Source organism: Heteronotia binoei, chromosome 6, assembly GCF_032191835.1.
Source record: "Heteronotia binoei isolate CCM8104 ecotype False Entrance Well chromosome 6, APGP_CSIRO_Hbin_v1, whole genome shotgun sequence".
NCBI lineage: Eukaryota > Metazoa > Chordata > Lepidosauria > Squamata > Gekkonidae > Heteronotia > Heteronotia binoei.
In genome coordinates, this window is record NC_083228.1 from 116,436,345 (window position 1) to 116,508,433 (window position 72,089).

Here is a 72,089-nt window from a genome sequence, read left to right on the forward strand (position 1 = left end):
TTCCTCCAAGCTTTCTGGAGACTGGGGAAGTAGCCCTTGTTCCAGTGATTTAGAATTAGTATCTGTGGGGATACTAAGAGAAACTTTCTCAAAGCATTTTAAATTTTATGGAAAATGTGCCATGCAGCAACATCTTTTTTATTTTTTATTTATTTGATTTGATTTATATTCCGCCCTCCTTGCCGAAGCAGGCTCAGGGCGGCTGTGTTGATCTTAGGTCTGTGTTGATCACCCTTCTGCTGTAATGGAACAGAACAAAACCCAGTCTACTGATCAGTGGAGCCTGGAATAAAACAAATGAGTGTTTATAGTGTCAAATCCAATGGATTAGCTAGTATTAAAATACATCAGCACTCTATTTATGGAATCATAAGCATGGAGTAACAAGGATAACTTTTATCCGTCTGTGTAGCCTTCTTGGTAGCAAGCAATGCATTTTGAAGTGTAGCACTGCCACCTGCTGGATACATTTCACTTGTTCATTGGTACATTAAAAGCTAACCAGTATATTGTATACAGTCCCCACAAACCTGGTTCTCTCAGATAAGAGTCCACACACTTAACCACTACACCAAACTGGCTCCCCCCCCCCCAAAAAAAAAACCCTCTAAGATCCCTGGCCAAACTGGCCTGGAGAAAAATTGCTGCCTGACCCCAATGTGGTGATCAGGATTTTCCTGGGCATATAAGAAAGGACCATGAGAACTAAGCACTCATGCAACCCTTCCTGCCCCTCTTCACATGAGCTGCCTAAGTTCACAGAATCAGCATTGCTGATTCTAGTCTCTGATTTAAAACCATCAAGGCCATCTAGCCTCTGATTTAAAACCTCCATAGAAGGAGAACCCACCATCTCCCATGGATGGGAGGAACTGCTCCAGCTGCCAGGAAGCTCTTCCTAATGTTTAGTTGAAAACTCTTTTGATTTAATATCAGCCCATTTGATCTGGTCCACCCTTCTGGGGCGACATAAAACAATTCTGCACCATCTTCTATATGACAGCTCTTCAAGAACTGAAGATGGTGATCATATCACCTCACAGTCATCTCCTCTCAAAGCTAAACATACTAGAATTGCCAAGTCTAACTTAAAAGATATCTGGGGACTTCGGGGGTGGAGCCAGGAGACTTTCCCTTTCCCTAAAATAAATAAATAAAAATACAGCAGTGCAGTTCCCCAGAGTACAGTCTTCATTTCCTCATCCCCCAGCAGCTGCAAGACCCCATGATACACACACACTCTCTCTCTCTCTCTCTCTCTCTCACACACACACACACAAGAAGCAACCAAAATAAACGGCTTGCAATCCCACACTTTTGTGGCCCTACTGGGGGAATTTACTCATGAGTTGCTGAATGTAACCATTTGCTGTATATTCAACCAAGTTCTTCAGACTAACACAGGGAAACAAAAGATCTAGTTTACTTTTTACTCTCTATTTTACTGTGCAAACCACTTCTGAAACAAATGGAGGGACTGGACTAGTTTTCCTTCCTTTCTCACAGTTCACTGGGAACAGCCCCGTTCTTCGGCCAGCTTGCCCCACCACCATTCAGCCTGGCTTCTATAGAAATTTAAAGGCACACACACCTTCAAAAAAGCAAGCAGCTCCCAAGCTTTTTCTAAGCCTTCTGAGGTGGAAAGTCACATGGAGGCTGTTGGTGATGGGATTCTCTCTGCCAGCCAGCTGGCTAGTGGTGGTAAGGAGCATGCAAAACTGGGGGATCCTCCATTGGGACCTGGGGATTGGCAAGTTTAAAACATACCCAGCTGCTTCAGCTCCTCATAGGACTTGGTCTCCAGAGCCCTCACCCTCTTCATCACTTTCCTCTGGACCTGTTCCAGCTTGTCTATATCCTTCTTAAAATGTGGTGCCCCAAACTGAACACAATACTCCAGGTGAGGTCTTGCCAGAGCAGAGTAAAGCAATACTATCACTTCACGTGATCTGGACACTTTACTTGTGTTGATACAGCCCAAAAACTGCATTGACTTTTTAAGCTACAGAATCACACTGCTGACATCACACACATGCTCATGCCTGCTCCCCCAATCAACATGGAGGGGTTGTTGTCTCAGGGGGCTAATATATAAATAGGGCTGCCAACCTCCATGTGGGGGTCTGGAGACCTCCCATAATTACAACTAACCTCCAGACAACATAGATCAGTTCCCTTGAAGGAAACGGCTGCTACAAAGGGTGGGCATTATACTCTACTCTGGCATATGCTGCTGAAGTCCCTCCCCTCCTGTTACCCAGATCACTCGTACACATACAGCCCCTGTAGCTAGCAAAAACAGCTTTCTGCCAGCAAGGAGAAAATGTGTATTGTGGGGTATTACAGACCAACACTCAAAAGAAATGAAGGGGAATAAGCTTCTTAAATAAGATAAATTTATTGTATTAATACAAAGTTAAATCAGATATCTAAAAAGAGAGGAGCTACAGAAAAGAAATAAATACCCATGTGAAGTGCAAACAAAACCCTTTCCCTAACAAACTACATACTGCTAAGGGAGAAAATAAAAGGAGAGAATCAAAGACATATAAGCCTGCTTCCTGAAAATGGCTGGGCAGTTCTGGAGAGGCACAGGGAAATGGGGATGCAAAATCAGAGAACCAGCTATGACGATCGACCGTTTCTTAGTTTTCTGACTGACTACCTTTTTATAGTGACATCCACTTTCTTCCCCCCTCTTTCCTTCAGCTGTACTGCTGCTATAATAAACAAAACCAAATATTGTTGTGGCAGCTCACTGCCAAAGTAAAAACAAAACTTTATTTTAAAATGTGTTGGCAATGTACACTCCTTCAGGCTGGCTTATATCCTTTTTGGGCTGACACTGTTTCAGGGGGTTTGATGTCAAGTTCATAAATTTGCCTCAGAAATTCAGACACCACCGGTTTTGAACAGCAAACAGAACAGATCTTTATTCACACAAACACAGGCGGGGTTGGGATAGTTACCCAGCACAGTCTTTTGTTTTAGTTCAAGATACTTCAATTTAATTTACTCTAGGCAGATGTTATACTGGTGTAGCTTATGCCATTACTTTGTTGGTGGCTCTGAGAATACACAAAGTTATTCCACTTCTGCTAATATCTCCTGTTGTTCCTAAGACTCTGTTAGTCTGGACTTCCATGTAATCTCTAAACAATGAGAATTACCTCATTTTTGCCTGACCTATGAGACTATCCTTGTCTCTATCCAGGCCCTTTGGCAAGCCATTCCAGACTCCTAGTCTTTTCTCAACTGGGTAAAAGCTTTCTCTGAGAAGTGTGAGTGACTCTTTTAATACCAAGGAGCTTTCCTGTTGTGGCGAAATTTATTTTGGGTTGGCCCTCTTTATGATCTTAAACATACTTTTAAACATTTTGGGGTTTTATATTGTTGGGAGTACAACAGAAATCCCCCAACACCTGTTTGAGGCTCCTTTTATTTAACTGCCTTCTCTTTAGAGGTAGTCAGCGGAATTCAGTCTCTAGCAACGGCTTCCGCTCAAACTGGCTGCTTCTTCACAGATCTGCTCTCTAGGTCTGAACTCTCTGACCGACCCTCTCAACTCACTGTCTCACTGCTGCTTCTTCTCCCCCCACATCTCAGAATTCTAAGTAGTCTGACATCACAGCTCTTAGTCATGTGACCTAGCAGCTCTCTTGATTCTTTGCTGCTTAGCTAAAAGCCTTGCACTCCATCACACCAGCCATAGAGTTGGGGGTAATAGACTGGGATCCAAAACCTGCTACAAATTGGATGGACTAATGGATAACATTTTATATACTTTTCTTAAGACTGCGGAGGAGGAAAGGTGTTTGCATTGGAATGTGGGAGCGATTAAAAGTCCAGAGATGAGCTAATTTGAAAAGGGTTATTTGTGTGAATTGTGGAGGGGAGGTTTCCTTCATTTGCATTACAGGTAAAAGTATCAGAGAGACGTGTTCCTTAGGGAGACTTGAGTGTTTAAATAGGCAAGTATCAATGGCTGAGTATTTTACATGATAGGGTAAGGGGAGAAATCTTCCTGTCCAGCATTTAAGATAAGGGGGGAATAATTGGTTGCTCATTGTCTTGATTATTTGGGTAGTTATTAAGGCCAGATGATCAGGGAGGGTACTTTGAGGTCCTTGGGGAGAAAAGGCCCTTCAGTGGACTCTTACCAGATATGGCTTTCACATGATTAATGGAGGAATTGCTTCACATTCTTTGCTTATTGTCATTTCAGTATGTTTGATCTAGGGTTGCCAAGTCCAATTCAAGAAATATCTGGGAACTTTGGGGGTGGAACCAGGAGACTTTGGGGGTGGAGCCAGTACCAAGGCTGTGACAAGCATAACTGAACTCCAAAGAGAGTTCTGGCCATCACATTTAAAAGGACTGCACACCTTTTAAATTCCTTCCCTCTATTGGAAATAATGAATGATAGGGGTGCCTTCTTTTGGAGCTCATAGAATAGGAACCCCTGGTCCAATCTTTTTGGAGGGTGTTTTGAGGAGAGGCTCTGGATGCTATGCTGCAAATTTGGTGCCTCTATCGCAAAAAGCAGCCCCCCCAGAGCCCCAGATACCTGTGGATCAATTCTCCATTATACCTTATGGGAATCTGTCTCCATAGGGAATAATGGAGTGGCCAGCAGACATTCCCACCTCCCTGAAGTGGGGGGGAGGGCCTCCAAACTGGGGATTCCCCTGCCCCCACCTGGGGATTGGCCACCCCAGTTTGATCCAGACTTCATTTTTTTTATTGCTAGGCCCATGCTAAAATGGGAATTAAAGGATTAAAATGGAAGTCCCCTGTGAGGGGGAGTCCCATGCCATCACTCCCAAACCTTGCCTTCCCTAGTCTCCCCTCCCCAAATCTCCAGGCGTTTCCCAAACCAGAGCACAATCAGATAATTTTCCCATAGGCCCCCAGGGTGACCAGATGCCCTAGCATTCTGTATCCCTGATCACCGCCGTGGCAATTGTAGCATAAGCTGTTTTAGGCTCACATCAGATAAAGTGATGTCTGGTCCATGAAAGCTGGTTCCACAATAAATCTGTTACTGAAAATAATATGTATAACTATTATGACTCAATGCATTTTCAATAGGCCTTCATTAGCGGCCAAGCATATTTGTTCACAATACAAAGGTTCACGATACAAAGGTAAAACAATGTACAAGTTGATGCAGGACCAGAAAAGGAGATTTATAATAAAAAGATCAATTTACACAAGGCACGAGAATGTTTATCATGCCTTGTGCCACAGTCAGATGCATATGTGCTGGGTAATGTTGCTATTGTATACCTTCTGATTGCAAACCATTTATGGTACATGGGCTCTGTCTGGTTGTTTATACCTGTATTTTTCTGGACCAAAAGCAGAAGGCAAGCCTTGTGCAGGCAATACAAACATTTCTCTTCAACTTGCTTAAAGTGTAGCTGATTAGGCTCCCATGTTGTTCGGAGCATACAAGAAGACAGAAGTTTCCATGGGGCATATGTTGCTTGCTGCACATGCATTGAAAAGGAACTGTTTGGCCATGACAGAGGAGGCAAAGGAGGGGGCAGGGACTTGGGGGGGATTTTTAAAAATCAAAATGGGGACCTTGGGTTGGTGAATATTTTTTCAGGGAAAAAACCCAAAACCTGGCTTGAAGCATCTCTAAACTGGGGCTCATGTCCCAAAAGTTAATAGCCACACATGTAGATTAGACAGACCCCCCCTCCCAAGTTCCAACAGCATTTTGGGTTGCAATCCAAAATGGTGCATGAAGACTAGTGGTGGGGGGAGCAGAAAGAGGTCTTCATAGCCTCCTCCCTTGAGGAATATATGACAAGCTTTATTTCTAAAACAACTCATGAATAGATGTGAGCTGCTCAAAAGGCCCTTCTGGGTATAACTGAGTACAAAAACAAATTGGTAATATTTTAATCACACTTTGTTCATTTCTATATTTTCAATAAGCATTTCCATTCAAGTGTTTGCAGCACAGAAGCACAAGTATTTATAAAAAGAAAGGAGCTTGGTTTCCAAACTGAAACGTTCTATTTCTTTCCGTTTTAATTGTGATAACCACAGGGTCTGTAATGGGAGTCCTGTGTCATTATGAAGAGTACTGCTATTATTGCGTCTGCCCCAAGGAAGCAATGAGTGCAGAAACAGAGAAAAGAGTTTCTCTGCGGAAATTAACTGAAACCCTTGTTACTGAGTCCACTGGGCTCACATTGTTTAAAGATAACTTTTGCTCCTCTGAACTTTGCATTATAATTTGAATGTCCCCCAGGACATATGCATCAAAAAGGTTCTTCTTTACATGCTTGTTAACCAGAAAAAAAGTTTTAAGCATCTAGGAACGACGTGCATTTCATATTACCTAATCAAAATCTGAACTGGATACACTTTTGTTCTTTAAACTAGTTTGTTTAAAACAAACTGGAAAATTAACAGGGTGATTCTAAGCAGAGTTACAGATTTCTAAGTTCATGGAAGTCAATGACTTTTACAAAGGTGCAACTATGTTTAAGATTACAGTGTAACTATATTGGGATGTATGGATGGAAAATCGTTAGTTTTCTATATTCTTGTGCTCATTTTGGTGAGAACAACGGGAAAGAGCAGAAGACCAGAAGGGAGAAAAAGAGTCAGTGTGTCTCTAACCATCACACCACACTATCCCTAAAATACCTATTCATTCCCAGATTGTTCATCCTCTCACCATTCACAATCAGTAAAACAATTTCATACAACACTAGAACCGACTCAGGGGATTTGAGGCTGCTTTTGCAACAAAGCCTTAAATCTCCCTCTTCCCTCCCCGAAATTTCCCACATTTCTGCAGTGACTTTGGGTTGAGATGTGTTATGGAATTTTGACAGTCAAATAGCCTAAGCACAGCAAATGCAGGATCCTAAGCACAGCAAATGCAGTGACTGTAGTGAAGCAGTGCTTCCCCCCTTTCTGCTACAGCTTCTTGTGCTCCCTGAAATCTCTCTCCCAACCCCAGGACTGATGCCTCTAGAGTCTATAATGATTGTCTCTGTAACCACTTCTTACTTGCACCCCATACAATAGTTGCAGTTTCAAAAGAGTGAAGGGAATAGAAAATCCACATTCACTTGTCTGCTGAATAAGAGATGCTTTGCAATAATGTGGAGCCAAGGAGAAAAAATATAGCTAGATGGTCCACTATTGTTCTCCAGTGGACTAGAAGGCAACTGCAATGTGCTAAACCAGTATGAACAACTGATGTTGCTACTGCCGTCTCGGGGCTAAAAAACTTTCTTAGGGGGAAAGAAGAGACGCCAGATTTAAACAATTCTAAAACCTGTATAAATGCAAGGGATCACACTGGTTTATCCAGATTCTTTCTGGAGATGGGAAAAGCTGAGGTCTACAGAGAAGTTCCCAACTTTTGTCTAGAGGAACCAGAAGTCTACCTTGCTGCTCCCTTAAGTGTTTTTTGGCTTGGCAATAAATGCTGCACCACCTAAGGCTGATAAAGGATTAAGCTGAACTTGAATTATAAGATGTTACCAACTGGTAAGAGCCTGGAGAAAGAATGTGGTGTGCTTTGCCTTTTGGTAACTACCGTATTTTTCGGACTATAAGACGCACTTCCCCCCCCCCCCAAAAAAAAAGTGTGGGGGGAAGTGTGTGCGTCTTATAGTCTGAAGGTACGTACCTTCGGGGAGGGGGGCGATCTGCTGCCTCTTCCTCCGATCCGGCGCTTCCCCGCGCCTGCCTCCCTGGCTCCATCTTCTTCAGGCAAGCGCTGGGATCGCTCCACGTGGCCCCAGCGCTTCGCAAGCGCCGGCTGCGGAGGGGGCAGCGTGCTTCCTACTTCCCTGTGTGCCTGCCTTCAGCTGTGATGTTTAAAGCAAGCGCTGGGATCGCTCCCTCCCCCCTCCAATCCCAGCGCTTGCTTTAAACATCACAGCTGAAGGCAGGCACACAGGGAAGTAGGAAGCACGCTGCCCTCGCCACAGCCGGCACTCGCAAAGCGCTGTGTTTGCGGAGGGGGCAGGTGCTTCCTACTTGCCTGTGTTCCTGCCTTCAGCTGTGATGTTTAAAGCAAGCGCTGGAATCGGAGGGGGGAGGGAGCGATCCCAGCGCTTGCTTTAAACATCACAGCTGAAGGCAGGGACACAGGCAAGTAGGAAGTACGCTGCCCCCTCCGCAACCGGTGCTTGCGAAGTGCTGGGTCCACGTGGAGCGATCCCAGTGCTTGCCTGAAGAAGATGGAGCCAGGCAAGCAGGCGCGGGGGAAGCGCCGGATCGGAGGAAGAGGCAGCGGATCGCCCCCCAGGAGGAAGGTGCGTCCTATCCTCCGGAGCGCCTTATGGTGCGAAAAATATGGTACAACCCCATTATGTATCAAGTAGTGCCATTTATAATAATAGTAGCACATGGCATGTAATTATATTAAGATTTAATAATAGCACACAGCACCTCTCTATCTTTCAGAACTTTTTCCCCTCATAAGTTTTTTTTTTTAAACTGTATCTTGATTCAAACTAGACAGGGCTGCTGAAGACCTGATATTGTTGTTACTTTAGCCCTTTCCAGTCATTACAGTTTATCATATATATGAAGAGATTGTGCTACACACTGAGTGTTTTTATACTGACAGTTTGTGACTCTCTATCACCTCATTGGAAACTCACCTTTTACATTATCTAACATTCTCACAACTGTTTTGCATCGTTGCTGCCCGAAGCATCTACATTTGTTTTGCTGAGATGAGTTTCAGAGCTGCTGCTGCAATGTTTTTCTTGACGCTAGTTTGGATCTGGTCTTTTCTCTATAGACGTTTCAAACTTGTATTGTAGAAGTTTTTCTGTGTTTTAAAAGACTCCTCCAAAAGCCACAAGGTGCAGTAATTTGCATGAGAACTGAAATTTTTAGATATCATTGCTTGCCTCATCTAGTACTTTAAATTTTATTGTTTTTGCAGTGTTGACACGATTTCCAAGCAATTGTATACATTTAACTAAGCACTGGTATTCCGATTGCCCTCTGATCAGAGATACCCCCCCCCCCAATTGAAATGCTTAAATGTAAAAGGAAAATAATTAATGCAGAACAGCGGCAGGCAATTTGAAAACTCTAAAACTCTGGATCAAACTGAATGTAAAAACACCCATAATCTTCCCAGAATGCACAATCTTTGTTTTCTCTGAAAGAGGTAGCATGCATATTTTCATCCTCAGCACACATATGTTGGGAAAGAAGGTGGCATGGTATAACCCAGGGGTGGCCAAACTGTGGCTCGGGAGCCACAGGTGGCTCTTTCACACATATAGGGGCTGTTCAGACACACAGTATAATCAGTTGTTGCTGCTGTTTCACACTGGATTAAAAGTGGCTGATCAGACAGCAACATCTGCCTCCCAGTATTAACTCGTAGTAGCCCCCCCCCCAAATCCTCAGAACCGGAGTATTTTGTTACCTGCTCCTTTGCGGTGTTTTTTGAGTTCTCTGGTCTCACCTCGTAGTTTCCCCATCTGGATAGTTCTCAACCAACTTCCGGATGTCTAAAGGCTGTCCCGGAACAAAAGGAGCCTCAGACATTTGGTTTACGGTCTCCATTTTTTTTTAACTACTTAGTGATATGTGCATAACTGCATAACCACATAATGTTTTAACCTATGCGCATGCACATGTGCACATATGCACACATGAGCATAAAAGTGGAGAAAAAAAGAACTGAATGGTGCCATCGTGTGGACGGCAGAAGACGGTTTCACTGTGGAGTGATTCAAATTGCAGTATGGCGGTCTGATCGATAATATCCGGAACAAAGATATTCGAAACAGAAGCAAGTCAGTTTAACACGGACTCAACACGCTGTGTGAACAGGGCCATTGTGTGGCTCTTGAAGTCCCCACTGCCCATTAACTGGCTTGGAGAAGGCATTTCTCTCTTTAAATCTATTTTCCAAGCCAAGCAAGATGGCGGTTTGGAGAATGCATTTAAAGTTGCTTTCTTTCCACCTCTCCCTTGCCCCTCCCCATCTATTTCCTTCCTTCCTTCCTTCCTTCCTTCCTTCCTTCCTTCCTTCCTTCCTTCCTTCCTTCCTTCCTTCCTTCCTTCCTTCCTTCCTTCCTTCCTTCCTTCCTTCCTTCCTGTTTGGTGTAGTGGTTAAGTGTGCAGACTGTTATCTGGGAGAACCGGGTTTGATTCCCCACTCCTCCACTTTCACCTGCTGGCATGGCCTTGGGTCAGCCATAGCTCTGGCAGAGGTTGTCCTTGAAAGGACAGCTACTGTGAGAGCCCTCTCCAGCCCCACCCACCTCACAGGGTGTCTGTTGTGGGGGAGGAAGGTAAAGGAGATTGTGAGCCGCTCTGAGATTCTTCAGAGTGAAGGGCGGGATATAAATCCAATATCTTCCCTCCCTCCCTCCCTCCCTCCCTCCCTCCCTCCCTCCCTCCCTTCCTTCCTTCCTTCCTTCCTTCCTTCCTTCCTTCCTTCCTTCCTTCCTTCCTTCCTTCCTTCCTTCCTTCCTTCCTTCCTTCCTTCCTTCCTTCCTTCCTTCCTTCCTCCCTCCCTCCCTCCCTCCCTCCCTCCCTCCCTCTAAAAGGCCCTGTGGTTCTCAAACATCTGACGTTTATTCTATGTGGCTCTTACATTAAGCAAGTTTGGCCATCCCGGGTATAGTCCAAGGTATAGCCCAATCTCATCAGATATTGGAAACTAAAAATGGTCAATACTTGGATAGGAGACCCCCCAGAAAAGACTCTGTGGTAGCAGCAGCAACAGCAGGGGAAGAAGAGAAGGAGGAGGAGACTGGATTTACACCCTTCACTTGGAGTCTCACAGCATTTTACAATCTCCTTCCCTTTCCTCTCCCCACAACAAACACCTGTGAAGTTGGTGGGGCTGAGAGAACTCTGACAGAAACTGCTCTTGAGAGAACAGCCCTGACAGAGTTATGACTGACCAAAGGTCACTCCAGCAGTTGCATGTGAAGGAGTGGGGAATCAAACCCAGTTCTCCCAGATAAGAGTTCATGCACTTAACCACTACACCAAACTAGCAATGACACATCTGCTTCTCACTTGCCTTGAAAAGTCCTTGCTAGGGTCTCTGTAAGCCAGTTATGACTTGATGGCACATACATAAGGATAAGCATGAACTAGGAAAGTGTAGTTCAGTTTGTGATTTGTGATGTGCCCTGTTCACAAACCATAAACAGTCACGAATTTTTAGCTGTCTTGCAAACCAGTTTGGTTCATGGGGTTCATGAGGCAGTAGAATGGGCCCCAGGCATGCTAGAACCCCCAAATTCACAGGGAACCTCCAGCTGACTCTCCTATACCTACCCTCCAAGTTTGGTGAGAATTGGATCTATGCCTTCCCCAAAGAAGGTGCCCCCAGGAAAGTGCTTACTGAAGAAATGACTGTGTTCGCGCTCATAAATCCAGACCTCTCCAAACCCTTTGCAAGTTTGGTGTCTGTAGATTGCACAGGATCCATTCTATGCATGCTTGAATCTCCTGAACCAGCACATGTCAAAATGACAGCTGACAGGTCATCATTTTGACAGGTATATGGTTCAGGAAGTTCAGGAGTGTATGGATCCTGTGTAAGCTAGATGGATCCTGTATAAAGTAGAGACTCCAAAGTTGGAGGGCATGTAGAGGAGCATCCTGGGGAGGTCTGCTGAGAGTTTAGTATCTCTAGCTTATCCATTCTATACATTCTTGAACCTGCACCTTTCAAAATGGCTGAGGTTCAAGAATGTATCGATGGGATCCTGTGCAAGCTAGAGACATGAAAGTTGCAGGGGACCTCCCCTGGATGCTCCTTTACATACCCTCCAAGTTGTTGCATATGTTGATTGAATAGAGACAGTCTGTCTGAGAATGTCTCTGCTCACAAACTGGCATGAACCTCCACAAACAGCTTGAAAGTTCATGGAAAATTCGTGCCAGGCATGTTGCCATAAACTTGACTTCGCAAAGCACAAATTGGGTAAAATTCTTACAAACTTCAAAAGCTCTTTTAATGTTTTGATTGTTCATCACCTTGGGAACCCTAAGCTGGGAAGAAGAAGAAGAAGATATTGGATTTATATCCCGCCTTATACTCTGAATCTCAGAGTCTCACAATCTCCTTTTACCTCCCCCCCCCCGCAGCAGACACCCTGTGAGGTAGGTGGGGCTGAGAGAACTCTTACAGCAGCTGCCCTTTCAAGGACAACTCCTACAAGAGCTATGGCTGACCAAAGACCATTCCAGCAGCTGCAAGTGGAGGAGTGAGGAATCAAACCCGGTTCTCCTAGATAAGAGTCTGTGCACTTAAATACTACACCAAACTACACCAAAGGTAGCATAGAAATGTTTGAAATAAATAAAACAAATTCACATATATACAAAAAGTCCCTCTTTAATAAATCACAAATCTGAACTGGGTTATCTCTTGATGGGCCAGCAAATCCCTTGTTTTTTTGAGGGGGTGTGTGTAGCTGAGATTTATTGAATTCTTAAATCAACTCTGTAAAAAAAAAATCAATTTCTTCATAAAAAATGGTGCTTTAGAGAAGATAGTTGCCCATTATTACTCTGAATTATAGGCATTGGGAAGTAATCACTGGTCTGGAGTCTTAACCTGTCATTTCATATATCACAAAAGAAATCAGCTAGCATAAGTTTTATTGCTCAGGTGTATGGTGAAGAATGGACCAGTGTCCTCCACAGACTTTATTTATTTTATACCAGAAGTGGTTCAGCTCCTCCCACATACTTTTCTTTATTGTCCAAAATATGTGGTCTCTGTTCTTGGTTTTGGTATTTAAGCCAGTTCGGCTTGCCTTTGCAGTGTCACAGACGTAGAGGAAGTTGTGAACACCTTTCAGGTAAAATACTTGTTATGAATTTACTTGCATGCATAGATTGATACCCCCTCTTGATTAAAAATGACTAGTTTCTGCTTAAAAGTGCCACTGCACTGGACCAGCGGTCCATCTAGTTCAGCATCCATTTTCCAACAGCAGCCAGCTGAAAGTTTACAAGTAGAACACGAAGGAACAGTTTTCCTCTGGAATGGCCTGGCTGAATGGGTTCAGAGGGCCCCTTCTCTTTCCACCTTCAGGAAAGCTTGCAGGACAGTTTTATTCCTGAGAGTAAACTGTTGTAGCAAATTTGGCTGAACTTTTAGCTATGCATTGTTTTCAAATTTTGCTGATGGGTGGTTATAGTGCTTTTATTGTCTTGCAGCATTTGCTGTTCTGCAAGCCACCTTGGCTTTAAAGGAGACAAGGTGGGGCATCCATGTTTTAAATATAATAAATAAATATGGAACTTTCATTTAGTTATCATGAGTAATACCATTATTTTCCATGCATCTTGAAATCATTGATGTCTAGTCGCTATTCTTACAACCCATAATCATAAATCTTGTTATTAATAATGGATTGTGTTAATTCATAACTGTAAGAAATTTTTCAAATAGGATCAGCTCACCTACAGAGCGTTGTGCATGTACTTATATGTATACCTGCTGAAAGGCTTTCTGAGATGCAGCCTTCATTCTGTTTGTATGATGTTGTGCTGTGAACTGTATTGAACTATAATCCACCATGGGTCTCTCAGTGAGAAAGGCAGGCTATAACTGAAGTAAATGAACCACTGCTCTGAGTGATGATGGGAGAAACATTAAAACAAAACATGACACCGATTGCAGCATCATGTCACTTCTGGTAAAAAGCGGAAGTGATAAGAGTAGCTCTAGGAATTTCTGGAAACTCTATGAATCTTTTTTTAAACCATAGAGTTTCCAGTGAGTCCTGGAGCTACTCATGGCACTTCTGGATTTTTACTGGAAGTGACATGATGCTGCAACCAGCATCCTTGCCTACAGTCCTCCCACTGTATTTTCCATATTTCCCATCTGCTATGTATTAATATCTCTGAATTTACTTTTGTGGAAGAGTGGAAACAGTCTATCGGGTTGTATCCTGCCTGCTTTTCTTGCCTTGTTCTCCTCTTTATGCAGCCTCTGTCCTCTGTGGCTTTTTGTCTGTATGGGTCCCATAATTCTTGGCATATCCAATTCTGTGAGCAAAAGAAGTTTCCCTTTACCTGTTTACCAGCAGGAAAGTGAACAGAACATAATCCATTATCACTGCCAGAGTGAGGCTAGGTTGCTTGTGATTTGCCACCAAGGCTTTATTTGACTCTATAGTTCTTGGCACATCCATTCTACCAGGGAGCCTTAGGGTATATTTATTAATGGGAGCAATAGTGGTGGAAAAGTCCTGTAAAATTGCAGCCAAATTATGGTGGCCCCATTGGGTTTTCAAGACAAGAGACATTCAGAGGTGGTTTGCTGATGCCTGCCTCTGTGTAGCAACCCTGGAATTCCTTGGTGGTCTCCCATCCAAGTACTAATCAGAGCTGCTCCTGCTTAGCTTCCAAAATCTGATGAGACAGGTCAGGGCAATGCTACTGTTAAAATCAGGAGTTCTGTTAACTGTTGTCAAAATATGTCAGTTTGTGTGAGAACTGTCCTTTATGGTTAGTAGCTGATGAATGGGACAGTAGTATCATAGTCAAAATTATGGCCTCCTCAAAATTATCATCTCCTCTGATAGGGAGAGAGGTCCCCTGGAGCCACTGTTGTCACTAGCGAGGCTTATTTACTTTGTGATGTATTTTCCTTTGAATCAGAAGAAGAGTCACCAGCAGGTAAACTTAGGCCAATCTCATACCTCTGGTTCTACATTTTAGTGGCCTTCATGTGGAAGCAGCCTGTAGAGTCCTTCATTCCAAGATCCATAAAGCTCTTCCTGTCAGTTCCTGCATCCTAATCATTTAGTTCTAGTTTCCAGACTTTGTATTTTTAGGGAAGCCTTCCCATCTAAGGAATTTCATTTATTTTGATATTTTTGCATATTGTTAAGAGTCTCCTCATTTTCCCCATTGCCACTGCTGCAGTTTCACAATTCATTTTTACACTATTGATGGACAATTTTAATGTCAATAATTGCATCAAATGTTGTGAACATGGTCAGGGGAAAAGTCTGCTACTTCATCCCAATCAGAGAGAATCTATGTCAAGAAACTGATTTTCAAAGTAAAATAGTGCATTCATGAAATTCAGTAACATCCCAGCTTTCCATAGCTCTTCAGGGATAACTGTGTATCTGCCACAGAACCCCAAGCATACTCTAGTGAGCATTATGGGATGTATACTCAGTAACTGATGTGTGCTTGGTCTACAGCTTAATTGGTATGGTATTACACTTTTTTGGGGAGGCCTTCAGCTGCAACATATCCAGTTCTCTTTTCAAAAGGTAGGAACAATAACAAAATAAGTGTCATGTGGCTGATATCAACTGAGAAGGTCAACAGTGTCAAACTGGTCCTCATTTTCTTCCTGTATTTGTTCCTTTTCTCCTTGGAACATTCTCTACTGTGCTGTAAGTTCATCCACTTTTGTGTTTCCTTCTCTTGCTCTTTCAGTTCTCTCTACTGCCTTCATGATCCAGGGTACAGCCACAGTGTCTCTTAATAACCTCCCCCTCTACCTTCAAATTCCTCCTCAAAATCCACTTGGTTCACAGCATCTTTCCTTTAAACGTAAAAAAGCTATACAAATGCCAAATGATTCAAATGCATGCGTTACTTCTGATTACCCATACAGCAATAACATTGCAAATTGGCTTGGACTACCATCATTTCTGTAGTAGAGATGTATGCTGAGGCTCTGAAACAGTAGCTTGCTTCAAGCTGCCCCATAAACCAATAGTAGGTCAGGTGGACATTTGAACCAAGGCTGCTAGCTCAGCGCTGACTCTTTTCCATCAAAATTCACCAGCTCTTTTTGTGTGTGCTTTCTACTTCTGATTAACCTTCCTGATTATGGTGTCTTCTGTTCTTGCAGCAAGTTTTCCTTCACCTATCCTTCCAACTTTGCAGACCATATAATTCCTATGGATACAAACACAGTTGCATGTGTGTTTTATTCAGTGCCTAGCACGTTAGAAGAAGAAGAAGATATTGGATTTATATCCCGCCCTCCACTCCAAAGAGTCTCAGAGCGGCTCACAATCCCCTTTACCTTCCTCCCCCACAACAGACACCCTGTGAAGTGGGTGGGGCTGGAGAGGACTCTCACAGGAGCTGCCCTTTCAAGGACAACCTCTGCCAGAGCTACGGCTGACCCAAGGCCATTCCAGCAGGTGCAAGTGGAGGAGTGGGGAATCAAACCCAGTTCTCCCAGATAAGAGTCCGCACACTTAACCACTACACCATTACTGGCTCTAAATAAAGATGAGACTACACAGTGTGCCTGTCACAGGCCGGGTCATGGCTGTGCAACTGGACTCACAGTTCATCAGGGGAACTCATCTTAGAAAATGCCTCCTTGCTCAGCACTGCAAGGGAAGAGAAGAAGCTTCTAGTTTGCCTCCCACCCTGGTTTTGCCAGCAGAAAGAGGTGGTGTTGGTGGGCTTTTTGCATCTTCTCTCTGGCTCCATGTGAGCAGTTTCTAAGGTGAATTCTTCTAGCCAGGGCTATTTTTGTAGGAAAAGCCCAGCAGGAACTTATTTGTATATTAGGCCACACCCCCTGACACCAAGTCAGCCGGAACTGCATTTCTGTGTGTTCCTGCTAAAAAAAAAAAGCCCTGCTTCCAACGTACACCTGACTGCTGTGAGACTGGTCTTGCTCCTGTGGTGTATCATGTAGTTTGGCCCAGAGAGCCAGTTTGGTGTGGTAGTTAAGTTTATGGACTCTTATCTGGGAGAACCGGGTTTGATTCCCCACTCCTCCACTTGCAGCTGCTGAAATGGCCTTGGGTTAGCCATAGCTCTCATAGGAGTTGTCCTTGAAAGGGCAGCTTCTGAGAGAGCTCTCTCAGCCCCACCCACCTCATAGGGTGTCTGATGTGGGGGGAGAAGATATAGGAGCTTGTAAGCCGCTCTGAGTCTCTGATTCAGAGAGAAAGGCGTGTTATAAATCTGCAGTCTTCTTCTTCTTCAATGTGAAGCAGGAAAAACTGGGAAAATGATCCTTTAATCATCACACTTTCTCCTCCACCCTTGGATAATGGATAAAGATACATACATGTGCATCTTCATTAGTTTCCCCAAAGGCTTGTCCATCAATAACTTGCTCTATCTCTCTAAGGGTCTGAACACATGGTACATGAACTGCAAGCTGGGTTGGGGAATCTGTGTGGGGGTGGCCAAATCATCTCTGTGGCATGGTGCGACAGCAAAAGGTGCTTCATCATTCCCTACTTTCCACCCTGCATGTTTTTTCCAGGAAAAAAAAATTGGAGTGTGGAGGCAGGGTGTTGGTTCTCCTGCCAGTTCCAGGACATGTGGGTTCCCCCAATACATGTTTCACATGACGAGTATATTCCCACTACACTAAATAATGTGTTTTGCAACTGGATTTTTGCTATTCTTACCAAGTAAAAATCCAGTTGCAAAACACATTATTTAGTGTAGTGGGAATGCACCCGACATATTAAGAGTTCAAGGCAGTCATTCCATTTTATCTTCACAGCAATCCAGCAGGGCAGGCTAGGATGAGATAAGTCATCCTACTTTTTAGCTAAGTGGGGATTTGAAGTCTAGGTTTCCGAGTCCAAAACTGACACTCTATCTACTACACTATTAGCTCTTGTTCTTTTGAGGTAATATGCTGAATACAACAGACTGCCCTGTTGTTAACTAAATCAATGTTATCCTTATAGCAGTTTAAACTTAGGTAAACAACACTCTTGGTTCTTTTGAACTGATTTCAGTTAAAAAAAATGTAACATGTGTGTTTATTTAAATTTCTGCACATTTCAGACATGTTTTCAATACTGTTGATCCAAGTTCTGCTCTCCAGTGTCGTTTGGAGTCCTGTGAGAATGACAGCCATCATTAGCTTTACTCCCCATCCACTTTTGACAATGGAGTCACTCAACAGTGCCATTGAAACTGAAGACCCTAAACAAGCCTCCACTGTTCCCCCTGATCAGGACCCAAAGACAAATGAAACCGATCCACTCACAGATGGTGGGAGTCAAGCAAGTTCCCAGATTGTCGTATCGTCTCCAGCAACCTCTTTCTCTAATGGGGCAGATGGAGTGGAAAATAAGAACCTTCCAGAACCAATAGCTTCCTCCGTAGGATCCAAACAACTGTCCACTGCTGGAAACACGGCACATACCTACCCAGGAATCGAAGGTAATGAAAACAGTAGTAGTGGTTCTATGCCATTTTCTGGTGCTAACAAAGGCACTGCATTCGCTGATCGCTTAGCTTCTGCCTTCTCAAATAAACCAAAGGGAAACAGCACTGACACTGAGGGACACCGTTTCTGTAAAATTCCAGGGACTGAAGAACAAAAGGGAGTCCAAGGTGAAAAAGGGAGTACGGGTAATTTTATCACTTAATGCCTTTGGCTTGGTGGAATCTTTTTTTAATGAACACCATTCATTTATTTCCTAATTAAAAACAACCGGATCAGTATCATACTGAAAATCCCCCAAATCCAAATTCTGTGTGCAATGAAGTAAAAAGATATTCAGTGGTGGTAAATGAACAAACGGTGTCTCTTGCGGCTGAACAAACTGTCAGTACACAGAACTCTGAAGGCAAATGAAGCTGTGTGCTGTAAACAAAACACACAAGGTCCCTCACCCTGTTGTACTCAGCTGTTTGTATCACATGTCTGACCCACACTGTGGTGTGCTAACTCTTATAATCCAGTAGTGTTGGGCAGCACAGTATTTGGGACTTTTTGATCAGCCAGGTATTGTGAACTGTTGTCTACCTGCAACAATGCAGCATGACCTGGCCTTAAGCAGCTTACACTGTGGGAAAAAGCACTGCTTTTGGAAGCATTTTCTGGGAAACCTGGTAGTTCTACAAAAGCTTAGCAGGTGTTCCTCAGTGAGAAGACTAATAATGGCAAATACTTGTTGCTGAAAGACAATTTATCTCCCATTATTTATTGCTTCCTAAGGGCCAAAAACAGACAAGATGCTGAGAAATCAGTGACCTGCTATTCCCAGCATCTTTAAAATGATATCCCAGGTTTCTGGGGCTATGATTTAATCCCTCTACCCCTGCATGATTTTGCCTATCAAAACCACCCCCTCAGTTTTGCCTGCCATGGTTAGGAAGAAAGATGGGCAATTGGAGGAGAGCAGTTTTGATAGACAAAACTGTGCATGGTGTGGAGAGCTGTAGAGAGAAGGGACGGGGAGTTTAACCTCAACTCTTCCCATGATTTAAAACCTGGCTCCTTCGTTGTTAGCATTTTAAAGGAAAAGAAAACGTCCCCAATGTCAGCACCTTTTGGTATCTTTGGTCTAGAAACAAAAGTCTCTCCATTCCAGCATCCTCATTCCAGATGATTGTTTACTACTGATGGGCAGATAGCAAAATATGGAAATTCCTGAATCTAGAAATCGGATGAGATCTGTTAGGGGTTATGGAGAAGAAGTGAACTTCATGCATGGCCACCATTTTGGGTGCCGTTTGGCATAATATCTAGTTTGTCCTAAAAGGTTATTCAAAGAAAAGAATGTTTATCTGTGGACAGAAAAATGCAAAAACACATTAGGAAGGGGCAGAGCAAAGCAAAGAGATGGTAAAATTGCTTGGGCCTCCAACCTGGGAGACCCACAGTTTGCGGCTGCCTAGAAATGATAGCTGGAAGTATTTGATCCTAGGGAAATTACTGATCCTCTCAATATGGCAGTGAAGTTAGTGAGTTACACCTCAAATATGGACAAAACTCAACCACAGTCTTTCCAAAGGAAATTTATTGGTGTGTTTGGTCACACTCCTCAATATCATATTGATGGTACTTGTCAATTCTACTCTACTTATAAATACTTGCCAGTATTAACATAGGTCCGCTTTGTATTGACATAGCTCTGCTCTGAGTCCCTATGGGGAATGGGTGGAATATAAATAAACAGATGATGATGATGATAATAATAATAATAATAATAATAATAATAATAATAATAATAATAATAATAATAATAATAATAATAATAATATAGTGTTCTAATGTAGCCAGCTCCATGATGGTAAAAAAGATTGTGCAATCATTTTTTTGTTTTACTCCAGCTCCACTTCATTGCTGCCAGTTTCATACAGCTGCCATTTCATTTTCAAACATTGTATTGTTGCTGTCATAGTAATGTAGCTTGAAGCAGCTATGTTGGTGCAAGTTCATTCCCCTGACACCATAAGTGGCAAGTGAGAGCCGGTTTGGTGTAGTGATTAAGTGTATGGGCTCTTATCTGGGAGTACAAGGTTTGATTTCCCACTCCTCCACTTGCAGCTGCTGGAATGGCCTTGGGTCAGTCATAGCTCTCTCTGCTCCACCTACCTCACAGGGTATCTGTTGTGGGGGGAGGAAGGTAATGAAGGTTGTAAGCAACTCTGAGATTCAGAATGGAGGGTGGGGTGTAAATCCAATATAATCATCTTCTTCTTCTTCTTCTTCTTCTTCTTCTTCTTCTTCTTCTTCTTCTTCTTCTTCTTCTTCTTCTTCTTCTTCTTCTTCTTCTTCTTCTTCTTCTTCTTCTTCTTCTTCTTCTTCTTCTTCTTCTTCTTCTTCTTCTTCTTCTTCTTCTTCTTCTTCTCTGAAACAATCCTTATGCCAGATTATAAACACTTATTAGTAGTTGCAGTTGCTCACAGTGGCTCTGTGGGGCCATTTCGAGTTGGGAATATATTGCAGTAGGGAGGCTTAATTTTCTCTCCCTTCATGTCAAAGTCCTGACTAAACTGGGCCCCCACACACCTGATTTTTTTCAGGAGAAAACAAATGTTGTGTATTCCCTTCACAGAACTCCTAGAAACAACTATAATTGAATCTTGATGTAAATATAAAACCTACATGAGCCAGAATACTCATTTGCATCACAAATTACAACCACCTGCTTTCTTTTCCGCACAGACACGTTAACATGAACTACTATGAGAAAGGTTCAAATGAAAGAAAGAGGAAAAATCATATAAAATCATGCAGTATATCCTGATTTTTGCAGATCTGCTTCACAGGCTTCAGCAGTCCTTAGTTTGAACATGAATGTGTTAAACACCTTCTATGTAGAATTTTTTTTTTTAAGTTCAGTCCTTTCCAGAGGGGTATGTAATTCACCATGATGAGCTATAATGGTTCATTTGGAATCACACCAGAGCATCATGTAAATAAGTACATTTTAATGATACTTTAAATATGATCTCTGGGACTCCTATGGCTGCCGTCATTGACCCAAAGTATGATGATGGCTCTCATGGTGCCCTTATTGCCTTTTCATGAGTACTTTTAATAATGAGATCTGAAATTATGTATTTTGCTCCTTTTAGATTCTAGAGTTACACACCTATTATAATAAACTGATATTTACTGATTCTCAATAGGCTGAAATCAGAAATGTTTAGGTGATTTTTTAAGGCAAGATGGTTATTGTTTGTTTTTATTATCTTATTTTCCCCATAGTTTCCATCATGATGCTTTACTGGTAATCAGAAAGCAAAACAAACAAACAAATAAATAAATATAGGTGCCTCATTTGAGGAGGTTGTAGTCAAGAGTCTGGATCCAAAGATTCTGTTGCATTAATCCTGCTCTGCCACTCATATGTCTGTGTGGGCCTGGTTGATTGTTTCCCCTTTCCTCACCTCCTCGAGACCATTGTAAAAGCTGTTTTGGTGGATTCCATGACCATCTGAAGCCAGTTTGCAGAAGATGGATAGCATTTATGGCAGCCCCGTCCACTTTCCCCCCTCCGAGGCATGATTTTCTGTTCATTTTTCTTTCCCTTTGCTCACTGAGCCACCCTAGTAATGTGTTTTCTTCTTTGCTGAAGAACTCTGGCTGTCCCACCCTGCCACAGTATAATATTGGGCTGTAGGCTCAGACCAGGAACCTGAGGGAAGGACTGGGTGCCCCCTTTAACTTAGACAATACTCAAAGTGTTTTGAAATTCAAAAATACAAAAAAAAATGTTTTATTAAACCTAGAGGGGAAAGGTCAGATGAAATCAGGGGTTGAAAATTTCTAACACAAAATCAGAACATGCAGTCTTTAGTTCTTGTGTTTTAGGCTAATGAGAGTTTCTTAAGTTATTCACACTTTCCCAAACACTCCAGTACACTTTCTTTGACTATTTTTACTGCACTCTTTCCAGTATCCAAACCCCTTCTCTTGAAACACTGGTATTCATCTTGAGTTTTTAACTCTAACCACACCATGCCAAGGATCTCTAAACTGTTCAGAGCTAACTCTCTGTTTGACTGTGTAGGGAATCTCCTCTCACTAGAAGATCTATCCCCTTTCTTTGGCCTGAAAGAGAGCCTCCATCTAACTACCCAATCATCCTTGCCAACTTTTTCCAGTTCTCTTGTATCTGTTAAATTTTGCTCTCAGTCATGAATTCTTCTCCTCAGCATTCAGCTCTAAAGTTTTTCTCTGCTCACCTGATGCTAACCAATCAGCTCTCTTGGAAAAGCCTGTCACTCAAGGCTACCTTGCTCTGAAATTATTTAGTCCTTCACAGTCCTTTACTTATTCGTACAGCACTTCTAAGCTTTTAAAAGTGCAGCATGTAAGAGAATGCAGTTAGGAAAGGAATGGATGGTCCCTTCTGCATGAGCAGGTACCTGCCAAGCTTTTCAGAAATTGTGCAGGGCCACTCTGGGCTTGTTATGGCTGCCCTCATTCAAATGAAATGGTTTTCCATTGCAACTGGGGACCCCGGTCTACTCTGACCAGTAGCAGCTCTCCAGGGTTTCAGGTAGAGGTCCCTTACATCACCTACTACTTGATCCTTTCGATGCCAGAGTCTAATCTCAGACCTTATGCATATAAAGGGGATGTTGTGCCATTGAGTCCTAGCCCCTTGTAACTTGTTACTAGCAATCTGAAGTGTTTAAAGCAGTTCTTTAAAACCTCACAGTATCTGTCCTCACCCATCTACAGAAAGTTGCTACTGATGAGACAGCTCTCATTTGGAAAGGAATGATGCCAGGATTACGAGCTTTGTACCATATCCTTTCCTTTGCATAGATTTCTGATCTTATTGTATAGTACTCATGTGCCAGCTCAGAAGACATTGCTGGATCTACACATTTGTTGGATACTATACTATTGCAATATAATTCAGCATCTCAGTTTTCCTGTCAAAAATTCCAAGAGGTGAATGGTGGTAAAAGTGCAGGATCTCTTACATGTTAACAGTTCATATAAAAGCTAGATGTTATATCTTTCATTGTACATGATATCTTATTCCTGCACCAGAGACAAAAAGAGAATTAACAGCATTGCTAATACTTGGGCTTAATTCCATTTCTGTTGTAACATTTGACAATGGGCTTCTTTTCTGTTCTAGATCAACCAAAGCTGCGATTTTTGGTAGATGCTAGACAAGAGTTAACTGGACAAATAGGGGATTCCAGAGCCATGGCTGATGCAAGTGAACCAGCATTCCGTACTTTGTTACAAGAACATGGTGGGCCCAATTCTTCTTACACAAAGGGTGACAAAGGTGATACAGGTGAGGTTGGGAACCCTGGCCCTATTGGCCTTCAAGGACTGAAGGGAGACAAAGGGGATTTTGGAGAACCAGGTCCAAAAGGTGACCCTGGAGTAAAAGGAGATCTTGGAGAGAAAGGAGAAACAGGCCAAGCAGGTGAGAAGGGGGCACAAGGTTTGGATGGGCTACCAGGGATTCAAGGGCCCCCAGGCATGAAAGGAGATCCAGGGGTACAGGGAATTGAGGGTGTTCCTGGAGAACAAGGACTGACTGGACTTCCTGGCCGTAAAGGAGAAAAAGGACAGAAGGGAGACTGCAACCCAGTTGAATCCATAGCATTTTCCGTTGGTCTTCAGAAAAGGAGAAGCTTTCCCTTGCCAGGATCTCCAGTGATATTTGAGAAGATTTTCCTGAATGAAAATGAAGCTTATCATGTTGAAACAGGCATATTTACTGCAAGCACAGGGGGTATCTATTATTTCAGTTACCACCTGAGTGTTTCCGGCAGATCACTGAGGGCTGCACTTTTCCATAATGGCCAAAGAATTCTCCAGGTGTCAAGTGTAAGGGAATCTCCACAGGGTGTTACTCAGGTTTCTGGATCAGCGCTGGTTCAACTTTCTGAAGATGATGAAATTTGGCTTCAGATTTTGAATGGCTCACAGAATGGCCTAATGGCTGATGACACTACTGATTCTATATTTTCTGGATTTCTCTTGTACCCTGACTAAAATTCATTCATTCATTAAGTTACCCAATATTTGTCAGAGTCAGATAAAAGTTTTATTACTAGAGTCAAGAGATTTTTCGCTTTCTGTTTTGGATCATAATGAAATTTACTTTGGTTGATGCCACACCTGAGGGGCTAGATCCTACAGATTTCTACAGGAACAAAGTGGGGGTAGTCTTGCTGACTCTTACCATAGCAGTCCAAGTTCTCCCCACCCATGGTACTCCTGGGGGGTGGGAGATCCTCAGGAATTACTTCAGGAAACTGGTAAAAATCATACCTGCTTGCACATGCAGAAATCTACACAGGATCCAAGCCTGTATTTCCATATATCTTTTTTGCCTCTCACATTTCAAATGTATTGTTAAAGTCCTAAGTTGTAACACAGCAATTAGCCATTAGCCTAATAAATTCAGAGGTTTCTAACTGGAATGTCTGTCATAAACCATGAGATTTTACACTTTATGTCCAGTCTTCAGGAGTGATTTCAAAGTAATACTGCTAAGTTCCTTCACTTTGGTCTTGAATATGTCCTACCAACTTGGCGTTTGTCCTGGGCACCATCACTGCGGCTTTCAAAGCAAAGGTTTGCCAGTGAAAGCAAATATGCTGTCTGTCAGATGCACTGCTTTTTGCTGTCCTTGAGCATCCCTGGATCAAGACTTTGTGCTCATTGATGCATTTATTTCTTCCCCATGTAATTCTGATAGTAGTAGTTACTTGGAATCTAAGTCCCATTGATTTCTATAGAAAGTGCTTCTAGTAAAAATGCTGAAGATTACAGCTGAAGGGAGCTTTGTCTTTAAAATAATGGTTACAGGATGCAGTTTTGCAGAAGCTCCTGTTATGCTAAGATATGGTTTATCACAGTCACTTGATTGGAAATGTACTTACTGGAAATGTGGGTACTGAAGTTAACACTAGAAAGAAGAATTTCTGGACTGGGACCAAATAATTGATATTTGAGCAAAATAAATCTTCCTACAGATGTATGCAATAGTCACTGAGGCAGAAAGGTGGACAGCAAGCAACCTCTAATAATTTTTCCTTTAGATAATTGATCCTGTTCTTTAATTTTAATCGATACATTGTGACCTTGTTACTTTATAGTAGAATGATTTCAAGCAGGTCTTTTCTGTACTTGTTTGTGCGATGTTGTACTTCCAGTGAATATGTTAATGGCTTGTGGACAAGTTGGCATATAGCTGATAAATTAAAACTTTGGACATTGTAAACCTTTGAAACAGAATTTTGTTTTGTCTTTGTGAGTATTTGGTTCAAATCAGGTATCTGCAGTTGGGTTTTGACATTCAAAAGTACACTGAGAAATTCAAGCAGCCATCCTAAGAACACTTTCCTGGCCATAAACTCCCTTGAATAAAATGGGACTTAGTCCCAAGTAGACCTACAGTGCTGGATTAAACCCTGTAGAAGCCCCTAGCAGTCTAATTCTCAGGGGCCACCTCGCAAATGATCTCAGTTAGAGCACCTGCCCTTCCTCCCATGGCCCCCACTGCAGCCTACAGGCACCTTCTCAAAAGCCCCTTTGACAAAGTTGAGGCGGAGAGGCAGAGAGAGGCATACTTGGCAATGATGCCAGCAGCAGCCACACCAGGCAAGCTGGGCAAAGAGCAGCTCAGTTGCTGGCTGTGTGTGCAGGCTGGGAGGACTGCAAGCAGGGGGAAGACCAGGGGGTGGGAAGCTGGCTAGGGCCCCTAAAGGCTTGGGGGCCTATAGGCCAGTGCCTACTTGGCTTAATTGCTAATCCAGCCCTGTAGACCTACTTAGAATAGCTCACTCAGTTAAGGGTTCTTCCATAGAACATGGGGTTCACTGGTTTACAGGTGATTTTCTCCACTGGAGTTAATAGAAAAAGTAGACCCTTGGGGAAGCGGGACTCTCTTCTAGGTGAAATGTTGCAGATTCCCCAGGCACAATCTATTATGATCCCTGTGCTCTAAACTCTCTGACAGTACCCTTTTTTACAGGGAGAAGATATATAGTTGCAGTGCTTTTTTGGTAGAAAAAGCCCAGCAGGAACTCATTTGCATATTAGGCCACCCCCTGATGTAATCATTGTTCCACACAGGACTTTTTTGTGGGAAAAGCCCAGCAGGAACTCATTTGCATATTAGGCCACACCCCTGTTTCCAAGCCATCTGGAACTGTGTTCCTGCTCAAAAAAAGCCCTTTATAGATGCATACATTGGCTCCCTTGCTTGCAGAGTACAAACAGCTGGGCCATTCATTAGACAGAAGGAGGATTAATCCCAGTCATAGGAAAATCCATACATTGCCCAATTCACACAATACAGAGATCATCACACATACTGAGAACATTATGAGGACTGTGCGCTCCTAATATACATGGCTTGCAGGCTTCCATTATGAGTGAATATAATGTCTGTGTAGGTTTATAGCAGAGGTCTCCGACCTTTTTGAGCGGGTGGTCACCTTTGGAACTATGACATAGCATGCTGTGTGGAGCTACAAAATGAATATCACAAAATGGCTGCTGCAGGAGGTGGCCAGCCATAAGATAGCTGCCACATCTTACCTTCAGTTGGACAGTGAAGATCCTTGTGCGGTGATGGCAGCTGTTGGCAAAACAATGTTTCTAAAAATCTGCCCAGCCAATCAGATTTCTGGTGGTCAGTCAAAAGCCTTGCTCAGCAAAAGCCCCATCTGTCCCCACCTGCTTTCTAAAAACACTTGATGGGCACTAGGAAAAGCATCATGATAGAGGCTTCTGGTTTATAGAGAGAGAATTCCACCTTCTCTTCTACACAGTCACACTGCATTAAGTTCAAGAGAAGCATATTGTTTGGAAACAACCAACGAATGAATGAGGAATAAAATCTAGATATGGCAACAAGCTCTAACTGGTGGATAACTTCGCTGGTACATAAGTAACATTTAAACTTTTTGATTCAAAGGGTGCATTATAATTAGGATGTAATTGATTGAGCCGAAGTAAGCAATTTGCTTACAAATTGCAAGTGCAAATTGCCCATTTGTAATGACATTGCAGATTTTGCGCCTGTTATTATATTTCATTTTGTTTTCCAATTTTTGGTTGGAGACCATTAACAGAAGTAGGCTTACCCCTCCCTTAATGCTGTGGATGTATCACTGTGAACAATAAATGAAAGCCAATATAAAAAGGCAATATGCATTTTATTGGTTTCATACTGTTTATTGCTGATTGCAATGGAGTGTAATTAGAAAAAAAATTAACTCTATCAACATTAAAAGGAATTTTTTTTGGGGGGGGGCATGCATTACTAACAGACCATTGTGACAGAAGTTCAGGCTTTATCCAAAAGTTGTGATTTTGCACATGATATTATTCCTGGATAGATAATATATAGACAGGACTTTTTTTTTTTTTTTTTAGCAGGAATGCAGTTCTGGCTGGCTTGGTGTCAGGGGGTGTGGCCCTAATATGCAAATGAATTCCTGCTGGGCTTTTTCACAAAAAAGAGGTAAAAGTGACAGCTCCCTGTGCAAGCACCAGTCATTTCCGACTCTGGGGTGACATTGCTTTCACAATGTTTTTACAGCAGACTTTTTAACAGGGTGGTTTGCCATTGCCTTCCTCAGTCATCTATACCCCACCCCCCCCAGCAAGCTGGGTACTCATTTTACCGAACTTGGAAGGCTGAGTCAACCTTGAGCCGGCTATCTGAACCCAGCTTCCGCTGGGATCGAACTCAGGTTGTGAGCAGAGCTTAGGACTGCAGTACTGCAGCTTTACCACTCTGCGCCACGAAGCTCTTTTTCACAAAAAAGCCCTGTGCAAAACAACGGTGATGTCATGTGTGTGGCCTAATATGCAAATAAGTTCCTGCTGGGCTTTATCCACACAAAAAAGCCCTGTGCGAAACAATGGTGATACCAGGGCGTGTGGGCTAAATATGCAAATGAATTCCTGCTGGGCCTTTTCTTTTAAAAAAAGCCCTGTATGTAGACATGTACAGGAGGTGCTCAGTCTCTGGTATCCCCAACGGAAAATGTGCCGTACCATTTATAAGGTGGAAAAATGATTTAAAATCCACACTCTGTATGTAAATCATACAGAGTCAGACCATCAGTCTGTCAAGGTCAGCACTGCCTACTGTGACTGGCAACAAGGTCTATGGCAGAGGTCTTTCATATAACCTATTAACCAATCCTTTTTAAACTGGAGATGCCAAGGATTGAATTTAGGACTTTCTGCATGCAAAGCAGATGCTATGCCATTGAGCCCAACTATACCATTGCTGCTAACAAGAACACACAGCACTGCCTCATATACTTCATCCAACCTGGGATCTTCTTTCTCTAGACCCCTATCCATGGTCCTTTTCCTCCCCCTCTCTCAGGGTTATACTGTCACCCTCAACCAATTTCTAAGAGGTTTGCCTTAGTCTAAGGGGCTGTGCTTCAGCTCCTCTGTATTTTGAGTCATTAAGTACTTTGACTTGGATGGCCCAGGCTAGCCCAATCTTGTCAGATGCTCGGCACTAAGCAGGGTCTGCCCTGATTAGTCCTTGGATGGGAGACCACCACCACCAGGGTTGCTACACAGAGGCAAGCAATGGCAAACCATCTTTGCTAGTCTCTTGCCCTGAAAAACCTACAGAGTCTCCATAAGTTGGCTGTAACTTGATGGCACTTTCTATCACCAAGGATGGTAGCCCCCCTCCCTTCCCCCTTGGTAAACATGGACCCAGTGGTTCACAGAGATCAAATTGATAGCATTTGATTTGGAACTTTGGGCATGAATATTGGAGTACAAGGCATTCTACCACATCCAATTGGCAGTTGATAAGGCAGCTTCCTGTGTTCCTCCCACCCCTCCCTCTCTGCATTCTATAGCTTGATCCTAAGAGTCTTGGGTCAGGAACCTCTAACTGTATCTTGAGAAGAACAACAATTGCAGATTTATATTCCGCCCTTCTCTCTGAACCAGAGACTCAAAGTGGCTTACAATCTCCTATGTCTTCTCCCCCCACAACAGACACCCAGTGAGGTGGGTGGGGCTGAGAGGGCTCTCACAGCAGCTGTCCTTTCAAGGACAAGTCCTGCGATAGCTATGGCTAACCCAAGGCCATTCCAGCAGGTGCAAGTGAAGGAGTGAGGAATCAAACCCAGTTCTCCCAGATAAGAGTCCGCATACTTAACCACTACACCAAACTGGCTCTTGAAGGAAGGCCACCAGTCCTGAATATTTCTGACAAATCACACAGCCTATGATGTTGCGATGATTAATAGCCCAATCCTCAAATCCCCTATGCTAGCAAAAAAAAAAAAAAAAGAAAGAAACAAAAAGGCTGCAACTATTGTACAAACTGGACCTGACAGCTAGTTCAGCTGATGAAGGAAAAATCAATCAAGTGTGTTTTGAAGGCTATTCTTATTTGGAAGATTTCCAGACATAATCTCATAAATAAATAAATATGTCATGCATACGATGCTGCTTGCACAGAGGATGCTAAGAGCAGGTGACCTTGAAAGTTGCTTACACATTGCAAGCGAATAATTTACACAAATTAATTAGCAGAACACAAGAATGGGGCAGAGATGACATCAAAGTAGTGAGAAGACTATGTAGATTAAGGAGCACAGAGGGCTGGAATGACTTCTGGATCTCTCTGCTTCCACAAACATTTTGTAGAAACAGGTGACTGCTGGACCAGTTTAAAAACTTAAAATCATTAGAACTGAATGGCATCCCCCCCTGGACTTCACCAATTCAGGTTGTAGCTGTGTATGTATGTGTGGTAATGGCATTAGGTAGTTTGCAAACCCTGTCCTATAAAATGTCTGCCTTCATATAACAAACAAGCATTGACAAGTCTCCCTCACACACTATTTTTCCTATATGCAGAGAGCAAGTTTGCCAGCTAGGAAATATCTGGAAATTTTGAGGGTGGAGTCTGAAGAAGGTGGGGTTTGGGAAAGGACGTCAATATGGTATAATACCATAGAGCAGGGGATGCCAAACATGCTCATCAGAAGAGTCACATAGAATAAATGTCAGATGTTTGAGAGCTGTAAGACAGGAACAAATATTACACATGTAATATGTATGCACTATACAACATGACCATGCTAGGAGACTTTTTAAAAAAACAAAAGCTGGGAATAACAGCCCCCATAAACCAGCATAGGGAAAAGTTAGGGAATTACTTTTTGGCACCAGTGGGAGAAGGAAGCACACATGTACCATACAAATTACTGACCACTATTTGCATCTGTAGAATATAGTTGAATAACTTTCCTTAGCTTCTCTGGTGAACCAGTGTGATGCGGTGGATTCCCCATTGAGCTTGTCTCTGGGCTCAACAAAACATTATGTGTGATCCAGCCTTGTAGTTCTTGAGAATAATCGTTCCCAGATGTTACCTCTGCAGCAAGTTGGAACAGGGGAATCCTTGACCCACTTTGGGTCATGCTGAGCCCTCACAGTTCTCACTGGTGGGCAAAAATTATGGCCTGGAACCAGTTGCCATCTCTGTGCCTCAGCAGTCCCACCTGTAAGATAATCAAGATTTATCATATTTGTTCATTGAGAAGGGAAGTTTAATAATGGTTGTAAAGTCTTAGAAAATTAAAAATGCTATTCAGTAATAGCTGCATATATGCCCAGAAGGTCGTTATGTTCAGCCTCCCAACATCTGTTGGCCATCCCCGCCTCAACTAGGGCCAGGGGTTTTTTGGTCCTGGCCCCGACCTGGTGGAATCAGCTCCCTACAGAGATCCTGGACCTACCTGACTTATTAGCCTTCCGTAGGGCCTGTAAAATGGAGCTGTTCCATCAGGCCTTTAGTTGAGGCTGCCGATGTCTATTCTTGATCTGGTTGGTCTCCCCTGTCGGCACTGTCACCTGTGTTACAACATGGATTAGCATCTGCCATCTCTATGAGATATCATGATGTGAGACGGCCAGGCTAGGCAAAATGTGATACGGTAAACTTCTCTGAGTGCTGTTGAGCTGTCTGTTTTTAAAATGTTTTTATTGTATTTTATAGTTTTATCATATGTTGTACTCCGTCCTGAGCCCTTCAGGGAATGGGCAGAATAGAAATATACTAAAATAATAAATAAATAAATGTAGCTATTAAAGGAAAAACTTTGTTGTCTTGTAAGGTAGATAATGGAGAGTAGGCTTCTGACCTGTAGATGGCTTTGGATTTGCATTTACTCCAATTTCAGCATCATTCAGGTGACTTTCTGGAGGAGTCACCAATCCCCTTTATTTCTCCACCCACTGTACTCTCTTATTGGCTATAATTAAAGAAATTAAAGAAATAAAATAGATCTCTACCCCGTGGAGGGCAAGACTGGCTTCTCCAGTGTACTATGCAGAGTGGGAACTCTTGATAAAGAAGACATTATAAGGTAAGAGATGCTAACAAATGTTTCTTTATCTTGATGAGGGGCCTTTTTGCAAGACATATTTGATTTCAAGTGTTGGTATGCTATTATTGATGAAAGTGACTGTATTTAAAACAAATGAAGCCTTTTACTACATCTTTTCCTAGAGAAAAAACTCCAGGTGATGTTAGATAGATAGACAGACAGACAGACAGACAGACAGACAGACAGACAGACAGACAGACAGACAGACAGACAGACAGACAGACACAGAGAGAACACAATCAAGTATTGCTTTTCTTAATACTTTCTACTGTAGAAGCTTTTAGAAAGTTGAATTTCTAACTTCTTTTATTAGCAGGGGAAAGTAATTTATAATTGGCTTATAAAAGCAGAAGAAAGAGACTAACAAAGAATAGGCAAAGGCTAGTCACACACAACTAGACATTGTGACAAAATTCAGTTTCGAGGCAGAGTGGTATAGTGGTTACACTAACCAAGACAAGGGAAACTTGAGTTCAAGCCTCCACTGGGCCATGATGAAGCTCTCTAGAGAAGCTTGGGTCAGTCAATACATCTCAGTTTGATCTACCTCACACTGGTTGTTATGAAGATAATATAGTCAGGAAGCTCTCTAGAGAAGCTTGGGTCAGTCAATACACCTCAATTTGATCTACTTCACACAGGTTGTTATGAAGATAATATAGAGTTGGGAAGCAATGCATGCACCACCCTGATCAATGTTTTCAGGGGAACGTCTGTGTGTGTGTGGGGCGGGGGGTGGGGGGAAGCAGATCTTCAAATCACCATCTGATACCAGAACAGCAACAACAATAGCAAAAGGGCTTGAAGCTAAGTGGCAGAGCACACACTCTGCATACATAAGTTCCTTGGCATCTCTTGAAAAAGGATATCAGGTAACAGGGCTGGGAAAGGTTTCTGCATGAGATCTTGGGAAACTGCTGTGGGTAGAGCAGTCAACTTTAGGACAGGTAGCCAGTGGTGGAATTCAGCATAAGACAGCATCATAACCTCATAAAAATTTTCAGGTGGATTCACTGGAAGTGGACAATGCAGAAGGTGCCATTCCAGGTATTGTCACCCAGGGAGGCATTTGCAAGAGTGACATTTTGAGGAGAAGTTTATTGGAGAGGAGGATGCCCTTAAAGTGCGTATATGTGTTCATGGGACAGGCTGTCCAAAGCATGAACTAGATACTAAAGTAAAAGCGAAAGTCCACAAGGTGATGTTGCATTGCTGGTGTGGTCTCATGGTTGAACATAAGACAGACCACTGGTCCATCGAACTTAGTACCATTTGCTCTGATGAGCAAACCTTCTCTTCAGGGTTTCAAGCAGACAAAAAGTCTTACTACCCAAGATCCTTTAACCAGTGATGACAGTGACTGAGCCTAGGAGCATCTGCTTGCTAGGGCTGGTGCTAGGGGTTCTGCTGCTCGAGGAAGACCCCTGCACCATGCCCCCTGCAAGCTCCCTTTATGGAGCTCATTGTGCATGCCATCATGCAGGATGGTGAGTGGGGGGGGGGGGGTGAGAGAGCAACGAGCGGTGCACAAGAGTGCTGCCATGCCACCACTTTCCTCTTGCACTACGCTCTTCAGAGGCTTCCAAGGGCTTCAGAGGCTTAGTGGCACCTGGCCGCTTTCAGGTTGAAAACAGCAGAGCAGTGCCTTCCAAAGCAGCCGAAAGCAGCTAGGTGCTGCAAAAACAGTGTGCTCTTTGGAGGCTTCCTTGAAAGCCTCTGAAGGGTGTAGTGCACTGTGCAGCACTCCTCTGATCCTGCCTTCAAGGCAGGCTTGGAGGAGTGCTCTGCATGGGCAAGGGGGAGTAAGGGTGGCGCTCCCAGGTTGGGTAGTACCCCAGGCAGCCACCTACCCTGTTGACTCCCACACGCTGGCCCTGCTGCTTGCACACCATGGGTTCTAGTACTGAGCCCTAGCCCTTTGTACATGTATGAGCATTTTCTTTTACATCGTTTTGCACTGGTGGTCCATAAAACCGGGATAGGAAATTCAAATTAGACCCTGATTTGTCTGGTGTCCATTTTTAGAATAGGAACAGCAGTGAGGAAACTGGGGCCCAAGAAAGAATACAGTCCCAGTCTATAATTTGCCTTTATTACTCTTGAGACCTAGAGCCAACAGTGGGCCCTGAAATCGTGATTGGAGAGAAATCAGTCTGATTACCAACTAGTCAACCTCACTTTGCTCTGACTAAAGGAAGGAAAAGGCACACGAGAAGAAGAAATGAAGTCTATTTGCCCCAGTAGGGAAGAGCAGGCTTAATGACTCCATAACTTGTATAAAAACTGCCATGTTGGCTTTACTTATTGTCTGAGCAGCTGGATGCCAGCTATTCTTATTGCTGTCTCTCCACCTCTTCCACTTCCATATGTCTTCCATACTATTGTCTGATGAAGTGTGCTTTTAGCACATGAAAGCTTACATTCTGAATAAAACTTTGTTGGTCTTAAAGGTGCATCTTGACTCTTGCTTTGTTCTACTGCTTCAGACCAACACAGCTGCCCAGCTGGATCTATCCACCTTTCCTTGTCACTGTTTTGGCCTGAATGGCACAAGAACCAGATCTGACAGTTATGCCCAAGACCGATCAAGCAGAGTGGCTTTTCCTGTTTCTGGAACATCTACATGCCATTTACCACATATGTGGTACATATTGGTACATTACACACATTGACAAAAAATATGCAATGAAGTATTCTGTGGCACTGAGATTCTGCCCATACAGCCATTTCCCTCAGCAACTGCAGCATGATACCAGAAGTGAGGGAAATTGTCTGTACATGTACGTGTGTGAGAGAGAGACATGGGGAAGGGGAGAATCAGTTAGTGTCAGGATTTAGCCCTGTGAGGAAAAAGGAAGGGGCAAGCCCTGTGGCCTCAGCCAGACTGCAAGAGTCATTCAGTTTTCCATCCTGCTCTGCATAGGTTTGTAATTCTTTCTGTTCAAGAGACTCGTCTATTATCTCCCTCCTCAGCCTTTCCCTTCCTCTGCTGCTTATATAATGCTTCCCAGGACTCTTCCTGCCTCTCTTCTCTTGCTTGTGAGGAGGTCCTTACAATGCCTTTACTCACAAGCAGACCATTATTTATGTATAACAAGACCTCCCTTGAGCTCAATGGAACCATTTGCCTGGAGGAACTCCACAGTAGTGCAGCCATTCCCTACCTGGGTTCTCTTCCCACTCTGCCATTAGTCTTAGAATCATAGAGTTGGAAGGGACTTCCAGGATCATCTAGTCCACAATGCAGGAAACTCACTAATACCTCCCCTAAATTCACAGGATCTTCATTGCTGTCAGATGGCCATCTAGCCTCTGTTTAAAAACCTCCAAGGAAGGAGAGCCCACCACCTCCCGAGGAAGCCTGTTCCACTGAGGAATCGCTCTAATGGTCAAGAAGTTCTTCCTAATGTTGAGCCAGAAACTCTTTTGATTTAATTTCAACCCATTGGTTCTGGTCTTACTTTCTGGGGCCCACAGAAAACAATTCCACACCATCCTCTATATGACAGGCCTTCAAGTACTTGAAGATGGTGATCATATCGTCTTCCTTCCCTACCTATATTTTGGGGCTTTTCCAAGGTTGAGTAATCTCAAACCCACACAAGCATTATCATCTGGGCTTTAGGGACTGCAGTGATCTCAGTAGTCTGTTTGCTGGCCTAGTGAAGCTATGCTCCCCTGAACCTCTCTCTGGAAGTGACCTTGAAGCAGAAAGTGATGTCATGGCATGTTTAATTATTCAGATTTATTGAAAGGCCTTTCCAAAAAGCCCTAGGAAATGAATGAGAAATGTTTATGAACGGAAGGAAAGAAGGCTTATAAGGCAGGCAGGAATCTCAGTCCTTGATCCTGAAGAGTTTTGTTTTTAAAATCTCATCTATCACTCAGAGATGGTGGGAATGTTTTAAAAAGTGAACATGTTTTTTAAAAGATTGCATGAATTATCCTATTAGGAAGTTTTATTGGCCTCTTCCTCTGTTCCTTAATAGAACAGAAAGACAATTTTAGCAAAGGCATTCTACTTTTGTCATTTTGGTTCAAAATATAACATTATTCTAAATCAGTCCTGAGGAAAAGCAAGAAATGCATTTAGATAATTGGCCAAATAACACCAACAAGATTTCACAGAAATGTGACACATTAGTTCTTCAAATGAACGGGTTGTTTGTACCAAATAGAAAATGAACACACCGGAAACTCTAACATTTCTAAGCTTCCTTGTGACATAAAAATGTCTATCTTCAGTTGAATTACCAGTTTATATTTCAAGGGATGATAGATGAAGAGCCAGCCAGAGTACAGCAAGGCAGACCTCAGGTGACAGATTTTAGGAGACATTTAAAGGTACTAAATTATCAGGATTTCAACAGCAGAATCTTGGACTGGTCTTGTATATCCCATCCTGTTCCCCTGCTGCCTGTACAGAATACATTTGAAAAGCCATCAGGGCAAAAGAAAAAAACACTGAAGATACTAAAACAGATTATCTGTTTTGAATGGCTTCTTTATTATTATTTTTATTATTAATTTTTATTTGTATCCCGCCCTCCCCGCCTGGGCAGGCTCAGGGCGGCTAACAACATTCAATAAGACATGATATAAATACAATAATTAGAACACATTAAACACATAAAACACAATTAAAATTATAAAACAGCATAATTTTTTTTAAAACAACACTAATCCAGCATTTATAGTCTATAACATATATAATCTATAGTTTAACAACAGCAGAGGTGTTCTGGGCGCTGTTACATATTTAAATAGTGGCAAGAATCATTGACGAATCACTTTGTTGGATCCTCTTAGCAGAGCCATTAGGGTTGCCAGGTCAAATTCAAGAAATATCTGGGGACTTTGTGGGTGGAGCCAGGAGACTTTGGGGGTGGAGCCAGGACACATTGGGGTGGAGCCAGGAGCAAGGTGGTGACAAGTGTGATTGAACCCTGAAGGGAGTTCTGGCCATCATATTTAAAGAGACTGCACATCTTTTAAATGCCTTCCCTTCATTGGAAATAATGAAGGATAGGGGCATCTTATCTGGAGGCTCATAGAATTGGATACCCTGGTCCAATCCTTATGAAACTTGGATGGCATTTTGGGGAGAGGCACCAGATGCTATGCAAAAAATTTGGTGCCTATACTTCAAAAAACAGCCCTCCCAGAACCCCAGATACCCATAGATCAATTATCCATTATACCCTATGGGAATCGCTCTCCATAGGGAATAATGGAATGCCCAGCAGACATTTCCCCCCCTCCCGCTTTCTGATGACCCTGAAGTGGGGGGAAGGCCTCCAAACTAGGGGATCCTCTGCCCCCATGTGGGGATTGGCAACCTTAAGAGCCATTTATCTAAGGTTATGTGTGTGTGTGTGTGGGGGGGGTGCAGTGGTGCTCCATCCTTGGCACTTCTTGGATGATGTCTGACTCTGCAGATATTTTATATGTTTCTCAACTGTGTTTTTGGTGAATAAAACAAGTATTCAAGTGCTTCTAGGTTTCCCTCTTGCCTTTGTCAGCCCTGGCAGTGCTGCTGTTACCACTCTTCTGTTGTTTGCCGGTGTGTAGCATTTGATAGTAATGGGTCTTTCCAAAGATTCCTTCTGAGTGTTTAAGTTGGTGTTCTGCTCCAATAAACCTCACAGGCCATTACCTTGCTAATTGTTTGAGCTACAGGGCTCGTACAATGCTACGGATTGTCCTCGGTCTTGGAGTGGAATATACCAGGGCTCTCCTGAAAAGGGAAGTGGCCCTGTAACCTTTCGCATCTTGCCTCAACCTCTTGCCAGCATCTTTTTTTTTTAAAAGAACCAAAACAACCTCTCTGTTGTTTGGCCCTTGGCTGACTCTGAAGCTTGGGTTCTTGTGATGTGTGTTTTATTATCAGCTTATTGGCACAATGCTTCACACCATATTGAAGATGAAATGCTGAGTGAAGTATGCACACAGACCTCTGTGAATATATGGTGACAGCCAATCATAGTCGTTGTTGTTGTTGAAACACTCAGTCTCTGGGTGATATACAGGCAGGGCTTTTTTTTGAGCAGAAATGCACAGAAGCGCCATTCCGGCTGGCTTGGCACCAGGGGGTGTGGCCTAATATGCAAATGAGTTCCTGCTGGGCTTTTTCTGCATATAAAGCCCTGTGTATAGTACTGATAAAAACATCAACATGAAATGAAAAATCCAAATAACATTGATACTGCAGATTTTAAAGACCCAGATGGTGAATTCTGATTATTTTCAATTTCAGACTGCTGGCTACTTTGTGAGCTGGGGGGGGGGGTAGAGGGGCAAGGAGGGCACAGGCAAAGTGATAATGCAATGATCAAGATCAACTTCTGGATAAGAAACCTTTCTATTTCCTATGGACAAAAAAAGTCAGTGTTAGGGAAAACACCCTTCTGAATAAAAACCTCCAAGGAAGGAGGTTTACATTAGTTGTACTCCACCTTTCTCACAGGGACTCAAAGTAGTTACACACAGTGAGTCAGTACAATTGACAAACTGGGACATTCAGTAACCAGTACATTAAGATTTTAGAGGTCTGGAACCACCAGAAAGAACTGAAGAGTAGCATAAGTATTCACATGGCACATTAAGTGGTACAGAAATTACATAAATAGGATCCTATATACATTAAGCCAGGGTTTTTCTGTAGAAAAAAGCCCAGCAGGAACTCATTTACATATTAGGCCTCCCCCCCTACATCACCATTGTTTTGCATAGGGCTTTTTTGTAGAAAAAGCCCAGCAGGAACTCATTTGCATATTAGGCCACACCCTCTGACACCAAGTAGCTGGAACAGCGTTCCTGTGCATTCCTGCTAAAAAAATCTCTGCTTTAATAATAATAATAATAATAATAATAATAATAATAATATTATTATTATTATTATTATTATTATTATTATTATTATTATTATTATTATTATTTAAGCTATGCACAGCATTATAGACTCTACAGTCCCTAAACATTTATCCAAACAAGTTTGCAAAACCATTTTGTACAGTGAAACCCTATTACCTATTACAGAAAAGCCCTCTTGAATAGTTAAGTTTTGCATCGTTTATGAAAGCCAGGAGAGTGGGGGGTTTCCTGAGCTCCCCAGACAGACCATTCCACAAGGTGGGAGTCACAGCAGAGAAGGGAGAACGTTTACAGGGCAGTTGTTAATTTTGCCTATTTGCAGGTTGGCACCTGCAGAAACCCCTGCTGACTTGAGGAAAGCTGTTGCAGCCACACACAGGGAGAGAGGCATCTTTAGGAAGCATGGTCAGGATTTTCTTCTGATGTTTAGATAACCTGAGTTTGCCCTTTCCTGCAAACAAGCTACCCAAATGAATAGTTTTATATAGCTTCATATGAATACATGGCTTCATAACTGAAGGCTCAGGAAAGACTCATATGGGATCCAGCGTGGGGCTAAGGAATAGAGGGACACTGAATTTTGACTGAATTCCTGTTCTGGCAAGGGCCTCTAGGCCTGCAACATGGAATACCCAGTCTGACAGTGAGGGTAGAGCGTATATTAGTTTGTAGTATAAATTGACTATTCCTTCCGTATGCAATTACTTAAGTACACCCTTCGGCTGCAGCTTTAGCTCAAAAAGAGAAAGCAGTGATTGTGAGAAGTCACCAGGAATTTCACCGTTGATATTTTAGAATTTTTGATACTCTTGTCTTTGGACCCTTTTTCAGAGTGTAAATGACTTCCCTACTTTGACCATATAGGACTAGATGACCCTGGAGGTCCCTTCCAACTCTATGATTCTATGACTCAGTTCCTTTTGGTGGTAGAAAGTGCTGTCAAGCCGCAGCTGACTTAGGTGATCCTGTGGGGTTTCCAAGGCAAGAAAGGCTCAGAGGTGGCTTGCCATTGCCTACCTCCATGTCATGACCCTGGTATTCCTTGGAGGTCTATCCAAATGCTAGCTAGGGCTGATCTGGCTTAATTTTCAAGATCTGACTAGCTTGGACTAGCCTGGGCTACCCAGGCAGAGCCATATCCTCTTACAAAGTGCTAAAACAGGTTCAAGTACACAGATAGATGCATGCATCATTAGTCCTTTGCTGTTCTAGCGTCTCCAAAGCTGCATTAAAGAAAAAGGCTGTTCATTGCCTCCCAGGTGTTAAGAACACAGTTTGCCTGGCTTTCCTGTCTTGCTCACCTATATTGAGGTACCCTCTGCAAGTTCTAAACATATAGATTATTTCATATTTGGAGCTGTTGAAGGAGGAAGCTAACATGCCTGAGCAGTGTGTTAGGGAATGTGCATGAAGCCTGACATCTCTCAGTACAGTTAATGTGAAGGGCAGGATAAGCAAAGCTGGCATTAGCATTAACTGAACTTGAAGCCAGGATGGAGTTGCTGAACCCACTCTAAAGCATTAGACCATGTATAAGCGTTGACCATGTATATCATCCATTTGGCACCACACCACACACCAACCAGCTTGCCCACTTACAGTGCCACCACCTCCCTGACTGCCTGGCTCATATCTGCTCCCCTTCCCCTAATTACCTGCAACTCCAGCCTGCCTGGCTCAAATGGTAGAGGCAGCAACCACTCCCTGCTGCCAAATGCACAGTTTAAATTACACAGCTGCATTGGTGGCCCAGCTTGATCTCACTCTCTTCCCCATTGCCTCTCCTGAAGCATGAAAGTGAGAGCAGGAGCCTGCAGCTGGGCTGGTTGCCATATGGGGGCTGTAGCAGGCTCTTCTCCTTTCCCCATCAGCTTGTGCACCTTTTTTAGTTGCTTATAGAGGTTGCTAGGGAACTCTTAAAATGGCATTCCAAATTGGCTGTATTGGAGTCCTGATGTTTGTACAAGCACAGACATTACTTCTCTGATTCAGGGGGTTTTCAGACCTTGCTGATTTTCCAAGTTTTTATATTTTTGTGTAAACCTGGAGGTTCCCCTAGGTTTGTAAAAAGTTGTTCATTCTTTATACCTGGACTCAGTTTCTGGATTTAAGGATCCATAACTGAGGCCATGTTGAGAATTAGGTACAACAGGTGGAGAATCCACAAGGACATATAGGGGCATCTCATTTTCCCTTTCCCTCCCTCAGTAGCCCCCATAACTTCTCCCCTTTTTCTGCTCCTTTCTCTCCTTCCCACCCACCAGCCAACCTTCCTTTCTCTGCCCCCACCCCCATCTTCAGCATTCCTGCCTTCCCTTCCCTTGGCAGCCTCCACCTGGGAAAACTAGGGCCTAGCTTTATAGTGTTGGCCACTGGGATGGGCCCGTTGCACAGGGAGGAACTTGCATGGACTTGCAAGGGGCACCTTTCTTCTATATCCATTTCCCACACAATTTCCCTCCTCCTCGCAACCCTATATCCTCACTTTTCCCTTCTCTCCTTCTCACCTACCAATTTACCTTCTGCTCTCTCAACTTCAACAATGCTGTTTATTTATTTAATTCATTTATGCGCCACCTTTCTTCACAGTGGGGACCCAAAGCACCTTACATCATTGCCTTTTCCTCCTTTTTATTCTCACAACAATTGTATGAGGTGAGTTAGGTTGAGAATGTGTAACTGGGTCAAAAATCACCCAATGAGCTTCAATGGTACAGTCCATATTAAAACTTGGGTCTCTCAGCTCCTAATCTGAAACCTGAACCATTATACCATACTGACTTTCAGGGGTCGATGTGGTTGAACAGTAGCAAGCTGTTGGACCTGGGTGAATCATGCAAGTCAAGTGGGAGCAACTTGTCTGATAATTGCTGCTGGCCCTTTCTCTCTTAAAGGTTGAAATAGCCTTGGAAAGCATCCTCCCTGTACCATTTACTAACAGAAACCAAGGCTTGAAATCTGGTGATATTGTTGCAGTTCTCTAATAATAGCCACTGAAGTTCATTCATTTCTTAAAGCAATGAGTGCTGTTTCTATCCTTTTGGGGTGTTTTTGTTTAGATTTTTCAGTTCACCTGGAGCTTTTTCAGGTTTGTAGAAAGATTTTCCTTGTCTATTCATGATTCCAGTCTCCAGATTTTAAGTATCCACAGATTTTGCAACATTGAAAATTAGATATAGTGATGATTGGTAGGACATTTAGAGCTTTCATTCCATGATGGCGTAGTGTGAGTTAGTAGTTTAAATGGCAACAGTCATAATTGCAAATGAAAAGATACTTCTGTCACCATCTGAATGGGTTGTCAGCTGGTTGTGTAAACAATGGTAGATATGTGGGCATAATTCACATGGTTGTGGACTGTGAGGAGGGCCAGTCCATGACAGCATTTCATTCTAAAGATTAAGTTATGAAACAAGCTGCAATCTCCTCACCTTTTCCGAATTAAATTACTTAGTTAATGTGAAATTTTATGAAACAAAGAACAGAATAGTATATCACAAAAAGACTGTACCTTCTTAATGCATTTCTTTCATTTTCTTCTTGAGCAACACGCTTAATTTTGCTTCCATTTATTACTTCCTATTAAAACATTTCAATGTGTGTAATTGTGCTTGACTTCATAGTCATTATGGAATTATCTCTGACTGGAATTCAACTTTGCAGTGGACTGAATGAACCACTGCAAATATTCTTCAGCTGCTCTAAATGTTCTAGCTCACTCAGGCTTACACATCAAATGGTTCCTCAGGTTTTATTAAAGTTGTTATTAGAGATGTTGCAGGGCATACAATTCCATAAAGCTGTTAGTCTTGTTATTTCTGGGTGCTTGGGGAAAAAAAGGCTTTTGGAATTCTGAGTTGGCTGACTTTGAACAAAGACATAAATCTCCATCAAATATGGACTCTGTTGTGTCCTAGGTTCAAATGGAGAACTGTTACTTTTGGAGGGAACTGTTACTTTTGGAGGGAAGCTGAACAAGCCAAGCTTGTACTCCACACCAGGGTTCCAGAGAAGGCCTAAGCATGCCCAATCAGGGGAAGGATTGAAACATAAGTAGCCAATCAACATCTAGGCTCATACTGTACCCTGATAGGCCCTTAGGCCTCTGTAAATAGCCAATCCATGTACATAGTTAAGGTCCAATCAGAAGGGGGCAAGAATTGTATAAAGGAGTGGGAGGTTTGAATAGAGCTCAGTCTGTGTGTTGGTGTTCCTAAAGTAAAGCTTGCTGAAATCACTCTCCGACTCTGGTCTCTTACTGCGCCGACCCCAGTACTTTCCAGACTCATTATGGCTAAATCATTTTACACTTGCAGGAGAACATCAGGATTCCTTGGTAAAGGGCTTCTTTAGTTCATAACTGGATCCCTTTTTTTGAAATCTCATAGCTAAGCTACTGCACCAGTGAGTGCTACCTTCCCTCTGATTTTGATGGTTTTCATGAGAGGGCAATTCCAGACATGAGAGCTAGGTTGAGATGAGGAGGTGAAATTATTGTCTGAGAACTTCACATATTCAGTAAACAAGTTGCTAACATATAAAGCATATGTAAAGCAGCTATATGACACACAGTAGATAATAAGGGGAGGGACGGTGGCTCAGTGGTAGAGCATCTGCTTGGGAAGCAGAAGGTCCCAGGTTCAATCCCCGGCATCTCCAAAAAAGGGTCCAGGCAAATAGGTGTGAAAAACCTCAGCTTGAGACCCTGGATAGCTGCTGTCAGTCTGAGAAGACAATACTGACTTTGATGGACCAAAGGTCTGATTCAGTATAAGGCAGCTTCATATGTTCATAACAAGTTGATAGCTCAAAGGCCTCTTCATTTAGGGTTGGATTGAATAACTGCCTTCTGTTCAGTCTTCCCCTGACAGATAAAGACTTTCTCCATAGGAGAAAGGAGGACTTCCATCCTCCAATGACTCCCTTCTGTCATCATACATTACAGAGTCCTCATGTTCGTTGCACAATGACATGAGGGCATTGAAACAGACATTCAATGGGCGTTTTGTCCCAGATTCATGAAAGTCCCAGATTAGCCGCCCTGAGCCTGCTTTGGCAGGGAGGGTGGGATATAACTATGAAAAATAAATAAATAAGTTTTTTTTCCTGCTTGAAACTGGTATGTAGCCAAAAACGGTGCCTGTCTTCTTTTCCATGCTGTTTTCTCTTCCTTAAATCACCCCACGAAGCCACTATTTGTTCTGTTATGAAACTTGCCTGCAGCCACATAAGTAATATGATTTTGCAAATGGACTGATTGCAGCTCATGAAGTGTCTGAGGAGAAGGAAGCAGTGCAGAGGGGAAGACAGCAGCAGCCACTTCTGGCTGTATATCCTAGTTGTGAATAGAAAATAGAGACACAAAAAGTCTGATTCAAAGCCCTTGTGGTGGTATCCAACAAACCCAAGATGAGATGTTCAGAGGCGTTTGCCATTGCCTGGCTCCACATCATAACCCTGGACTTCCTTGAGGGTCTCCCATCCAAATACTTGCCAGGGCTGACCCTGCTTAGCTTCCGAGATCTGAGGAAATTGAGCTAGTCTGAGCTAACTCTATGGTTTTTATCATGTTGTTTGTATATGTTGTGAATTGCCCAGAGCCTTGCAGTAGCAGGGATTGGGTGATGATGATGATGATTGATATCACATTGATGCAAGGACTCACTTCTGGATTCATGCCAGAAGTTATATCATGCTATTTCTCTGATGGCATCCTCCATGTGCCTCCCTCCCCTAGCTGGCAGCTGGTAATTCTAGTTTGAGATGATGGGACCTGTGTGTGGGACAGGGACTGTAATAAGAATGGGAGTTGGATGGATTTCAGTGCAATAGATTACTTCATCCAATTGTTTGATAAACACTGATTAATAAACCTGATCAATCTTTATTTAATGGGGAAAATACTTTCCCACACAAACAGCAAATCTAGGTTTGTTACTGTGTGATGCAGGGATCCCCAGTATGATGCCAGTGGGTGTCAAGGTGCCCGCTGCTACCTTTCCTGGCATCCACCAACTGCTTTTTGAAAGTGGGTGCGGCTTTTATCCAGCAGAGCTTTTAGTTGGCTGTTGGAGATCCAATTGACTGTGCATATTAAAACAAACAACATCGTTCAGTGGCAACTGCCACCATAGTGTTGATTTTATTTTCTCTCACTTATCATTCCCTTTGTATTTTTTTTTTTTTTTAAATTAGCCTCTTCTCCTTGGCATTTGGACATCCTCTGTGTGGCTGGCTTAGCTTCCTGTAGCAGCCATTTTGTAGTTGCGCTCACCACCCTGTGTCAGAATTCCAAAGGTGACCACAAACTCAAGAAGGCTGAGGACCCCTGATGTAATGAATAAACAGCTGGACATTTCTTAACGTAAAAAGGGAGACTGTTTATGTGGTGTCAGTTTGCACTAATTTTGTTGCATAAAACTTTTGTTTTAATTTTCTTTAAACAGCAAAATTAAAACCCTCAACAGTCTGCCGAGTCCTCACCAGCCAGAAAAGCTGAACATGTTGACTGGGCTAGGTTAAGAAAGTGATGGGGGCATTCGGAGGAAAGAAAAGGAGGCCTGTTGGTGAAAATAATGTGGAAAGTTGCATCCTTCTGGAAGCCAGCACTCATACACATTTGATAGTTCGTAGTCATGCGAGTAATTAACTCATGGAGGAATTTTCCTTATCTTGCTTAGGAAAGAGCAAGTCTTGGGTAGCAGAGCGGAGTGTATAAATATATTTTAACTGTCCCCAGGCAGCTGCTTAGGTGTGGGCCAGTTTTATTAGAGATAAGGGAAGAATGTGCATATGGAAACATATAGGAACAAGGAAAGTTTAATTAGTTGAGAGAGACCCAAAGAGTTTTAACAGTGCAGAGATGGAACCTGCTGGTTTTTTTGGCGCAAACAACTAAAACTAGAGGTAATGGAAGTGTATGTTAGTTTGCTATTACTTGAAAAAAAGTTGGCAATCCGGTGGAGTAAAGTTTGACAGTTATTACATAATTCAGATCTGGCCACATACCGTCTTTTAAAAGAAGTGCTCTACACCTTTATCTGTAGCAGTCCTGTACACATGAAGCTGAAGATATGTAGGGCTGTGAACTTTAGGCTGAGAAATACATGGAGGTTTTTTTTGGGGGGGGGGAGGTGGAGCCTGAGGATGGTGGGCTTTGGGGGAGGGGAGGGACTTCAATGAGATATAATGCCAGAGAGCCCATCTTCCAAAGCCACCCTTTTATTCAGGTGAACTGATCTCTATTGTCTGAAGATCAGTTATAATCCCAGGAGATCTCCAGCTACCACTTGAAGTTTGGCAATCCTAGAAGATAAAGCAACAACAAAGTGCCATGAGGTCCATAGAGGACTTGATAGACCTCCTTCCTTTTCTGCAAAGGACTGCTATAGCAGGGTGGGAGTGATAATGGAGAAACTTGCCAGGCCATGTGGTGAGTGGGCTGCATTTGATTTAGTGGGTCAAATGGTTTACAGGCCAGCATTGGAGCAATCCTTACCCTTCATGATTTGCCATGATGATACCTCATAAAGACCTGAAATGTACTCAACTGAGGGAGGAACTCCATTTCCTTGTTGGATGTAATACATACCAGATGAGAGAGAGCCAGTTTGATGTCGTGGTTAAGTGTGCAGACTCTTATTTGGGAGAATTGGGTTTGATTCCCTGCTTCTCCACATGCACCTGCTGATGTGGTCTTGGTTCAGCCACAAGTTCTCTCAAGGCTGTTCTGCTCAAGATCTGTTCTGGGAGAGCTCGCTCAGTGCCACTTACCTCGCAGGGTGTCTGTTGTGGGGAGGGGATTGGAAAGGAGATTGTAAGCTGCTTTGAGACTCCTTTGGGTAGTGAAGGGCAGAGTATAAATCCAATCTCCTCCTCTTCCTTCTCCTTGTCATCATCTTCTTCAGCATGACTTGAACTATTTTTGCTGTTTCCATCTCATTACCAATCAAAAGGGTTGGATATGAGCAAATTGTTCTTGCTGCTACCACTCTGTGGACAAACTGCAGCATCTGAGCTTGCAGAAAGTATAGTAGCAGAAAAGCGTTGCACAATAGATTCTGTGGAAGCAAACTGCAAGACTTCAAAAGCTCTAAAGGAGCAGTGTAGTTAATTTCTTTGCCTTACAAGGAACAAAATAAACTGTTAAAATGGTTTCATGCCTACTCCCTATATTGTATTAAAAAAAACAACCGTCATTTCTTGGCCATTTCCTGGCATCTTCTGTTGATTACTTTAGCAAATATATCAAATTCCAAGGAGTACAGGAAGGAAACTTGCTCATGGTCCCTCCTCTGGACACTATGAAGTCTAGCTATGGGGCGGAGGGGGTGGGGACATAATGTACTGCTAACAATTTGTATGTATCCTATGGAGATGATTTCCTCACTGTTGTGTTTATCTTTTCCAACAGCAGCAATAATGTGGGGCATTAATTGGCGTTGGGCCATCTTCAGTGTAATGAACATTGTTGCTGTGCTGAATATAGAAGGTAAAAGTACTCCATCCCCCAAGCACACTAAGATCAAAGCCATTGAAATAGAAGCCACTGACAGTCATGACACGTCTGTTGCCCCACCCACTGAAGACGGCCTTTTCACAGAAATAGGTGAAACCAGCGACACAACGACGGAGCTCTCCACACCAAACTATGCCTTCAGAACTGCTACTACGCTCTTCCCATTTGAGAACTTTACCCTTGATTCAGCAGACTTCTTCTTTAACTGTTGTGATTGCTGTACTCCAACGGCAGGACAGAAAGGGGAACCTGGAGAACCTGGCCTGCCAGGTAAAGCAAAGCAAAGCAAAAGCTTGCTGATGTTATAGTCTCATCGAAAAAGGATGATAACAGCATTTTGTTATTCGTATTTCAAAGAACAATCAACCACTGAACAGTATTTAAAGTGGGGTGTGTGTGTAAAGCTGCCAACCTCCGTGTAGAGCCTAGAGATCTTCTAGAATTACAACTGATCTTCAGAGTACAGAGATCGGTTCCCTGGGAGAAAATGACTGCCTTGGAGGGTGGACTCTATGACATTATACCATATTGAGGTACCTCCCCTCTCCAAACTCCTCCCTCCCTAGATTCCAACCCCAAATATCTAGGAATTTCCCAATCCAGAGTTGGCAACCCTGGGGAGGGGGAAAATCAAACATCCCACCATTAATATAAAAGTTTAACTTTCATCATGAGTCAAGTGCTATGTTTAAGAGGTGAGGAGGCCAAAAGCCCTGCCCCAAAGAATAAGAAAACAGCACTATCTGCCCCAACAATCTATTTCTAGCTGGAATTCATGTGGAATATCCAGGGCTGGCGTGTGGGAGTAGGTGACCTAGACAATTGCCTAGGGTGCCAGCTCCCAACAGGGGCAGAGGGCAGGTGCCCCCTCCCTGCTCACTCTATCTCTGAGCCTCCGACTGGAAGCTGAGGGGTTGGAGGAGCTCCCCCGGCCCCTCAGTGCCCAGAAACAATGGCGCTTTCAGCCCTCGGTGCCCTCTGAACTCTGATTCAAAGCAGCACATGTTCTTTCTGGGCGCTGAGGGGTTGGAGGAACACCCCTGGCCCCTCAGCACCCAGAAACAATGGCGCTTCAGTGCCCAATGTGATGACATTATCTCTGGATGATGTCATCATGCCCCGTGCGTGCAAACTTTTCCCTCATGGGAGGGGGGTGGGCACTCATCGGGGTTCTGCCTTGGGCAGCAGAACACCACGTGCTGACCCTGGGAATATCCTTAATATCCAAGCCATGTTGGTGTCATAAAATGAAAATCTGTATGTAGGCTTCTGTGTGGCACACAACCAAGATATAAAGTCAGTGCTTCCTTGCTGTCTACCTGCAATTACTATTCATAGGTATTTCTTTATGTTATTCATTTATTACATTTTCAACCTGCACTGCTTTCAAGGAGGTTCTCTCTCAATTTTTTTCCTGACAACAACTCCTGTGAGGTAGGTTAGGCTCTGAGATGGTGACCAGTGCAAGAACATACATCTCGTGAACCTCATGGCTAAGTGATAATCTGAATTTGTAACCTGCTGTGGCTTTATTTTTCATGGAATGTATTGTTTCAGTTGATATCATTCCTTTGACTTAGTGATACTTTTCAGTCCTATAATGTAAGAATTCTGCATCTTGACTTTTTAACACAGGGCTAAAAGGAGAGATGGGGGAAAAAGGCCTCCCAGGTCAACCAGGAATTCCTGGACTGCAAGGTCCCAAAGGATTCAAAGGAGAAAAAGGTATGGACAGTGATACAATGGGGAGGGACAGTGATATTGTGGGGAGGGACAGCAGTATGATATTGTCCAGTCTCATCAGATCTTAGAAACTAAGCAGAGTTGGTACTTGGACGGGAGATCACCAAGGAAGACTACAGAGAAGGCAATGGCTAACCACCTCTACTTCTCCCTTGCTTTGAAAGGCCTTTGCTGGGGTTGCCATAATGTGACAATCTTTATATATGTAGTGATAAAGCAGGCATTTCATAAAGAGATATGGATTTGTTTTCCATAGCAGCATTTCCCACAAAAATATAGAAATCATATGACAAATTATTTCTTAAATCCACATTTCTATTGATTCTATTCAGACAGGGAACTGGGTGATTGCAGAGGTTTTACATCTTTGGTTGCCTATTTTTAAGCCATATGCCTTTTAATTTTTTTTAAAACCTTTTTTCTTAAACACTTGTCATGTTTAAATTTGAAAATATAATAATTCCACTATCCAGGTCCCTCATCTTATGGAGGTCTTACCAGCTGCTGTGGTGCAACTGGAAATGTGCAACACTGCAGATGAAGGCACATCCTGTCTGTGCTGAGGACAGAGTTGCCAGGTCCTACCTCGCTGCCAGTTTGGGGATCCTGGACCCAGCTTTCTCACTCCTAGAAGCCTTGTCAGCACTGGCAAGGGTTTTTCCCCTCAAAAACATTAAAAGAGTCCTTCTTTGGTTCCACTGTGTGCTGACATTGCTGTGAATTACATGGCAATTTCTCTCCTGCTTGGAGCAGATGAGTCCAGTGTTTCTAGTCTGTGGTAACCCCTTCACTCCCAGGCCATGGAATTTGCAATATGCTCTATCAGACGCTAGATATAACTGTGGCCAGTTTATGTGCCACCACCAGAATGATCTGACTTTGTGAACTGGAAAGTGCATGCATGCAATATGTGGATCAAGGCTTCCATAATTTCATGAGGACCCATAGAAAGAATATGAAGCGGTATGGAGAAAATCTTGGAAAAAATTCTGTGGCTGTAATAGTATTTAGGAGTGAAAATGCACATTAAGATGCAATGTGCTGTATTTGTTGCAAGTCTAGAATTTGCCAGTCTAGATGTTAGTTTTGTCTGAGGTTTAAAAAACTGTTCAAGGGGTGATAACAGACAGGTGTTTTAAGCCGTCCCAGGGACAGAAGGCAGGTGGATCAAAAAAGCATGTCCACATACGCACATCTGCCTGCCATCCCCATCCTGACCGCAGCCCACCTGGGGCTGTATTGAAGCCACCTCAGAAAGGCACCACTTACAAAATGGTGCCTAATTTCTGAGGCAGCTTTGAGGTGCTTCCCCAGCCATCTGGAAAGCCAGGAAGCACCTGGGGAGCGACTGAGAGGTGTATAAGTGTTCTGAAAGCTCCATCAGGGCACATGCAGCCCATCCCTGTTTCAGGGGCAGGCTGTGTGCTGTCTGGAGGTATCTGTTCTGCTCCTCTTCCAGCTAGCTCTCTTTGGGGCTGCTTGATGCCACCCTGAACTGGCCTTCTGTAATCACCCAAGCATTCAGCTTTCTTTCTCCCTAGTCATTGGAAGCTCATGACTGTATATATTTACGTAGCATGGCTCCAAGAAATTGATTTAAAATAAAAGATGGCAGGATGCTGGAATCAGAAAATTGGCTTGGAGTTTCTATTTGAAAGTATTGTTTATACAAGTACCCCCTACATGCACATGCACACACATTCTATAATTTCTTATATATGATGTAATTACCAAATCCACAAGTTGGAGAGTTAATAGCTTCTGCTGTCATTATGAACCAACTTCGTGGTAGCCAAGCAAGAAAAAAGCTCCATGATAAAACTCCAGTTAACTAACTTTGTTATTCATAGACCATACAACAATTGTCATATTCATGGAAGAGACATCTAAAATTGTCATAACTGATTCAACCTAAAGAAAAGTGTGGTATAGTCATGTAAGAGATAGTAGTGCCAAACAGGGAAAAAATATTAATAACAAAATATATTATGGTGAAAATGTCTTAGGAGATAAAGGAGAACATGGTGACCAAGGAGCAAATGGAACCCCAGGATTTCCAGGCAAACCAGGAGAACAAGGTATGCCATGTATAATCTGAGGGAAGTCAATGAGAGGGACTATCCACAAAATATATCACAATTTAATGCACTTCTTTTGCCTCACTGTCATCTTGTCCAATAAATTGTCAAATACCCCAAATAATGTTATTAACATCATAGATTCTTATACACACCACTTCAAAAATATACCCAAACCAAGTTTAAATGTAGAAGCAGAGGACACAGAAGGACTTGTGGGGGATATTCTTCATGTGTCCTGTTTGGTGTAGTGGTTAAGTGTGCGGACTCTTATCTGGGAGAACCGGGTTTGATTCCCCACTCCTCCACTTGCACCTGCTGGAATGGCCTTGGGTCAGCCATAGCTATCGCAGGAATTGTCCTTGAAAGGGCAGCTGCTGTGAGAGCTCTCTTAGCCCCACCCACCTCACAGGGTGTCTGTTGTGGGGGGAGAAGACACAGGAGATTGTAAGCCGCTCTGAGTCTCTGATTCAGGGAGAAGGGTGGGGTATAAATCTGCAATTCTTCTTCTTCTTCTTCTTCTTCTTCTTCTTCTTCTTCTTCTTCTTCTTCTTCTTCTTCTTCCTCTTCCTCTTCCTCTTCCTCTCGCTCAACTGTTTCCTCTTCCCCAGCAGACCCCTTGACTTCTTCCTTTTTTCTGCTTCCTTCTTTCCCACCCACCTACCTTCATCTGCTTACCCCATGTCAGCTTTTCCTTCTTCCCTCCCCCTGGCATTCTTTCTGAGCAAAAGGCTGGCCAAGTTGTAAAAGTTGTGTGGCAGTGAGTCACTCGGGTGAATTGTGTGGTGGCTATCTCCAGGCTTGGAGGAGTTATGCAGGTTGCACAGTTGCAAGTGGTCACTGCTAGGCCTGGCCAAGTTGCTTAGCACTGAATTGGCTGGGTGAACATGTATTTTATATTACTCATATAATTAAGCATATAATTAATTGTTCAATTAAGCTTCCATTTATCCTCACAACAACCCTATGAGGTAGGTCTGGTTGAGAGTGTGTTGCTCTGTAACCTTCCATGGCAGATTGGGGATCTGAGTGATAGAGATACATGACAGGTTGCTTGAAAGTTCTCTCGTTACATGTTGCCTATTGTGAAGATAACCTGGTTCAGGGTGTTCCAATTCCTTTCAGTTTTGGCACTGCAACTTCCATAATCATTCTGAGGTTGGTGGTCAGTTTTCAGACATGTAGCATTATTTTCTGAGTTATGCCTACCACAGAGTCCCTTAGCTTCCACTGCAAATAGCACATGGTGGTTGTAGTTTGTCTCATCTGGGCTAAGATTTTCCAGTGTCTTTCAATTTCAGCCCTGAAATCTCTGCAGTGATTATGCAGTCAGTGGTCAGTTTTGAGTGTCCTAGCTTTATACTCTGATATACCTGCCAGCATGGTGTGGTACAGGGGTGACCAAACTTGCTTAATGTAAGAGCCACACAGAATAAACATCAGATGTTTTGAGAGCTGCAAGATATGAACATCGGGTATGTGAGAGCCACAAGGAAGGAAGGAAGGAAGGAAGGAAGGAAGGAAGGAAGGAAGGAAGGAAGGAAGGAAGGAAGGAAGGAAGGAAGGAAAGAAAATAGATGTGGGGAGGGAGGAGGGATGGAGAGGTGGAAAGAAAGACAAAAAAAGAAAAAAGTGATTTAAAGAGAGAAATGTCTTCTCCAAGTCAGCCAATGGGGCTTGAGAGCGACACCATGTGTGTGAAAGAGTCACATGTGGCTCCTGAGCTGCAGTTTGGCCACCCCTGGTGTAGATCTGGGAAACTCAGGTTCAAATCTCCACTTTGCCATGGAAACTTGCTGGGTAACCTTTGGTCACACACACTCAGCCTAACCTACCTTGCAGGGTGGTTTTGAGCGTAAATTGAGTTGCCAACCTCCAGGTGGTTCCTGGAGATCTCCTTCTACTACAATGGATTTCCAGATTACCAAAATCATTCCCCCTTGGAGAAAACAGCTGCTTTGGAGGGTGAACTCTATGGCATTACACCATGCTGAAGTTCCTCTCCTACCCAAACCCTGCCTACTTCAGGCTTCACCCCCAAAATCTCCAGCTATTTCCTAACCCAGAGCTGGCAACCCTATTCCCATTAGGGAGAAAGGCAAGATATAAACAAATAAACAACAGGTGGACAGACAGGCCAATACTTTTATTACTATAGATTCATGGTTACAGCAACCCAGGTGATTCATTTTGTTATGATATTTTGTTTAGTTCATGGTCATATGGAAGGCAGTGGAATCTTTGTCCGGGGAGCCATCTTCTCTCAGAATCTGGCTTCTCTCAGAATCTGAGGGGTGAAGCCAATGCTGCTTCCCTGGTAAGAGAACTGATCTAGTCTCCCTAGGCTTCTCCTGGATGTTGAAGGCACTTCCTGGAGCTTCTCCAGATGCTGCCTCTTGGGATGATTCCAGAAAATGCTTGTTTTCAGAGTCTTCGGCTTCTTCATACTTTGAGGAGAAACTGCTGCTCTAGCCCACAATACAGAGAAGACAAGTATACCTGGTCCTTAGTGTTGCTATCTCCACATGGGGAAATACCTGGAGATTTTGGAGGTGGAACCTGAGGAGGGCAGGGTTTGGGGAGGGACTTCAATGTGGTATAAAGCCATAGAGTCTAGTTTCCAAAATGGACATTTTCTGCAGGTGACCTGATCTTTCAGTTTTCAGTTTCAGTTTATTTCAATTTATATCCCGCCCTTCCCACCAAGGCAGCTCAGGGCAGCTTACAACATATAAAATCTAACATAAAGTTTGGCTTTACAACAATTTTAAACAGTAAAATAATAAAACATAGAACAGCGATCTGCCGAGATGCTACACTACAACCTTCCATGAAGTTTCAATGTCAGTTAGTTATAAGCCAGTCGGGAGAGGGCTGTCTTACAGGCCCTGTGGAACTGCCCAAGGTCCTGCAAAGCCCGCACCTCTTCCAGCAGCTGGTTCCACCAGCAAGGTGCCGTTACCGAAAAGGCCCTGTCCCTGGTGGATTTCAGACGGGCCTCCTTTGGCCCAGGAATTACAAGCAGGTTTTGAGAACCCGATCTCAGTACTCTCTGGGGAACATGTGGGGAGAGAAGGTCCCTAAGGTAGGCAGGTCCTAGGCCATATAGGGCTTTAAAGGTAATAACGTTTGTATTCTGGAGATCAGTTGTAATAGTGGGAGATCTCTAGTCACCATCTGGAAGTTGGCAACCCTACTAGTCCTCCACTTTAGAAAAGGAGATTGTTGTTGACGTCAGTGAATTGTTTGAAATGTACTTTTCCTTATGACCTTGTGCATTTCTTTTTTTACATTTTTAGGTGAAACTGGACTTAAAGGTGACAAAGGAAACTATGGCCTGCCAGGAGCAAAGGGTCAAAAGGGTTCCAAGGGGGACACATGTGAGAATGGCACCAAAGGAGAGAAAGGAGACAAGGGGGAGCTGGGATTGTCAGGGATTGATGGAGAACATGGAGAAAAAGGAGAAAAGGGGGATGTTGGTGAGAAGGGTTACTGTGGAGACCCTGGTGAAAAGGGGGATAAGGGAGAAAGGGGGGATATTGGGCTTAAAGGGGAAAAGGGCATCAAGGGGGACATGGGAGTAGAAGGCATGCATGGTGGAGATGGGCCAAAAGGAGAAAAGGGTGACCCAGGTATCAGAGGTGAAAAAGGTGACCCTGGCCCAACTGGGATGATGGGACCTCCTGGGATGAAAGGATTTCCTGGTTTCAAAGGAACCCGAGGACCTCCTGGAAAGAAAGGTGCAAGAGGGCCCAAAGGTTCAAAGGGAGAGACCTCAAACACCCCAAGGTCAGCTTTCAGTGTGGGGTTATCCAAGCCTTTCCCACCCCCCAACATTCCTATTAAATTTGACAAGATTCTGTATAATGACCAGGAGAGTTATAATCCTTTGACTGGGAAATTCAACTGCACCATTGCTGGGGCGTACGTCTTCTCTTACCATATGACTATCAGAGGGCGGCCCGCTCGGATTAGTATTGTGGCCCAAAACAAGAAGATGGTCAAAACTCGGGAAACTCTGTATGGTCAGGAGATAGACCAGGCTTCATTCCTTACAATTTTGAAATTAAATGTGGGGGATCAGGTTTGGCTGGAGGTTACACGTGATTGGAATGGGGTTTACGTCAGTGCAGAAGATGACAGCATATTTTCTGGCTTCCTTTTGTATCCAGATAATGTATATGAAACCCTATTATAAGTGTGGCTTTAAGAGAATTACCAAGAAAAAAAATCCTTCCTCTGTTGTTATTTTAGATAAATGTATTTCATAATCCACATCATAGTTCATATATTTATATCTATAATGAAATACATTCATTGACAGAAGAACCCTAAATATGGGGCACATACCCTGAGGTAATAATTTTCATGGATGTTTAGGAAAATATCATTAAAAATGACAACTTTTTTTCATTTTAGTCCTGTGGTAGCTTATTAGGTCACTGAAATTACCTCATAATATCACTTTAGTTTTCAATTAATGCAGATATGGTCCAGTCTCACATATGTTTCCCTTGCTTTGGAATTAACATCAATATTCTAGAATCTGAACAACGGTTGTAGAATTTTACACAGAATCAAATACACTAAAATATCCTTTGATCATTTCTTCCAGTCACATGAATAGGTTTTTAAGAATGTTTGCTGCTCGATCCAGCATCAAATGATAATATAACATTTGATGTAGAGACTGAACCATATAATCAATGTATAAAAAAACCTTAACCGTGTATCAAACTGCTGTTGTGCTTAAATAAATCATATTCATTTGGAACGATATATAATAAAGATGACTGCTTGACTGAAAGTGTTCTATTCCCTTTATGAGGCATGCAGAAATGAAACACACTTGTTAACAAATTGAATGATCAAGTAATGCAAAAACAAATGATAAATATGAGAGTGGTCCCTTATTTATGACCTGGGTGGTATGAACAATTGTAATTCTTGACAGAAGATACATTATGAGAAAGCTGGCCAATGCCTGATCTACAGCATTGTCCCATTTTTTTTATTTAGCTCTCCCCAGTTCATGTTGTGCACATTTTCTTCCAAGCTTAGACCTTCTCTTATTGGACTACCAATCTTTGTCAAGACTTTCCTTTTACATTCTTCTTCTGACTGGCTCGAGATTCATAACCTCATCAGCCAATGATAAATGGGCTTTTTATCACTGTCACCCTCCTCTTTACTTTTTTCACTGTGGCTCTAGCTACTGGTGAGATAAGGAGGAGGAGAGGAGAATGACAGCAAAGGAAGGTGACTCACCTCCTGACCCATAATATTTTCCACCAAATCTGTGTGTGCAAATCTGGGTGGAGACTACAGTTGCATGAAGATGCTAAGGGAGTCTTCTCCTCTCCTTCCTTCTCATCTTCTCCATATAATGCTTAGTGCAGTGATTCCCAGTGTGACACTCATGGGCACCATGATGAAGAAGAATGTCTATGAGGTCCACCACCAGCCCCCTCCCTTCTTTCCCCAAACAGTTCTCCCCAACAGAGAGCCAATCCAATATTTTGTCTCCTGGGGTTTTTTGGCCACTGTGTGACATAGAGTGTTGGACTGGATGGGCCATTGGCCTGATCCAACATGTCTTCTCTTATGTTCTCATGTTCTCCTCACCAAAGAAGGATGTGCTTTAAAAGCCCACATGAAGCATCATCCATGAGCAGCTCCTCATCTGTGCTCAGAGCAGGGGTTGATGCAACAAGTATTTAATTATGTCACTGCTTCTAGCTGCTCGCTTATCCTCTCTTCAGGAGTGTTGTGTTCACAGGTAATATTGTTTCCTTTCAGAAAAGGTTCTCCTGCTAGCCTGATCTACTAACACTGGGTCCAAGGCCATCTGCACAGTTGGAGACTGATGGTTGCAGTTGCTGCAATAAGTTGCTTGATGCAGCAGTCCACCCTTAGCAGTGTGTGCTTTTTCAAAAGGCTGCACCATTTGTCACTGCCATTAACCTACAGCTCAGTAAGATATCCCAGCTCAGCAGAGCTTTCTTTCATCTCCTCTCATGGGTGCAACACAAAAGGAATGTGTACCAGTAGAGCTAAGCTGCCAGGTAACCAGCAGCGTCTGGTACTCAGCCCTGTCTGAGAGGAAAACAAAAGTACTTCAATGAAAACACAGTGGTTTCATGAAAAATTCAGGATATTACAACTTCACTTTAGAGCTTTCCTCTGAAAGGAGCATCATATTTTCTTGTTTGTAAAAGCCACGATGCACTTTTTTTTTTGTAATGCACAAGTTTCATGGTGGTCAGTTGTAGGCCCAAGATAGGGTTGCCAAGTCCCTCCGCCGCTGCGAAAGTGATATCATTGTTCTGGGGACGTCCTGCCGGGGGCACTCTAGGACTCACAAGAACACTCTATGGTACCACACTGGAAAGACTCTAGGTGTTGGCTATTTGGGTGGTATTTGCCAGCAAAGCCCAGATCCATTTCCATTCTGTGTCATTAAGAGCTTGGGAGAGTAGGAAATTCCACGTAGGCTGATAAGTTAAAAAGGCCTTACTGAAATTCAAAATCAAGATAGAAGAAATCAAGACCCCAGATTTGGAGGCATCCTTGCTGATTAAAGTTGCAAAAGGAATTAAGGGCCTAATGAAATTTCCTTTAGTCATCAAATCATGTATACAGTGGTACAATTAATAATATGTTAGCCAAGGAATCTTCAGACCACTAAGTTGCTTTGCATTTCCATTTTAATGATACCATCGGAATGAAGCCAGAAGGATTCCCTTGATGACACAAGAGGTGAACATCTACTTGGACTATCTCAATGTTTCTTTGCAAAGTTCCTCTTTCACATAGCACCATACCAAGCAGTTTTGCTGTGAGCACTGCGGGGGTGAACAGTGGCATATTGATTCTCCCCCTCACCTACAGATATCCAGATTCTAAAAATGCTTTGCGTCGAAATAGAGGGCCCAAAAGGAAATTTAACTATGGGAGTTTGTTATCGCCCACCAAATCAAAAGATAGAGGATGGTTATAATATGATGGAAGGATTAAAGATAGTGGCTAAACGTAAAAAACTGTGTAGTAATAGGTGATTTTAACTACCCGCAGATTGATTGGGTCAATATGTGTTCAGGTCGAGAGAAAGAGATTGAGTTTCTAGATGCTCTCAATGACTGTGCTATGGAGTCGATGGTCACAGAACCTACCAGGGGTGGGGCAATCCTGGATTTGGTCCTAAGTAATGCCCAAGACTTGGTGAGAGATGTAAAAGTGATTGCACCGCTTGGGAGCAGTGACCATAACGTTATTGATTTCACCATTTGTATAAATAGGGAGTTGCCCCAAAAGACCAGCACAACCATGTTTAAAAGGGGTAAATTCTCTGAGATGAGGAGGCATGTGAAGAGGAAACTGAAAGGAAAGGCAAATACAGTCAAAACCCTTGGGGAAGCTTGGAGGCTATTTAAAACTACAATCCTAGAAGCTCAGATAAAATATATACCACAAGTTAGGAAAGGTACAAACAGGTATAAGAAAAGGCCCGCATGGTTAACAAATGAAGTAATGGAAGCGGTAAAAGGTAAGAAGGACTCCTTTAAGCAGTGGAAAGCTAGTCCAAGTGAGATTAATAAAAGGGAACACAGGCTGTGGCAAATCAAATGCAAGATTGTGATCAGGCACGCAAAAAGGGACTGTGAGGAGCATATTGCAAAAAAACATAAAGACCAACAATAAAAATTTCTTCAAATATATTAGAAGCGGGAAACCACCCAGGGAGGCAGTGGGGCCCTTGGATGACCAAGGGATCAAAGGATTACTGAAGGAGGATAGGGAAATGGCTGAGAAGCTGAATGCATTTTTTGCCTCCGTCTTCACTGTGGAAGATGAGAAGTGTTTGCCTGCTCCAGAACCGCTAATTTTGGAAGGGGTGTTGAAAGACCTGAGTCAAATTGAGGTGACCAGAGAGGAGGTCCATCTTTAAAAAGGGTTCCAGAGGAGATCCGGGATATTACAGGCCAGTCAGTCTGACTTCAATACCGGGAAAGTTGGTGGAAACCATTATCAAGGACAGAATGAGTAGGCACACTGATGAACACATGTTATTGAGGAAGACTCAGCGTGGGTTCTGTAAGGGAAGATCTTGCCTCACTAACCTGTTACAGTTCTTTGAGGGGGTGAACAAACATGTGGACAAAGGGGACCCAATAGATGTTGTTTACCTTGACTTCCAGAAAGCTTCTTATAAAGTTCCTCATCAAAGGCTCCTTACTAAGCTCGAGAGTCATGGACAGGTCCTCTTGTGGATTGTGAGGCACTTCAAAGGGATCTGTTGAGGCTGGGTGAGTGGGTGTCAACGTGGCAGATGAGGTTCAATGTGGCCAAGTGCAAGGAAATGCACGTTGGGGCCAAGAATCCCAGCTACAAATACAAGTTGATGGGGTGTTAACTGGCAGAGACTGACCAAGAGAGAGATCTTGGGATTGTGGTAGATAACTCACTGAAAATGTTAAGACAGTGTGCGATTGCAATAAAAAAGGCCAATGTCATGCTGGGAATTATTAGGAAGGGAATTGAAAACAAATCAGCCAGTATCATAGTGCCACTGTATAAATCGATGGTGCAGTCTCATTTGGAATACTGTGTACAATTCTGGTCACTGCACCTCAAAAAGGATATTATAGCACTGGAAAAAGTGCAGAAAAGGGCAACTAGAATGATTAAAGAAAGGTTAAAACGCTTGGGGCTCTTTAGCTTGGAGAAATGTCGACTGCGGAGTGACATGATAGAGGTTTATAAGATTATGCATGGGATGGAGAAAGTAGAGAAAGAAGTACTTTTCTCTATTTCTCCCAATACAAGAACTCGTGGGCATTCAATGAAATTGCTGAGCAGTCAGGTTAAAATAGAAAAAGGAAGTACTTCTTCGCCCAAATGGTGATTAAGATGTGGAATTCACTGCCACAGGTGTGGCGGCTACAAGCATAGCCAGCTTCAAGAGGGGGTTAGATAAAAATATGGAGCAGAGGTCCATCAGAGGATATTAGCCACAGTATATATATATGTGTGTGTGTGTGTATATACACACACACAAACATATTGGCCACTGTGTTACACATAGTGGTGGACTGGATGGGCCATTGGCCTGATCCAACATGGCTTCTCTTATGTTCAGATATATTAGTTGCAGGTGTGAAAAATGACTACAGTTTATTTTCAACCATTATTCACATATTTTCATTACCTGTGGTTTGTATCACCCAAACATCTGAACTTGGCCAGTCCCTTTCCCCTACTGTTCCTCCCTTGTTTCCTCTTTCTCCTTCCCAAGCACCATCTCTCAGCCCCACTTCAACTCCTCCTCTCTTTCTTCTGACCTTGACTCCTGCTCTACCCCCTGCTCCTATCCACATTCCTTCTGCTAGGGTTTCCAGCCTCCAGGTGGGACCTAGAGATTCCCTGAAACTGTAGCTCGTCTCCATCTGTTCCCCTGGAGAAAATGGATACTTTGGAGGGTGGACTCTATGACATTGTACCTTACTGAGTCTCTGTCCTCCCCAGGCTCCACCCCCAAATTTCCAACCTGGATCTGGCAGACTGACAACACCATCCTCCACTGGTGGCCAGAGGGGACCTGACAACCCTTGCTACCCTTTCTCTGCCCTTTTTCTGGCTTTCCTCTTCTCCTTGTCTCATCCCAAACCCCTTTGTCCTGTCCAATTAGAGTCCTTGACCTTTGCAGCCAAACCTTCACAGAGCCTTTGGACTCTCTCAACTTGGATGAAGTCACTTCCAGTGTCAGCTTATGGCCTACCTCTGCTGCAGCAAGGCCGTGATGAGTGGGCATAGGCCATGTGATGCCACATGTCCTTCTTCCTTGCCACTGAACTATGGCAGCTCCCTGTAGGCCATTCACAATTCTTGGTGTATCTGTGTGGCTTCTGGAGGGGCTGGTGTGACAATTGGGTGGCTGAATTTCCATTTGCTTGGAAGCCATTTAAACTAAAGGACCATATCCTTGTGGCTTTTTTTCCTCAGTCTGAGAATTCTAGTAATTGAGATCATTCAGGAGAGGCACATATTCCTCAGAGTAATGTTCAGGTAATTAAAATGACTTGGCTTGTATTGTAAAGCACAAATTTGCTTGTAGTTTGTACTCTCTTTGCACTTGCCCATTCATATGCATACTTTAAATAACCAACATCAGCCTGCACTGGCTGCCTTTTGTGCCTGTATGGTTAAGTGATGTCTGTTCAAGAATGACTGATTGCAAGATTAACTAGTTTTGTGGGCAGATCCTAAAGGCACCTGCATTGTAAGTCTAATTGAAAAGAAAATCAAATGGGTGTAGAAACTGAAGACAGCAATATCAGCAGCAGTGTGCTGGGGAAGTGAGGTGATGGCTATAAGACAATGGCATAAACATGCAAGAAAGCACCATTATCATGCAAACTGCATGTATCTAAATTCACTCAGACACACATGAACACTTTGTAAAAATGTTGGTTCCCTGCTTACAACTGGCACAACAGTTATGAACCAAACTGGCGATTAAGCACAACTACTGGAGATGAGCCTGGCTTTTATTTATTTATTCAAAATGTGTTTATGCTGCCTCTCTCCCTGAACATAAAAACAACAAAACATTTAAATAATTAAAAATACAGTCAAAATGGTAAAATTTAATTAAAAACACAAACGAATAACACTAGGAGGGCCAATAACCATTACTGGGAATATGCCAGGCCAAACAAAACTGGCAAAAGACCTGGCTAGAGGGGGACAGATGAATTTCCATGGAGAGGGAGTTCCAAAGTTTTGATTGATATGTGCTCAGCTCAGGTCCTCTCCCATCCCTGATGGGAGCTGGGGTTTTTGTCCCCCTTCACAGAGATACAGAGAGGTGTTGGAAAATATCTGGAGGCTTTGGGGGTTGGGCTAGGAGAGGGAGGGGCCTTAGCATGGTACATTGCCATACAGTCCACCCTTCAAAGCAGCCATTTTCTCCAGGGGAGCTGATCTCTGTCAGTTGAAGATTAGCTGTAAAAGCTGGAGATCTCCAGGCCTCCAGGCCTCCTGGAGGCTGGCAACCGTATTAACAACATCAAAATGACATGTAAAAATACAAATATTCTAGAAAACAGTTTAATACAGTGGCACTCTGTGTGATAATAAGAGAAGCTGACAGTAGGCCCAGTAAGATTGTCTCAGTGGAATTCCTGGAGGAATAATTCCATTTTACAGGCCCTGCAAAACCTCCCTCCCCCAATTTATTTTCAGATTTATATTCTGCCCTCCCCATTAGTGGGTTCACACACATCCCCCAGGACGTGTGTCTCCTCTGACAGAGAATTCCAGTAGGCTGAAACTAAAATTAAAAAAAAAAACCCATTCTGTTTGAAGTTAAATGAGCTATCTGAGGGCCTGTCACCATCAGCAGTTCTCTTGAAGTGGAAGGCAAGCGGCACAAGGGGGTTGTAATAGGAGAGACGATCCTTATGGTCCCAGTTTATGTGCGCCTCCCAAATTCCTGAAGCAAATGGCTGAAGTACACAATGGGAAGAAACATTGCTTCCACAGCCACACTCACCATAACTTTTGAAATGCAAGCCTCCATCAGGTTTATGTGCCGGATAACCCCAATCTTTGGAACGTGCCTTGAAGACAGAATCTCAGAAGATTAAATTCTCCTGATTTGAACCTACTTATCAAGATGGGGGCAACATGGATAAATTAGTTGAATGCTAACTTTTTATTATTGTTCTGTAAAAATGTGTTCTGGGAGCTGGAGAAGCAGAAATGAGTAGAGAATTTTAGCCCGCAGCAGTCACTTCTGGAGATAACTGAGCAAGGAGAGCTATAAAACACAACCCTAAAGATTAAGGTAATGTTTTTAGCTCTTTGATGGGTAACCCATCTAAGATGTGAGCCTGGTCAAGATGCCTCAGGCTTCAAAGAATACACTTGAATTGTATTTATCCAAGCTTGTAAACTTTCCTTTTTAAGTTGAATCGTTTTCAAATAAATTTGTAGCAATTCACTGCTTTTGACATTATTTACATATCGCTGCTGGGAATTACAGGATGTCAAGAGACATAACGATAGATTGTTGCTTATTTGAAAATGACCTATTTTTACTCTCTGTTTAATAGATTTTTCTCTCTGTATTGTGCCTTCCTCCAAGGAACTCAGGGCAATGGACAATAAAGGACTCCTTTCCTTTACTGAGTCCTCACAACAACCACAGAAGTCAGGTTAGACTGAGACAAAATAATCGGAATGAGGCTACCCATAGGGCATCATGGTTGACTGGAGATTTGAAGCTGGACCTCCCAAGGCTAAGTTCAACACTGGAACAACTATATTATAATATATATTATACTATACCAATTCTTTATCATTACCATGCTTGCTGATAGATGGCAGAGTACACTGCCTTGGATTATTAATGTCACTAACATTAATAACACTAAAGAAACCAGTACCACTGCTTCTAATTTAAGGTTGCTGTGAAATCATCCTTAAAAGTCCTCTCTCTCTTCCTGGGCTCTGAACCAGTCCTTGTGATTTAGGCCTCAGTCTAGGGATGCCAGCCTCCAGGTGAGAAGTGGAGATCCCCTGGAATTACAGCTCATCTCCAGACTACAGATATTAGTTCTTTTGGAGAAAATAGGTGCTTTGGAGGGTGAACTCCAGGACTTTTTTTTGTAGCAGGAACTCTTTTGCATATTAGGCCACACATGCCTGATGTAGCCAATCCTCCAAGAGCTTACAGGGCTCTTAGTACAGGACCTATTGTAAGCTCTTGGAGGATTGGCTACATCAGGGGTGTGTGGCTTAATATGCAAAGGAGTTCTTGCTACAAAAAAAGCCCTGGTGGACTCTATGGCACTGTGTCCCCTGAGCAGGACTGGCCCGAGCCCTTCTGGCACTCTAGGCAGGGCAGCACAGCTCCATCCCTACCCCTGGGCCTACTGGCTACTCATGAGTAGCCCCACGCCTGCTGCCTACTCATGAATAGTAGCTACTTGTAAGTAGCAGGCGCAGGGCTACTCGTGAGTAAGCAGCAGGCGTGGGGCTACTCACGAGGGAGTAGGCAGGCGCACTCAGACAAAGTGCCCCCCACTCGCACCCCCCCCCCCCAGCCATACCAGCTTCGAAGTCTCTGTGTGAAGAGACCTCTGGAGGAAGTTTCTTCCCCCTCCTTTCCTTCCTCTTTATCTTATTATTACTTGAATTTATCAGTCACTCTCCTCAGTGGAACTGGGCCCAGGGCGGTGTACAACATGATCCTATAAAACATCAGATAAAACCAATTAAAACCAGGTAAGACAATACAAACATAGTGGCGTAACTAAAACCGCTGCGATGCCCCTATCTCCTGGGGGGAAAGTGCAGGAAAGTGGGAGTACCAAGATGGGACCGTCGCTGTCCTCAGCTGAATGTCTGGCAGAACTTCTCTGCCTTGCATATGCTGCAGAACTGTGGCATGTCCCACAGGGTGTGGAGGTTGTTCCACAGAGAGATCTACCAGGTTGGAGTCAGGGCAGAAAATGGCCTGGATCTAATTGAGGACAGCCAGATGTCTTTTGGGCCAGGGACCACCAGTGAGTTCTGACATGTAGAGTATAACCCTCTTCTGGGAGAATAGTAGGAGAGGTTGTCCCAAAAATATGTAAGTCCCTGACCATTAAGGGCCTTAAAGGTCAATACGAAGACCTTGAATCTGATCCAGTACTCCACCAGAAGCCATTGCAGCTTACGTAGCACAGGGTGGATATGCACTGTGTGTGGTAAGGACTTGTGCTGCTGCATTCTGTACCAGTTGGAATTTCCAGGTCAGTCTCAAGGGCAGGCCCACATAGAGCGGGTTACAGTAATCCAGTCTGGAGATGACTGTTTCTTAGATTATAGTGGCTAGATCAGGGTGAGACAGGTAGGGAGGCAGTTGCCTGACCTGATGCAGTTGAAAAAAATGCCGGTTTGTCAATATTTGTGGCCCAGGCCTGCATTGTCAAGGAGGCATCCAGGATCACACCCAGACTCCTGATGGTGAGTGCTGATCTCAAGGGCAAACTGTCAAGAACTGGGAGTTGACATCCCAAGTTGGAATCTCCCCGCTCCAGCCACAGAACCTCTGTTTTAGGAGGATTCAGTCTCAGCCAGCTTTGTATTAGCCTTCAAACCACAGCCTCCAACCCCTCTGCCAGATTTTCTGGAGTGGTATCCAGCTGGCCACCCATCAGCAGATAAAGCTGGGTGCTATCTGTCATGAGCCCTGATGAGGAGGAGCTGGAAGGGTTAACAGACCTGGAAGAGTTGCCAGCCAGTTCCTCAGCTGAACAAACAGCAGCTGGCCCATCAATCACTCTCCAGGAGCCAGTGTCAGCTGCTGACGATCAATCTCCTCCAATCTCTCCTCCTCCCATCTCAAGAGTATGAAGCAGGCTCTGGAAAGAACTTTCAGAGCGAAGACATGAGGCACGCCAATGCTTCAGATCTCTCAGCCCTGAGTTCTAGTGGAGTCACTGCCACCCAGGGAGTAGGCTGATTGAGACTCCCATATAGCTCCCACCCAGGACCTGATAAGTTTGTGGAAGCAACAAGTCTATTCTCTGGCTTTCATCCATGCTCCTTCCTGATCCTGACCTGCTTGATTTCCATGGCACCCTGACCTTTTGGCTTTTGGACATTGACTTCTGATTCTGGTTTGTGATTCTGCATTGGTGACCTGGCTCCTGCTTGACTTCCTGGACTTTGACCTTGGACTGGCTTTGGACTCCTGCCTGCCTGCACCCTGAGAATGTGACACTATCAGTATATTGATAACATCCCAGCCCGAACCTCTACACCAGCTGAACAGGGGGTGCATATAGGTGTTAAATAGTTAGAGTTTGAGGTTGGCTCAGGGAAGAAAGCTTATTTTAATGGTGCAAATAAGCATCCTGTTAATGATTCATTATTCCTAACAGGTGTGTGTAGGTTTCTTTGGCAAGGGTGCTCTCTGGGAGAAAATAGCAACGTTGAACCTACTGAGGTACCCTGTCCAAAGAAAGGGGAATCAAGTCTCCCCTCAGGGGCTATTTACTTTATTTGAGAGGCAGCTTTACTTTATATATTGAAGCTATCCACACATCATATTTACCTCATTAAATACTTTCTTTTCTGTTAAATAAACCTATGTTGTTCATCTCCAGCTGTCTCTTGTCTGTCAAGCCAAAAATCTAAGAAGCAGTAGTCTCTGTTTACCTCAGATATAAGTACAGCCTTAGTCTAGCAGATCTGCAAATAAGATACACTTTAGGGAGCACATCATTTACAAGCTACCAATATTTATTTAAAAATGTGTGCCCTCCCTTTTTATGCCATTGTGGGTGGTTTGGGTATAAAGAATCTATAGGAGAGGCCAGAGTGGGGGTTTCAATGTTCTTCAGTTCTCAAGGCAGTTGCCTCAGGGCCCTCCCCCCTACAGCTGCCACAGTTGCCAACTCCAGGTCAGGAAATTTGTGGAGATTTGAGAGTGTAGCCTGAGGAGGGTGGGGTTTGGGGACAGGAGGGACCTCATTGGGATATAATGCCATAGAATGCACCCTCCAATACAACCTTTTTTTCGCTGATCTCTGTAGTATGGACATCAGTTATACTTCTGGGAGATCTTCAGCCCCCACCTGGAAGCTGGCAACCCTGCTTCTAATTAACCCTGCTTTTAATTAACCATGCTTGATCCTCCTGTGCCAACTAGTAGAACAGTGACATGGCTCTGAGTACTCACAAACATAGCAGGAATTTCTTAATACAGAGCTCTCATAGGTATTCACAATAAATTGAAGCTCACTCCAGACAAGACAGTAAGTGCTACTGGTAGGGAACTCCATGGACCAGGGTGATGGATGATTGCCCATTTCATAGAGGGTGGCACTCTCCTTAAACTACCAGGTTTATAGCTTGTGGGTCCTTTTAAAACTGGTCATCTTTAAATGTCCACTGCTCCCAGTGGTTCCAATGATCTTCTGTCCCCTTTACAGTATGGCACTGAGACCCTTCTTGGTAAAGAATTAGTGTCATGGAGTTAAGAAGAAGAAGAACTGCAGATTTATATCCCGCCTTGTCTCTGAATCAGAGTCTCAGAGCGGCTTACAATCTCCTATATCTTCTTCCCCCACAACAGACACCCTGTGAGGTGGGTGGGGCTGAGAGGGCTCTCACAGCAGCTGCCCTTTCAAGGACAACCTCTGCCAGAGCTATGGCTAACCCAGGGCGATTCCAGCAGGTGCAAGTGGGGAATCAAACCCGTTTCTCCCAGATAAGAGTCCACACACTTAACCACTACACCATACTGGCTCTCTTAAATCAAGGTTAGCATGCTATAATACCTTTAGTGAGGGAGTCCAAAATGTTACTATGTTGTTGAAAGAGATACTCTGCTGCTAGCATATAATCCCTATATTACAAGAACCAGGGCTTAAAAAAAAAAAAAAATAGCAGGAACGCACAGAAACGCAGTTCCAGCTGGCTTGGTGCCAGAGGGTGTGGCCTAATATGCAAATGAATCCCTACTGGGCTTTCTCTTCAAAAAGCCCTGTGTGAAACAATGGTGATATCAAGGGGTATGGCCTAATATGCAAATGAGTTCCTGCTGGACTTTTTCTACAAAAAAAGCCCTGGCAAGAACTATCTATTTTAGTGGTACTCAGTCTATAACTTATGGGCAGCCTCATTTGCAATTATAAGGAACAAAAAGTGCCACATGACTAATGTATGTAATGATATGAGGACACACACACACTCACAAACCATGGACAATTATAGGGGGAAAATATCACCCCTCAATTCTTTAACATTTTTTTTCTCAAGGAAAAATTGGAAAATTTGAGGGAACACAGAAAGGAAACTCCTATAAAATATTTTCACTTCCAGAATGTGTAAAATGCTTATTAAAACCGAGTTTTTCACAGTCAGAAGATATGGCATGAAAATCTGGGGTAGTACTGGAAAAAAAACCCTTCATTTCTTTTTGTGTGAGAAAAATCTTGTCTTATAAAGCATTTCACTCATTCCAAATATACAGCATGAAAATGTTTGAGGACTTCCTCAATTTTCCAGTGGAAAAAATGGGGAAATTTAAGGGAGCATTAAAAAAGGCCTGTCATACTGTAGACACAAAACATTTTCTAGATTATTTGTTTAAATAGAATTTTTTTTTGGTAACAATTAATTTGGTATTTAATGATAATACATGGTTAAAAAATTCAATTTTAAGTTTAGCTTCATATCAAAACAGACTGGTATCCCCTATGAGTGAGCTTCTGTCCAAGTAACATCCTTCCTTTTGTTTATTACATAGTTTTTTTTCGGGGAGGGGGGGATTTACCTTCAGCTTTTCTTTTCCTACTAGGGGTGTACATAATAGCTTTCCCAAGCTAAACATATACACAAAAACCACTGATTTGGGTCATTACTTTGGTTTCTAGAACAGTATTCGGAATCTAGGGTTCTCAGTGAAATGAACTGAAACTATCGTCCCCTAAAAATATATGTGGGTTAGGCTTCACAGTCCCCAGGTCCCAGCGGGGGATCCCCTGTTTTTACAGGCTTCCCCCCGCCCCCAGCCAGCTGGCTGGCAGGGGAAGCCCAGCCCCCACAGTCACCATGAAATTTTAGTGCTCCTGCAGGGTTAGAAACCTGCAAACAGGTCTGTGTGTCTTTAAGGCTGAGCAGGAAGCAGGAAACAGGAAGGGCTTCATGGGAAAGGGTCAGTAACAGTTTTGCAGGAGAACGACCCCTCCCTTTCTTTTGCTTTCAGTTTTTAGAGCAAGTAAAGTTCTTCAGGAACAAGACCCAGGAAGTATTTGTGTGAGCGAGAGAGGGAGGGGGCAGGGGATTCCCTGGTTTGAAGGCCCTCCCCTCGCTTTAGAAAGCGTGGGGGGAGGGGAGGGAAATGTCTACTGGGCACTCTATTATTCCCTGTGAAAAACGATTCCCATAGGGAATAATGGGGAATTGATCTGCGGGTATTGGGGGCTCTGGGGGGGGCTATTTTTTGAGATAGAGGCACCAAACTTTTAGTATAGCATCTAGTCTCTCTGCCCAAAATACCTCCCAAGTTTGAAAACGATTGGACCAGGGGGTCCAATTCTATCAGCCCCAAAAGATGGTGCCCCTATCCTTCATTATTTCCTATGGAAGAAAGGCATTTAAAAAGGTGTGCTGTCCCTTTAAATGTGATGGCCAGAACTCCCGTGGAGTTCAATTATGCTAGTCACACCCTTGTTCTTGGCTCCACCCCCAAAGTCCCCAGATATTTCTTGAATTGGACTTGGCAACCCTAATGTGGGTTCAAGTTCAGATTCTGCTTGTTTTCCTGAGCAACAGCATCTTTCCTTCCAATCATATCCTGGCCAAAGGTACCGCTTCATAAAACACATCACAACACTCGTCTAATCTGGAAGTGACCAAGGCATGAGTGACAGATCTCTCTGCTCTAGTAGCATGTAGAGCTGGTGGTGACTCAACCAAAGCTGAAAAAGGTGTTGTCCCTACGGGTACTACCTGAGAATCTTAAGGCAGACCCAGGTTCAAGAGGCCAACCAGACTTTGTATCTGCTCCTTCAACGTGAACGACCCCATCTAGAGTAGACTTTTCCCCAATCCACCAATCTGTTGATAGACTGAATAGGGAACAAAATTTTGAATGTACTCAGAGTCTGATTGTGGTTAATATGGAGAATACTGAAGTATACAGGATCTAAGCTGCCACCCACCATCTGTCATACCCACATCTGTCATTTTGTTTCTCTTTCTTTAAGCATTTCACCTCTTTATGCTACAACCAATGGCTCTCCACTGAGAAATAATTTTCTGCTAAGTGAAATCTAAGTCTTGGATTTATACTAGCATTGTAAGCCTTAACGGGTCTCCACTTTGGCCTCCGAGTTATTAGAAACGCTATGTAAGAAAATTGGATTTTGTTTCAATGAGGACAAACTAATAAAACAACTACTGGTTTTTATTTTAGTTGGGCTGTGATTTAAGCAAGTAATACTCCATTTTATAGGACCCTTGGAGTACTCATCTGACATTTCTAGAGGTCTACATAAACTTTCATGGCCTTATAACAGTATATTAAGCTACAGGGTCTTCATAAATATGCAAAATAGCTTTAATAATATCGCCTATGATTGTTCATCAATTTGGTATTGAAAGAGCACCAATTTAGTCAATAAAAATGTCTGCCTATAATGCTCATATTCTCTAAGTTTATTTTACCTCATTTAAATGAGTTAATAAAATGTTAGAATAGTAGGGTCACTTATACGCCTGAAATTGTTTGTGCTGTTCATTTTGGGACTTTAGCCTATTGGCTTATGTTATCAATAAGCAACTTTGTTGTTGTTGATGATGATGATATTGGATTTATATTCCGCCCTCCACTCAGGGTCTCAGAGCGGCTCACAATCTCCTTTATCTTCCTCCCCCACAACAGACACCCTGTGAGGTGAGTGGGGCTGAGAGGACTCTCACAGCAGCTGCCCTTTCAAGGACATCCTCTGCCAGAGCTATGGCTTACCCAAGGCCATTCCAGCAGCTGCAAGTGGAGGAGTGGGGAATCAAACCCGCTTCTCCCAGATAAGAGTCCGCGCACTAAACCATTATATCAAACTGGCTCTCTGTTGTCACCAAACTGACTTTGTTAGGAAGGAACCAAAGACAACACAGTTTTGCAGGATATAGAAAACTGTTTCAGAAACTCAAATACTACGGTTATTTATTTACGACCTCAGAGAGCAATCCTCGGCACATAAAGTGTCCGTGGTTTATGTTTTCAGATTAAAAATGTATACCAGGAAACTGGAACATGGGGATTGGATTGCTATTATTAATAGTTCCATAACACTTTTACATCTTCATCCTAAACACACACCACTAGTTTCCATGGGACATCTTTCCGAGTATTCAGTGCTTTATATTCTCTTGTGGATTTAGCAAAGTACAGCAGTGATGGTGCAGCATAGCTTGCAGTGAGAATAACAAGATCAAGATGAATGTGGCCTCTTGAACAGTGGGTTAGGCTCTGCAAAGTGGGCAAGGTATGCAAGTGAGAGATCTAGCTAGCTAGTACGTTTTCATCCAAAGAGCTGAAGATACATGGTTCTCCCCACCTCCATTTTATCTTCAGGATCACGTTGAGAGGTAGGCAAGGCTCAGAGCGAGAACAAGAGAGAGGCTGATTCCACATTTGGCGTTTGCCTTCCTTTTGCTCCGTGGTTGTTCCATGCGGGCATGATTTCCCAATTCCGCACTAGAGGATTTCTCGTGGATTCAATTTCCAATCTGTTCCGTGTGTTCTTATTCCACATTACTGCTGCTCCTGGAGTTTCCCCCACAATTGTAGCAATTTCCCCCTCCCTCATACGTTTCCCCTTTTTTTAAAACACGCATGCATGTTTGCGTTACAACGCGATAGTCTTTGTTTGCGTTACAACGTAATGCCAGAGGCATAATACTGGCAAAGTCACGTGTTTTCCTTTCGCCCTGCCATTGGCAGGTTATCTAAGCCCTGGGAAATCTGAATCGGCGATCCACCATTTTTATCCACACACGCTGAATGTTAAGCACACAGTTTTCCATTAAAAGCTATAACAAATTACAAATAGATGCATGAAGGTGTGTGGGGGGGAGAGATTTATGCCGAGGGGTTAAGGGAGAAAGTTTCCCCAACCTATCAAAAATCTAACCTATAAACATAATCAAATTCCCGTTTGAAGCCATACTGGGGGGGGGGGGATCGATAAAGGTGGCAATCGCGCATCTTTAAAGTAGTTTGTGTAACATCACTATTTATTTAGTTGCGTTGTAACGATCTTAGTTGAAAAAAAATTATAATAGGAGTGATTTAATCAGAGGGGGAAGTAATCACAATGCAATGACACTATCAAAATCACGTGGAATACCATAAAGAATGGGGGCGGGTGGAAGCAAGGGATGAATTCAGTAAAAGAAAATCTCGTTACATCATTATATATTTTTCGCGTTTTTAAAATACTTACTTTATTTCAGAAAAATATTGGATAATTTTCAAAGGGAGTAAAATTAAGGCAGTATGACAAAAGAACTGGGCAGAATCGTGGACATGGAGTTATGTGGGTGTGTTCTACTGATGCGAGAAGTTTGACAGCGCATTGGCGTGAGTTCTGCACATAAATTTCAAGCCCTGAAACCACATCAAAAATAAACTTCTCGCTTTTTGAGGATCTCCAAAGTGGGCGACACCACTTTGGAGGCGG

The 72,089-nt window shown here is 43.2% G+C and overlaps 2 protein-coding genes across 2 annotated transcripts; both read left to right on the plus strand.

The window, feature by feature from the left end:
- The first annotated feature begins 23,365 nt into the window (after positions 1-23,365).
- Positions 23,366-24,235, plus strand: LOC132574184 (otolin-1-A-like). Its single transcript, XM_060242434.1, has one exon. The coding sequence runs from the start codon at positions 23,420-23,422 to the stop codon at positions 24,221-24,223; it is 804 nt and encodes a 267-aa protein (XP_060098417.1). The 5' UTR covers positions 23,366-23,419; the 3' UTR covers positions 24,224-24,235.
- A 7,322-nt stretch (positions 24,236-31,557) lies between these two features.
- Positions 31,558-55,209, plus strand: OTOL1 (otolin 1). Its single transcript, XM_060242433.1, has 5 exons — positions 31,558-31,608; positions 46,916-47,290; positions 48,656-48,745; positions 50,770-50,841; positions 54,141-55,209. Exons 2-5 carry the CDS (start codon positions 46,924-46,926, stop codon positions 55,037-55,039), a joined length of 1,428 nt encoding a protein of 475 aa, XP_060098416.1. The 5' UTR covers positions 31,558-31,608; positions 46,916-46,923; the 3' UTR covers positions 55,040-55,209.
- The last annotated feature ends 16,880 nt before the right edge of the window (positions 55,210-72,089 follow it).

Coding starts and splice junctions, on each gene's coding strand:
- LOC132574184 (XM_060242434.1), top strand. CDS start 23,420: ATGGCTGATGCAAGTGAACCAGCATTCCGTACTTTGTTACAAGAACAT.
- OTOL1 (XM_060242433.1), top strand. CDS start 46,924: ATGTGGGGCATTAATTGGCGTTGGGCCATCTTCAGTGTAATGAACATT. Junction 47,291..48,655: donor TGGAGAACCTGGCCTGCCAG/GTAAAGCAAAGC, acceptor TTTTTAACACAG/GGCTAAAAGGAGAGATGGGG. Junction 50,842..54,140: donor AGGCAAACCAGGAGAACAAG/GTATGCCATGTA, acceptor TTACATTTTTAG/GTGAAACTGGACTTAAAGGT.